The sequence below is a fragment of the Trachurus japonicus genome, chromosome 8 (assembly GCF_045865225.1).
Source record: "Trachurus japonicus isolate A0001 chromosome 8, Traja_1.0".
NCBI lineage: Eukaryota > Metazoa > Chordata > Actinopteri > Carangiformes > Carangidae > Trachurus > Trachurus japonicus.
In genome coordinates this window covers 28072192-28133139 of record NC_140914.1, presented here as the reverse complement: position 1 = coordinate 28133139, position 60948 = coordinate 28072192, and the positions used below count along the sequence as shown (strand labels likewise).

General features: G+C 42.1%; 1 protein-coding gene and 1 long non-coding RNA gene across 4 annotated transcripts in view; both read right to left on the bottom strand.

Moving 5' to 3' along the window:
• Positions 1-2490: 2490 nt before the first annotated feature.
• Positions 2491-38814, bottom strand: brsk1b (BR serine/threonine kinase 1b). Of its 3 annotated transcripts, none has more exons than XM_085785080.1 (20): positions 37651-38814; positions 37120-37214; positions 34210-34295; positions 33723-33863; positions 32387-32503; positions 31381-31414; positions 31215-31283; positions 29464-29610; positions 21357-21388; positions 19569-19733; positions 13974-14071; positions 13664-13814; positions 12989-13049; positions 11098-11719; positions 9588-9636; positions 8966-9089; positions 8730-8831; positions 8266-8374; positions 5091-5180; positions 2491-4107 (listed from the first exon to the last, which is right to left on the bottom strand). In XM_085785080.1, exons 1-20 carry the CDS (start codon positions 37736-37738, stop codon positions 3872-3874), a joined length of 2616 nt encoding a protein of 871 aa, XP_085641206.1. In that variant the 5' UTR covers positions 37739-38814; the 3' UTR covers positions 2491-3871. The 3 variants fall into 3 exon arrangements, with proteins under 3 accessions (XP_085641206.1, XP_085641207.1, XP_085641208.1); XM_085785081.1 differs by having other exon boundaries at positions 11098-11371; XM_085785082.1 differs by lacking the exon at positions 34210-34295 and having other exon boundaries at positions 37651-37737.
• A 15124-nt stretch (positions 38815-53938) lies between these two features.
• LOC146983487 (uncharacterized) overlaps positions 53939-60948 on the bottom strand; it is an 8294-nt gene continuing 1284 nt past the window's right edge. The window contains exons 2-3 of the long non-coding RNA XR_015036318.1: positions 54891-54998; positions 53939-54305 (exon numbers count right to left, since the gene is read on the bottom strand). This is a non-coding gene — a long non-coding RNA (uncharacterized LOC146983487). The remainder of the gene's footprint in view (positions 54306-54890; positions 54999-60948) is intronic.

The window sequence follows — 60948 nt, the reverse complement described above, 5'->3', positions numbered from 1 at the left end:
AAGAAAAAAGTCAAAAAGTGAGTGTTTCTCTCTATTCTCCCTCAGCTGAGATTCAGTAAAGTGTGCAGAGTGGGTGAAAACACTAGTGAATGTCAATTAGCTTTGTGTAATGGTTTTAGCAGGGTGCTTGTATGCATGAATGAACACTGAATGTTTCACAAGGAATGAAAATGACAGGAACAGAGTTGTATTTGCAGTCGCTGTCGGTGAATACTTTAAAGTGACAGGTGGGTTTTTAGTGAGACGCACCTGCGTGGTCAGGCTGTTACCTGAATCAGATCCTATAGAATTCAGTAGAACCTGAGTCATGTTGATGGGGCCAGGCAGAAAAATGTGTTTTAGCCTCTTTAACAAATACCAATTGGAAAAAAAGCCTCATTTTAAGTGTATGCTTTTGAACAGTTGTATTCCTAAACATAAGTTTAGGCTACTAATGTTTTGCTTTTTTTTTTTTTTGACTCAAACAGCTTGTATGCAGGAATACGGTAGTTCAGTGGTTAAAAAATGTAGTTCCAAAGTCAAGTGTTGTTTGGTGGCAAGGTAAAATAGTAAAAATGTTCTAAATAAAACATACACTTAAAACAGATGTTGGCACTGTCTGTTGGCATTTTTAAAGTGGCTAAAACATTTTCAGTGGTTTCTGCTCACCCCAACAGCAGCATATTAGTGGTATTGCTGCTCAGTTAGCTAATACGCTATATTTAAATACTTAGCATGACCTTATGTCAAATAACCCAAACTATCACTTTAAAGTTCTGAATGTGAGTAGGTCTACAAGCCTGCAGCCATGCTAGCAGCTCTGTGAGGCACTCACAGGCTAAGGGCTCAAACACCAGCATGCTAATATGCTAAGAAAAACAATGCTAACATGCTACTGTTCAGCAACATGGTGTTTTTCCATGTTGACCTAACTTTACCATGTTAGCATGAGAACATTTCTCAGTTACACTGTAGCTCTAAACACAAAGTGCAGCTGAGGCTAATGGAGGTGTTATTTCTGCCGTATGTCATAGCTCGAAAGTAGTAGTAAACCTAAACTTTGACATGACGACTGCGCTAAATGAAGAGTCAGACGGATTGGAGAATGTGAATTTTGCGAAATTATCAGGTATACAATGAGATATTTCACTGGATAAGTGAAAACTTTAACCTGCTGGTGGTAGAACACATTTTGAACCACCAGTTTACAAAAAAGGAGCTATTTCTCATTTTCCTCAGGTAAAGCTGGTTTGCTCTGCAGTGTGAAATGTTACATTTCTCTGTCTTCACCCATCTACCACTGTTCCTTTCATAGCAAATAAAAACAAAAAAAAAATATGACACCTTCGACAAATACGTGGTAAATAAATAAATAGATAAATAAATAAATACATTTTCAATAAAAATATAGAACAAAATATGTTTACACTCTTGCAATAATTTCAAAAGTTTAACATTCACATGGCTGGCACCGCCCTCTAATTTTGCTGGTGGCACAAACACAAAACATTTAAAAAACACAGAAAGACCAGAGAAGAGTGGAAGAAAAGGAATGGAAAGTCAAAAAGAAAAAAAAAAAACACAACATGAGCAAAAAACTTCATTCTTAATGTGTGGCTTGAATTTTCCTTTTCCTCTCTCCAGGCATATGCAGAGTTTTTGTGACAAAAGACCCGACCAAGTCTTTTTTTTTTTTCTTTCTTCTCGTTTCCCCTCCTGTTAAAAGTTCTACATTATTGGTTCCTCTCCTCCCGCCTCTCTCGTCTTCCCTTCACCTCTCCATGTACAGGCAGAAAGAGTTGAGGCTTTTGTTGGGGCTCTCTGTGAGCCCTGCATCGTTCTCCTTCTATTGTCAAACAAAGAGGATCATGGGAAGGGTTTCGGGTGCCTAATTACTGCTCTACGAAGCTTAAACACTCGGTTGTCCGGTTCAACCAGCCTCTCTACTTTCATTCTAAATTTCCAAGTACAGTATTTTCATGGCTTTTAGGTTTCATTAGAGTTAGGTTAGGATGGGTTCAAGTCATTCTTAGTACACAGTATCCACATACCAGTAGAAACACTGAAAGAGGTATTGGTCACTGTAACCGTTCACCCTCGCCATACTGGTGCTGAAGTGGCCCTTTCTGGATAAGAAATACAAATCAGTCTCACAATGGCAAAGCTGAGCTAAGGTTAATTTGAGGCTTTGAGGCAGTTGTGCATATATTTGAACTGTAATCATAGAAACAAAGTTATGTCAGTTTGCTTGTTTAGTCCCTCTCTGGCAGCTGTGGGACGGTCCCAGTTTCAGTGTAGGTTTCTAGAGTCCTGACGAAATCTGTAAAACTTGTCTGTAAAAATGTCCAAACTATCCTAATTTTTTACCACAATCGAAAATATGAATCATAATATTATACTTGGTTTCAACTGACGGGTGATTCACAGTTGTAGCTGGCTGATTAAACTCATAAGCCCCATGAATTAAATCAATCAACAGGTCTACAATCCCTAGTTTTAAATTTAGGCCTACTGCTGAACAAGGGAGGGAAGCTGAAGCCTCATTTTAACTTGAGCTTAACATTGTAAAGCACTTTTGCATTAAACAATGGCCCTGGACTGTGTTCCCTGTCTTTTACAGCCAGTATGTCAGAGAAACTACAGAGAACAATAACTCTTCCAGTGTCCAACATGGCGTATCAATGTTCTATTAAGACTACGACTAATCCTTCAACAACACAACACACTTTCATTGTCTGAAGAGGCTTTTGGCAACTCGTTCTTTTGTCCGTTACTCGGCTACCAAATGGACACCTGTTGCTAGTTTTGTCTCTATCTATTCGTCTCCCTCTCCTCCGGTGGGAGTCTTGACTTGTGAGAGATTCTACCTGTGATGTGACTAGTGTCCTGAAAAAGAGGGGCTAAATCTAACTAGCTATCCACTTGTTCCTCCTCCGTTAAAGGCAATACGGTATCATAGCTTTATCAGTGTAATTCAGAAATAATTGTGGGACTTGGATGTTTGTCGTACACTCAAGGAAGAGTTGTTGTGTTCGTTTTATTTTGATTTTCACCTAGCTGTAGGGGGCTACATTGTTATGTAGACCGCCTCAGATCCATTCTCCGTTCATTTCTTCTGTTTGCTCGGCTCTGCTCTCGGACTCCTCGGTTGCTCGTGACTTGTAGATAAAATCCACGTTAACAATCAAGTCTAACTCGAGATTAACTCGTTCCTTCTCTCAAGAGACACCACCATTTTGTTTCTGCGCTTGCTGAGTATGCATGTCTTCAATTAGAAAGTGGGGAGGAGAAGAGAGCAGGTCTCTGGTCATGTGACTCATCATGTTCGGTCAGGTGGCGTTTGATGATCCTGGTGACGTTTGGCTGGACATTAAAATGAAAAATGACAATGGCTTGAGGTGCTTTGTAATTGGTCAGTAGCGTTTCGACTGACTGACAGGACGTCTCCTGTTGAAGTTGAGCCACGTGTCACATTGTGATTGGTCGGCGGGAAGGTAATGTGCTTTCTTTGATTGGTCGGAGTGGGTGAACCATGTGTTTCCCTGGCTGTGACTTTGTCATGTATTTCTCTGGTAAGGTTTGGACTTTTTGGACATCCCCGTCTTTAGCCTTGTCCCTCTGGGGGGAGGGGGGTTGAAGCTGCCCTTGAAGGCTGACTAGAGATCAGCTCGACCCGCACCCGCCATTTCTGCTGGAATCAGCCATTCGCGGGGGGAAATCCTCCGTCATATCCTTAGATCAGCTTCGAGGGAAAAACTCCCTCCCTCCTCCGTCCCTTTGCGAGGGAGTCATGGTGGGAAGCAAGGCAGAAAGTAAGGAAACAGGTAAGGAAACGATATGGGAAGGACAGAAGGAAGGAAGAGAGAGAGGCCTCTCTTCCGCAACATTCTTCTCAGGGATGAGACTGGGTCCCGTTTGACGATGAGAGGAGTCTGGTCTTGTCTTTCCCTGACTCTCGCCTCTGTAAGGCGGTGCTACTGCTGCTCCCACTGCCGCTGCCGCTGCCACTGCCGCTGCCTCCATCCGCTGCGCGCTCCCTCTCTCCCCGATCCGATCCACTTTCGGAACGCCGAGAGTTCTGGCGTGAAGGAGTGCTGGGCTGGCGGGAAAGCTGACCGTTCCTCTCATCTGAGAGACAAGAAGGTCAGAATCAGGGTGGAAAAGATGTGAAACAAACCAACTACTGGTACATGTTGTGCATAAACAGTGCCTTGAACTTTCCACGTTTTGTCACCGCCACAAACTTAAAGGGATAGTTCAACATTTTGGCAAATTGTTTTGGCCATTGCCATAATCCCTATAGTCATAGCAGTAGGTTTGTTTCCTTTAATTGTCGGTGCAAGCTATTTTTAGAACGGCAGAGCAGAGCCGTGAGCTGCTCAGAGCTACGCTATGGAGGCTAATGGGATTTCTTGGTTTCCCTCATCAAATTCATAAAATACAAAATCCAACAACTCCAAAACGCTCTGGTGGACAAGTTGTGACCTGCACATTCACCACGCTATGAGATAATAACGAAACGTTACGAGACAGAGTCGTTTAGCCCAAACCGGTTCCCAAACTTTTCCATGGCAGGGCCCCCCGAATAGCATTAGCTTCTGGCTGGGGACCCTCTTTTGCAAACCCACTGAGTTTTGAAACAGTTAGCAGTTAATGGTCATGATGTCATGAATGATAATTTGTCTGGCAGGCAATTAGAAAGATGATTTGCTTTTGAAATATATTTCAAAATATATGGAAAAGTAAGTGGTCAAGATATTTGTATTTAACATATATTCCAAAATAATCGTTGAAATATGTAGTTAAGATATTTTGTCTTTACATATATGTCAGAATAAATGTGCAAATATGTAGTCTAGATATTTGTTTATAATATATATTTCAGAATAAATGTGCAAACATGTAGTTTAGACATTTGTTTATATATTTTTTAAAAAGTACAAACATTTAATCTCTATTGTACAAACATGTAGTCTAGCCTATCACATAAAATCTCAATAAAATTAAAGTTTGTGCTTATAACGTGACAAAATGCGGAAAAGTTCAAGCGGTGTGAATACTTTTGCAAGGCACTGTATGGGTGTGTGTTGTGTGTTGTGTGTGTTACTCACCAGCAAGTGCCTGCACAGAGGGCTGATCATGAGTACTCAGGAGCTGAGCCTGAATGGTTTCCACCACTCTTTTGAACTTGCGACTGGGACCTGAGAGGTGACAGAGGGTCAGCTGGTCAGTTATATGACTGTAGGTCGACCTGGCTGAGAGAGTGTTCATTTCAAGTGCTCAACTAAACTGAAAATACACACTGAACCCTTAAAGCAGATATCAGTGGCACGGCCGTTTCGGCTAATGCTGTGTTCAAGGCAGGCTTTTGAAACCGTAAGTTACAGCTTCAAGTCACAACTACGACTTGGTAGCGTTCCAGGTAACCCGTAGCTCGTGTTTTTACCGTCCTGTTGTCTGTGAAAGTTCCCTATAACGGCCACTCGTAACTTCCGACCCGTGAACTCGTACCAGATCGAACTGGTATGACTTCACAGGAAGGAAAAACACAAAGTACGAGTTTCCTTGAACGCACCATGAGTTAGCAGCCCCCGCCCTTGTCAGGCATCAATTGGTCCTCGTGCTACGTCACCACATTCACGCGCATCCCTTGGCTGCACACACAGCCCTTCATGCCGTTCTCTCCCCTCATTGGATAACACTTGTATCCCACAAGGAAAATTTTCTCCTCGGGTTACAGCAGAGCAGAGTGACGGAGAGACTCGTGTTTAGGCTGAAATACTTCATGTAAGTGATTGCTGAAGGAAAATAGGACTATTTAGGACTTATATTAACAAAAACATTCCACTGATATCTGCTTTAAATGAGAATGAATGCGTCTCAAATTCCATGTAATAACTATTTTTGTCCACTTGGTGGCAGTGAAAAAATGTTTCTGACCACCCACTGCCAGTAAATCCTCTTAGCCCTGCTGTTGATGCTGCTGGTTTCAGCTGAAAACAATGTTATGGTAGTGATGAGAGAGAAACATTTATGGAGTTATGACCCAAGAAAACCAAAGCAATAAGCCTGGGGTATCAAATGTACGACCAGAGGGGCCGTGTGAAAATTACATTACATTAGAAGACAGAAGAGGCAAAATATTGTTGTAACTGCACACAGAAAGAAATTTCAAGCTGTTCATGTTTTGTAAAAGAAGAGTTCAATAACTGTAAACATCTTAATCATGTACTGGTACGTCTTTGAACTATAACAACTCATCATACAACTCATTTAAGCAGAATGCTGAGAAATGGCTTGTTAACAAACAAAAATTAAATTTGATGCTGATTTTATTATTAGTATATAAGAGCATCATGCAATAGTAGATGTGTCTTTATTGTCTTTCAACTGTGTATATAATAATGTGTATATAATGGGTTTTATTATTGTGGTTCTTCTGCCCTTTAACATCAGGCAGAGGGACCACTGATTAAAATGATCCTTTTTGAGTACATGTACATTTTTTAAAAAGATGTTATTAATGTACACTGTCCCTTTTAAAATAAACAAATAAATAAAACAAAGGAAAAATTAAAATTTAGTCATCGTTATTCATAAGTTATTAGGCTATTATTTTACACTTGAGATCAAATTGCAATAAGCTAAAGGACTTCCATGATTCATGAAGTGTCACCAGACATGATGAGACAAAGAGCTGTTTCAGACACAGAGGAACTGTTCTCTGTTAGCTAATTTGCAACTCTGGTTGAAGAGAAGACACTTCTGGCACTGTCAGTGCGATATCATTGTGGTGCTCTTAAAACGTTCAAACATTTCATTCAACACCTTTCTTGAAATAAATCACACCAGTCCAGGCCTGCTGGGCATCAAAGTATTCAAGCAGTCGGTTTGGCAACTGTATGGGTACAACTGTGTTAAAAATACACTTGATTACAGTGTTGTGGCGTCTCTTCATCTTTTACTGATAAGTCTATATTTCATGAGTCAGCAAAGAAGCAATAAATCAGGTGCATTGATGATTTCATCAGTTTCTGTTCCCTCCTCCCACACTTTGCTCCTCTAGATATGAACACGCTGCTTCTTGTGCTGTGTAATCTTGATGGAGCCCTTTAGTTACTATGGACAAATGTTGTTGGACTGTAAATGCTGAATCCACCATCCATTCTCTATCCATCGTAGTTGTGTGAATTCTTATCATTAATAATCCTGTCCCTTGTAAAAATGCTCCATTGCAGTTCTCACTAACGTCTCTGCCTACTATACCTCCCTTCAACATGTTTTCACAGAACTGGGGAAAAAGGCATTTCGTTTTGCTGCTCCCTCTGCATGGAAATCTCTGCAAGATGAATTAAATTGTCGAACCTGATCCCTCTTGATAACCTTGTTAAGATCCTTAAAGCCCCAGTATGTAACTTATTTGGCTTTTTATTAGCAAAAATCAAATATTGCTTTCATAAATACATATTTCACTGAAGTCGAATCACACCCGCATACAAATGAAAGCTTTCTCGTCCCTTAGAATGAGTTGTTACAAGTCGTTACAAATACATAAGTGGGCGACGTACTGAACCGAGGCTGCCATGTTGCATCGCCATTTTTTACGTTCAGTGGCAGCGTGACCGTAGGTAACCACAGAAACTCAGCGGAGGTGTCGGCTCGGGGAGAAAGTTTTCCAGGTAGCGCCTGTTAAAACTGTCACCACTGTGTAGTGTGAGGAAGGACGGAGGCACTGATGTTGCATTCAGGTGCAGTCAGGCAGAGGGCCGTCGGCAAACCAACCGGATGTCATTTTACTCCACGAGAGAAAGACGGTAAAACGTGGGTCAGGTAAACAATACGACATCACCATGACAACATATTGTCACGTCTGTATTGTTTTGCCTCGTGCTGGCGGACCACTTGTTTACATAGACGCTTGTTTATCCTGTTACATGCAGCGTCTGTTGTCTGTCTGACATCTGCCTGATTTCACGTGAATGCAACATCAAGAATACGTTCCGATATGCAACCGCACCGCTAGATGGGGGGAATTCCTACACATACCTTTAAAACTAAGGAACTCGAAAGCATTGGGCTCTGTCACTGTTTTTAAATCAGATGTTGCACTTCCTTCAATCTATCCCAGATCATTTCATTTTATTGTTATTTATTTGTATTACTGCTTGTACTTGTAATTTTGCTGCCTCTTGGCCAAGTCACTTTTGAAAAAGAGATTCTATATCTCAATAAGCTTTACCTGGTTAAATAAAGGTTGAAAGAAAAAAAAACAACATATTCCTCTACCTGCTATTAGAGTGAAGGTGACGCTGTAGATGCCCATCTCTCTTCTTCCTTCCCTCTCGGCTCGTTCTCTCTCTCGCTCCCTCTCTCCTTCAGAGAAAGCAATGTCAACCTACAGAAGAGAAGGACCCGTTTTCATCTTTATCATTTTCAAGATAACAGCCATTTCATATCAGAATTCCGATGAGATACAGTATGTAGAAAAAGCTATTGTTGCATTCTGTAGATTTTCAACAAATTAAAAAATATGATGTCTTTTCTTTAAATAATATATCATAGCCTTATCTTATATTGTATATTCAATTTTTGCTGTATTTTGAGTATCAATTAAGATTAGATAAGCTATTACCAATAAAGATTACTACTAATAGATTGCTTTATACAGAAGCTTCTTGAAAGCAGGTCATGGATATTTATCCTCATCCTTCAACTCTTCAGGGCTGAAGAGATTAAAAATGAAGTATTACCTGGAACTTGACAGGCTTGTGGAAGACAGCGGTGCTACCAGAGGACTTGTGCTCTGCCCGGAAACTGTTCTGAGACACCACACTGTGGCTGAGGGACGGGATCTAAAGGGAGACAAAAGAAAAGGGTGATGTTCAACCCAAAAACAAACAAAAAAAAAGATAAATTGTCGTTATAAACTTTTTATAAATAGCAAATAAGGTAATGCTCAGGCTTATCTGAGCTCCATCACACTCACAGAGAGGAAGGCATGGACGATGTCAGCCTTGATGGAGCTGAGCGGTTTGTCTCGAATCATCACAAAGATCTGCTCCTCTTTCTCCAGGTTGATGAAGTTACCGAACCAGGACCTCTTGGCCAGTCTGCAAATAAACGCTGTCGTCAGTGAACCAACACTCCACTGCACTGATGTCAAAGATTAGACAGATCAAGTTAGACGCTCTAGATTGATTTAATCTGGTGTCACGCGCAGGGAGATTAATGAATCACCTTGGTCTGCCATTAAGAAAGAAAAAGTCAGTCAAACCTGTAGTGAGTGCCAACTGTTTTTTACACATCCTACAGACACATTAGCATTTATGTGGAGATGTGTTTATGGCCACCTCATGAATATTAGACTCATTTCTTTTTGGTCTCTACAAACTCCTGAGAAAATGCCCCTATATCTTTAAAGGCAAAGCTGACAAGGCAGTTTGTCAGCTCCCGTCAAAAGAAGAGGAAATACTGTTCAACCCTGGAAACTACAGCTGAAGTCTCCCCTCCTGGATCTTGAAACATGAAAAGCTCCAGGAAAGCTTCTAAATGGACTTTGTAGTGAAACTGCTCTTGTTTTGTATTGCACATAGAAAATGCGCACTTACTCTGGACTGGACTCTGGAGTCAAACTGGACATGTCCTCGGATGTAGGGACTAAAAAAAGAAGAGCAAAAAAGAGAGGGAGAAAGAAAAGGACAGGGGCAGTGAATCTTGATGACAGGCGCTTATTTAATTACACTAATTACAAATTATCTCAGAATCTGAAATTACTCAACACAGCCACAGGCCACTTTCTTGTTAATAATAGATTCCGTCTTGGATACAGATGCAGAGTCAGATGAATGTGATTTAACCTGTTAGAGAGTGGAGCATCGAGTTCACGCTCACACATCCTGTGATGTATATATGATCGGCTGTCAGATGTTACAGATGTGTGGCGCTTGAGCTGAGATTGTCTACAACTATTCGAGCTTTCCTCACCTGCTGTTCTCTGATCGAAGCAGCACGTGGTCTATCCCACCAATCACGTTAACGCAGGGGTGTCAAACTAATTTTATTTCAGGGGCCACAAACAGTGCAATTTGTTCTCAAGTGGGCCAGACTAGTAAAATAATGGCATTTTAACCTATAAATAAAAAACTTTTTTTTCCTTTGTTTTAGTACATTATTAGGATGTTTACAGTTAATAGTATGAACAACCTGAAATTTCTTAAAGGGATATATATAGTTCAACATTTTGGCAAATTGGCCCGTTGCCATAATCCCTATAGTCATAGCAGTAGGTTGGTTACCTTTATTTGTCGTGCACGCTATTTTTAGAACAGCGGAGCAGAGCCGCGAGCTGCTCAGAGCTACGCTACGCAGGCTAATGGGATTTCTTGTTTTCCCTCATCAAACTCATCAAATACACAATCCAACAACTCCAAAACGCTCTGGTGGACAAGTTGTGACCTGCACATTCACCACGCTATGAAAAAATAACGCAACATTACGCGACAGAGTTGTTCCAGAGGTAAATTTGTGCGAAATCGCTGATGCGCGTTCCCGTCGGGGGCATTTTTTCGCCAAGCAGTCTCTGCATTTGCCTCGAAAACAACTCGACAGGTCACAACTTTTCCACCAGAGCGTTTTGGAGTTGTTGGATTGTGTATTTGATGAGTTTGATGAGGGAAACCAAGAAATCCCATTAGCCTCCATAGCGTAGCTCTGAGCAGCTCGCAGCTCTGCTCCGCCATTCTAAAAACAGCTTGCACCGACAATCAAAGGTAACGAACCTACTGCTATGACTGCAGGGATTATGGCAATGGGCCAGTTTGACAAAATGTGGAACTGTCCCTTTAATGTACGTATGTGCAATTTCAACAATATCATGCCTCTTCTGTCTTCTATGTCATTTTCAAACTTTCCTGAGGGCCAGATTGGACCCTTTGCCGGGCTGGTTTTGGCCCACGGGCTGCACGTTTGACACCCCGACATTAATGCAATTCGGACCCAGAGTAAAAACATCTGATTAGCCTGTCACTCAATTTATATACTAGCTTAAAAAGTCATTTTTAGGATAAGACATTAATTCAGCTAGAAGAGAGGATTCACTTTGTTTCAGTTTTCGCTCACCTTGCAGTTTGCGCCGATGGAAGCGCGGCGAGCCCAGCAGGTTGTTTTTGAACGAGTTGAGCCTTGTTCTCCAGTGGGCGGAGCTGGAGGCGGCCATCCCGCCGCTGCTGCCCGGGCTGGGCGGCGGGGTCACTGAGGCCCCGCCGGCTCCGTCCGCTCTGGAAGAAGAGGACGACGAGGAAGAGGAGGGAGGGGTGGTGGAGGAGGAGGGGTGTTGGATTTGGTGCACGGGCGTGCCCAGCGGGGTGGGCAGCGGGGAGCCCTGTGGCGTGACCTGTGAGACAGGAGGGGGGGTGGCAGAGGAGTTAGAGGACGAGTGGACGTTCTTGGACTTGAAGTAGGACGGAGAGGGGAAGTTGAAGAAGCGTGGAATGGGGGAGAGGAGCGGGGACGGAGACGGTGACGGGGAGAGTGGCGCCTGGAGAGGGAGGGACTTCATGGAGTAAAGCTGGGGCCGGTCGGCGGGGCCCTTTGAGGGCAGGGTCTGGGTTTTGGGGTCAGGCGGTGGACGGGTGGGCCGAGAGCTGGTAGAACTTCCCGCTTTGGGGTCTTTGGAGGAGGAAGCAGAGGTGGCGGTGACTTCTGATTGGCTGAAAGTGAAGACCGGGCTCGGATGGGCAGACTGAGAAATATGGGAAGAAAAGAAGGACAGAGGGATGGACAGAAAGTAATGGACATGAATTATGATGCATGGACATGATACTTCAACAGAGGGAATCTGACTTTGATCTCTACTGCTGCTGACTATAATTATGTGTTATTGTGTGTGTTTCAGTCCCCGCGTGTACACAGACTTTTGTAGGGGGCGTCACGGCGTGTCCATGAAATGAGAATGTGCATGGGCTGACAATGTGACAGTATGATGGAGAGGCATGACATTTAGAGCCAGAGAGAATAAAGATCACAGGAAATTTGTTTTTTTTGTGTTTTTGATGGCCAAAACAGATATTTATATATTGAAGCACCCGATGATACATGTTTGTTTACTATAATGTGTATACACAGAAAAAGAAAAGAGTAGAAAGACGGGCATGAGAAAATAACCACACTGCGAAGAGCACCAACTGATAAATGAGCAGTGTGGTGACTTCAGGAGACTGTTTCATCTAGTTAAAGGACAATAACTGGGAGCTCATCCACACCAGATGGCAGAAGTGAAGGAACATTTATTATATTTTTCATTAAACATGTCAGTGAGTCTTTTTTTAAGTTAATAAGTTTAGGAATTCTAATTTGTTTTCCTGCTGAGAGTTATGAGACTCTGTTGAAGCTAAATCCGCCCTCCAGCACCTCTAAAGCTCACAAATTACCAGGTTACATCGTGTTTGTTGTTGATCCATGAAAAGATATATTTGCTGTTATAAGAACCTAGAACTATCTCAGTGTAGTTTTACATCGCCTCGCTCAGGATTCTCTCTGAAACTCTGGTAGCAACAGGGCTGTGAGCCAATCAGAAGAGACGGGGCTGTGAGACTCCCTTTAAATTGGTCAACTCTTTTCTGAGTGATAAAATAAAATTAGAGCGAATTTTAGGTGAAACAATCAGAGAGAATGTGGGCGTATCCCTTTAATGTGAGTCTAACCCGCTGCTGGTTATGGCGTCATATTTACAGTACAGACATAAGAGTGGTAGTCATCTTATATAACTGATAAAACCCTGTTTCTTGCTGTGGTTATGGATATCTGATACAGCAAAATCAGAATCAAAAGGTATCACATTAAATAATGCATTAATACAATAGTCACTTCCGACTGAATGTGATTGAAATGCTTCCTGGTGAAGAGAGAAAAATGGAGGTAAAATGGACCAGAGAAGAGAAAAGAGGAGCTTGGATAATGTAAAGCAGAGGTGGACACAGCAGAGGAGAATACATGAGAATAAAGTTCTTACCCTGGGACTGCTCATTGGACTGGAGGACAGACCTGTGGACGCTCCGCTGACTGAACGAGACCTTTTGAAGACAGAAACATGACAGTGAGTCCCTTAAGTGAACTTCACAAGACCATTCAGTAGTTTTTAATCCTGAAGTTACAATATTATTTCCAGATGTGATAATAATTCAACAACAATCTACTATGTAATGTAATGTGTTTGTCTACTGTCTAATGTACGTATTTTTTGTAACCCATGCCAGTGCCAAAGATAATTTTCCGTTTTATTTAAGTTCAATCGACAATAAAGTAGACTGAGTCGATCTGCTATAAAAGTGCCAATAATAAATATTGAATATTTTATCCACCTACAGTGGATTTAAGTGTACATAAAAATATACTTTCTTCTGAAAACATTAAATTGAATTTTTTTTTTTTTTTTTTTCTGTGTTTCTATAATTTGATTATAATGCATTTTAGCAACACTGGGCAGGACATGCCCTAAAAACAAAAAGCTTTTCTTCAAAATAATGTGTGACAAATATTGTAAAATAGTGTTGCATTGCAAACATGAATTACATTTATTCCACATTTCAGTCCAGATTTATTTTCCTGTATATAGTCAGATTTGTATGAAAAAAATACTAGTTACACCACCTGACAGTGGGTTGCATCAGGTCATTGACCCTCATACCTCTGGCTGTGTGCATTAGTGTCCAGGGCCCTGCGAGGTGGCGTGGGAGACCCCTGATCCGTGACACTGAGGACTTCCAGGCTCTTCCTCTCTGGACGAAAGCGGCCGTGACGTGTCAACATGGGGGAGTCCACACGCTTCCTGGGTGGGTCTTAGAGGAGAGAGATATTGATAGAACAGAGTGGAGAACGAACAGAGTTGGACATTTTTTTAAACCTTTAAAATGATTTTAAGGTTAAACTGTGTTCTTGACAAAACATTTGTTGTTCTTGTTTAGACCGTGAAGGGATCAAAGAGCTACTGTTCTCACCAACATCATTTCTGGGAGGCAGATCCTCATCCTCACAGCTGGGGTAGCGCTCCTTCCTGTCCAACAGGAGGTAGTAGATCATCTTCTCCTGGTTCTCCCTGCAGACACAGTGAAGACACATGAGACACAGGAATTAAAGGTTCGGAACAAAAAGAGGCAGACAGTTGTTGACTGATATAACCAGTGTCATCACAGCTGACAACTTCTTCTGACTGTCTGGAAAAAGTCCTGATGTCCACAAGGCAAAAATGAGTGGCCAGGTGAAGTCATACAGTATAATAAGTAACATTTAATAAACAGTTTATAAATAAGATGAATGAGAAACTTTAAATTCTTTCTGTTTCTACTATTCAAAACACAACTTAAAGGGGAACTATGCAAGTCTGCTTGCTTTTCCTCTGTTTTGCTAACCCTCCTCTCAGCCATGTGCATTTGTTTACAACGAAGCTGGTGAAAAATCAATACAAGGAGCGGTGGATAATGTTACATAACATATACGATGTTATGACGTGTGTGTTTGTGTAGTCTTAACTGTCATTAACAAAAGATTACGGGTTACGGAGCACGTTTGTGTCGCGGTGTGCAGAGACGAGAGCTGGGACACTGGGGCGGCGACCAGGTACTCCACTGATGTTGCAAGGTTGGTTTTCAGCCATGAGACGCCAGGGGCCTCATGTATCAATACTTGCGTGGAAGTGTGCGTACGCATGGATCCAAGCACTTTTCCTTTGTACATCCTAGTCAACTTGGAATTGAGCGCACATGTAGAAGTGCCGAACTCCTCCCTGTCCACGCCTCCATCTAAATATGCAAATCAATGTAAATAAGGCCTGCACCAATGATTCTCTTCTCTTCTCTTCTCTTCTCTTCAGATAACACCATGAAAAACTGTGAGGAAGAGCAATTTAACAAAATTTGAGTTGAAGGTGCTCCACGATAAAGTTGAGCCGCGTAAACTTTTTTTTTTTTTTTTGTCCTCCGGCACCATTACAAAGGGGAGTGGGAGAGTGTGTGTGTGATATAAAGGTGAATGTGACGCGGACGACCGCTGTCATCCCAAATGAAAGCAGACAATGTACTCGATAATTAAATTATGTGAAATGGATTTATGATTGTCATTTGCCTTTTTTTATACACAGATCGCGTAGTAAATAAATGCAGAAGTGCGCCAGGGAGGCTGATAAAGACACATGTCCAACTTTACGCATGTGTTTATTGACATTAAGTACTTCACACAGCGTGTGTAGTTTAACCAGCAAAAAAAGAAAGTCACTGACAGTGTGATATCTGGGCGGACATGCTCAGTGTGCATCGGGGGTTATAGGACAATTAAACAAATACATTTACTTTGCAGTGCCAGCCTGTAATCTGTTCCCAACTATGCTGAATGAATGAATCGTGCACTGAACCAGCCATCTCGCCTCAATGTTTGTTAATATGTGGTGCATCTGTATATTCACTTCGCACTGCAGCATCTGCAATATCTTAAAACTAAAGCTGACGGTACCACTTTGCGCATGCTTTTATATCCACCTATCTAATTGCAACACGTGGATGGGTTGTTCATAAATGTGTCTCTGATGTGCACATTACTCTGAGGACTAATTGTTTTCACATTATTAACAGTTTCACAGCTTCACCTCTAAGTGTCGCCAAAGGAACAATAGCTGTAGAAACGTGCGTACGCCAGCTATGGAGTTGGCGTGGGCCACCGCACTTTTCCACGGTCATTTCACTTTTGATACATCTGAACGTTGGCATGGAAAATGACGTACGCCACTTTTTTGTGCGTACGCAACATTGATACATGAGGCCCCAGGTGAAGGCAGAGAGCCGCCGTTCTCACTCGTAACAAGTCACAAGTCATGGAGTTAACGATCGCAATTACTCCGGAGCTTTTTAATGAAGGTAAAAATGTAGCATAGCCACAGGAAAAATCCTGCTTAGTTCCTCTTTAAATTTAAATGTTGACCTTTTTTTTTTGGTCAAATCTGGTCACTGGGGGAAGGGTAACAACACTGGCATATTTATCATCAGTCCAACTGAGACCGGATTCAGTTACTCTGATAATGTGTCATTGACTTTTTAATGTATTGTTGACAGTTTATGTATTTTTGAAAAGGAGGAAGTTAGAATGATCAGAAATGCTCCTTTCTGTTTGATTAAGCCCTAGCGGTGTTTATCTAACAGCAGCTAGCTAAGTGTTACACCTGTGGAAATGAGTGACAAGGTAAATAAACTTGAGCTGCGGCTACAAGCCACCTGACAGACCGCATGGTGTTAGCAAGTGATTCATTAGAGGAACGAGCACGAGGCTAGTGTCTAACCAGACCCAAGTGACATTTGCAGATACGTTTAATTGCTGTATAATGTGCTGCAGCTGAGCAGCTGATTATCCATCTAGCCTGTGAAGTGATGTTTGCAGTGTACCTCTCCCCAGTGACAGTTTGTTTTGAGACTTTAAAAAGAAAGCTAACGTGGGTTGTTGTTGTTCAGAGCCTGTGAATGTTGTGAGGTGCTGCTGTCTGCTTCAGTGAGGCTGTGATCAGCTGCTGACATTTACTGGGGATGTCCTGCTCCCATTTTCTTTGCTCCATCCCCGTACAAGCGCCTCAATATTAGTTTGGTTTATTTAACAGGGACAACGCTCAATACTGTTGTGGCAGATTTAACTGGAAGCTAATTTTCATCTGGTAGTCCCTGGGCACAGACAACGGAAAACAACATGAGAGTGAGGCGGGCGTTAGTGAAAAGCTCTAAAAACAGTTAGCCTACATCCACACATGGCATCATTATATACAAAATTTGAAATTCCATACTGAAAAATGAGAAGAATAGTTAGTTAAAATAAATACATTACAATTTTCTTGCTCCCACATACAGTAATATCCTACCATACATTTAATTCACGCACTCACCCACACAAGTGCATTATGTTATTATTATTATTATGTAATTATGTAACATTACGACACATGAAGCAAATAATGTTTTTGGTTTTTTGTTTTGTTTTGTTTTAAGTCAAATTTCTATGGACTATAACACCAAGATATTTAAATTGCTGAACAACTTCCACCCTCTAGCCAATATTGGGTACACTGCAAAAATTCAAATATCTTACCAAGAATATTTGTGGAGTCAAAATGTAATTTCTAGTCAAAACAAATCTCATTATACTTAAAATAAGACGTGTCACATAAAAAGTAGCTTGTTTTTATACACTTTTTATTTCTTTCAAGGATAAGTAGGATAAATAAGTAGAAAAATCTGATAGTGGAGCAAGTTTTTCTTCCTTATTACAAGCACAAAAAACCTGCTTTCACTGGCAGATTTTTTTTACTTATTTCAAGTGAAAATTTGTTTGAAACAAGTGAAAATTATCTAAAAAAACAAGTAAATTTTTAGGTTATGAGTCTTATTTTAAGTGGAAAGAGATTAGTTTTGACTAAAAATGAGACATTTTGACAAGAAATGCGACAAATATTCTTGGAAAGATTTTGAGTTTTTGCAGTGTATGTGCTGATACAAATACTGAGTATGAGCCAATACGTGCTTTAAACTACTAAAGGAGTGACTTGTGGTTTTAGATACAAAGCATCTGCACTAACAGCTGTTTACTTGCCAGTTTAAAAGAAATGTTACTCATCAAGAGAAAGCAACCTTTTTCTTCTTCAATACTTGGCATGCTAAGTGTCCAGCCTCTGCCACCCCTCATTGTCCAAATACCAAGTCACGTAGCATCCTATCTGCCCCGAGGAAGGACCTCTGCTGTTAAAACCTTCTTTGTTATGCATGCAACGATGCAACAAAGCAACAAAGCCCTCAGCAATACTGCTAAATAAACAGCCGTTGGTGGTCATGTTGGCTATGTAACAGTCACAGAATTGAAAGATGGCTGGATGTTGCATCATCACTTTTTGCATAGTCATTTCATTAATTGTTGCTACAGTACAGTATAAGACTATTTATTTGTGCAGCTTTAATATAAATGTTCTTGTTGATCAGGCTTGTACTACTCCTGCTGCTGCTGCTGCTGGTTTGTGAGTGGCGAGAAATCAGATCAGTCTGGTTATAAAGGATGGGTGGAAAGACAGGAGACGGAGATAAAAGAAGCTTTGTTGATACTGTTGCTCTTGTTCTTGTCAATCCAGGCAGATTAATGATGTAAGTAACTGACTGGCCACAATGAGACAAAGACACAATGAGAGAGATTATTGTGAAGTATACACGCAGTTAGGACTTTTTTTTTTTTTTAAACCACGCATACAAGTGCACCTGTATAACTGCATAAGGATCTCAGTGACTCTGCTGGTTATAACCAGGGTTGGGGAGTAACGGATTACATGTAACGGTGTTACGTATTTAAAGTACAAAATATGAGTACCGTAACTGTATTCCGTTATAGTTACAGTTTAAATTGGTGTATTCTGAATACAGTTACTTTCTTTAAAAAAGGTTACTTGGATTACTTTAGTCTACCACACTACACACAGGTTGTCACAAAAAACTGTAGCCTACATGGCCATATAAAATGAAAGAAATGCTCCAGCAAACTATAAGCAAACAAATCAATGTTGGCCCTGTTCAAAGGCAGACATATGACTGTTCTCATAATAGTTGGAGGAAATAAAATTATTATTAAAATTCTTATTTTATTGCAGTTTTTCAACATTTTTTATGACGGATATTAGCGGTCCCTCACTAAAACAGGAGGACGTTAGTCATTTTTAACAGGATCTGAGTGTTAAGTACAGTTTTAGTGTTAGCCTACAGATTTAACAGTGGCTCCTGTCATTACTTAATTTTCAAAATATCATCATGCTGCTTGTCCTACACTCACAAATAAAACCTGTTTTAAATGGTGTATTTTTTTCGAGGGTATTCTGCATAAGTATTAGAGGTTCAAAGGCTGTAGTCTGGACTCCAGAGCAGAGAAAGCTGCTCAGTTTTAATATAGCATAAGCCTACTAATTCAATGTGATTGGCTATTTTAAAAAATCATTTAAATATGGCTGGATGATCAAAATCAAAATGTGGTTTGACAAATTCAAACACATTTATTATGCTTTAGTTTAAATGAGCCATGGTAGCCTATAAGTTCATGTGTAAGATCATTCTCTAAAGCAATTTCAGTGTCCCAGTTAAAGGCGCTAAGGCAGGCGATTTTGAAGTAAACTAAAAGTAATCCAGAAAGTATTCAGAATATATTACTTTACTTGAGTAATCCAAATACATCACAGATTACATGTTAGGACATGTAATCAGTAGGGGAATACATTTTAAAAGTAATCCTCCCAACACTGGTTATAATAATAACTGGTATACAGGGGTCAGCAGGTCCAACTGAGACACGGTGGTGGCTGGTTTCATCTTGTCAGGATAGTTTGTGTGTTATCATGTCAAAATGTTGTTTTGCACTTCAGTAGGTGAATATGTCTTTACCACAGTAATAGAGTCCCAAGACACAGACACAAAAGTTCCCATGTATGCATGCATGTGCTGTTTGTGTTATATGGATTCTTGTTGGCATTTATCACAGCATATTCAGCTGTCAACATTTAAAGTGCAAATGTTTGATGGGTCATATTTACTCACTCCTCACTTGTAAGGTCCTGTGTGAGTTTGGCTCGGTCTCTGAAGCAACCCAAAGAGTACATGCTCTCCAGCACGTCAGGGTCCAGCTCCGACAGGGACACGATCCTCTTCACACACACACGGCGAGGAGGCGGCTGTTCCGGGCAAGGCTCGTTACGACCACTCCTGACGGGAAAAGATCAGTGCGTGTAGTTAGTTAGTGTGTTCGATTAGACACATTATGGACATCTAAAAGTTTAAAGCAAGCACTGATGACAGCCAGGTCCAACATTAGACAGTTTTATTGTAAAGTGAAAAGTCAAAGTCAAAGTCAAATTCTGAACAAAGAAAGGATGGTAATAGATGAATTTGGCCATGATGCAATAGTTGACAATATTAGTGCTAAAAATCTAAGGTTTAAAGGAGTTTGTCACATCTGATTAACCAAACGTCAGATTAGATGGTGGGGGATGATTTGGAACACAAATGTGGTCTAAGTGCAGCTTACAGCTCAGTGGACTACGGATCCTCACTGACTGTCAGAAACCCACACTCAACTGTTTTCAAATACAGTCAATCTGAGGTCAAGGACACCATGAAACACGGTCGATTTATTCTATGGTTAACATACAAAAACATAAGTTATACTATACTACACTGTAACTAAGTTACAAATTATCTTCATATTTATGATTAAAAATAAAAACACACAGAACAGAATAAAGTGGCATAAAATGTGTGTATTGTGTGCTCCTGCAGTTTTATTCAAATAAAATTCTGAATGCAGTGTTTTAATTTTTAAAAGTGTAATATTAAACATTTTGCTTAATTTTATTTTACTCAATTACTTCTTGTACCACAGCCAGTTCCAAATATTTTATATTAAAAAATGAGCTGTAACCAAGACTCCATGCCTGTTTACTATGCTTGACTATATTTATACCTTTAGTATAAATCTAAATTGTCATTGAGACAATAATTTTCTGTAGTGGGCTATAGATGTAATAGCTATATTGCACGTTACAATAGTGACAATTACAGTTGTGAAACATAACATAAAACATAACAAGGGGTATTTTTGATTTTTATTGTTAACTTAAAGGGATAGTTCAATGTTTTGGCAAATTGGCCCATTGCATAATCGCTATAGTCATAGCAGTAGGTTTGTTACCTTTATTTGTCGCTATTATAAATTCATGCAAAACCACTGATGCGCATTGCCTTCAGGGACAGTTTTTCAGCAAGCAGTCTCTGTATTTACCTCAATAACAGAATGTTACCAGACAGAGTTGTTATTATCTCATAGCGTGGTGAATGTGCAGGTCACAACTTGGCCACCAGAGTTGTTTGGAGTTGTTGGATTGTGTATTTGATGAGTTTGATGAGGGAAACCAAGAAATCCCACTAGCCTCCGTAGCGTAGCTCTGAGCAGCTCATGGCTCTGCTCCGCCGTTCTAAAAATAGCTTGCACCAACAATTAAAGGCAACGAACCTACTGCTATGACTATAGCGATTATGACTATGGGCCAATTTGCCAAATGTTGAACTATCCATTTAATTTGTCTTATTTTTAGGGGTTTCTTTTAGAGTTCGACTACGTTTTCCTGATGGTTTTCTGTATGTTTTAAAATTTTTATTGTAAGTGCTTTGAGACTTGTTCTACAGGTGAAAGGCACTCTATAAATAAAATGTATTATTATTATTATTATTATCATTATTTTGGTGGGGGGAGGGTTACGGTAGGGCAGGAACAGGTAAATGCACAGTGTACTGTAAGAAAAAAGTATGAAAACTTAAGGTGCAACTTACTGGTACCAGGCGTGTTTCTGTATTGCTTCTAGCTGTAATAAACAAAAAAACAAGACAACGTTAAAGCACTGATTTACATTTAAAATGCTTTCCCACTATTACAGCTGATTGAACCCTGTCATAATGTGTCCATATGGATGAAGTGTCCAACTGGGGGAACTCTAAAAACATCAGCAGCATTACAGCTACACCCAGCTTTTTTGCATAGCGATGGCTGAAGGGTCACATGAAGGGTCAAAGGTCCAGGTTTAATGTTTCCTATACCGCGTTTATGACCAAACACCTGTAAAACGAATGACATTCCCATCAGCCTCCTCTGCTGTGCTTTGCGTTAAGTGCTAATTAACAAAATGTTATCATGCTGTGTTGGATGGTGAACATAGAAAACATTACACCTGCTTCACATCAGCATGTTAGCATCGCCACCAAGAGGATGGCTGACGTTAGCATTTAGCTCAAAGCAGTCCTGAGCCTAATATAAGTAAAGCTGTAGACTCATGCGTCTACTTTGATGACCCCGGGAGAAGTTTTCCCTAAGTCCCCTGGTGCACCATAGACTCTGTAGAAGTCCCCCCCCCTCTCTCTCCGCATTAGAACCGCATAGTGTGTTAGCCATCGCATCAGTGCTGCACAGTGTCTCCTGGGGGACTGGAGTAGGCTACAGCTGCAGTTCTGCAAGAATGTAAAAAAAATAAGTCAAAAGTGGGGCTTGTGTGAATACTATATTTGTGCATCTGCAGACAGGAAGAGTCGCTCGCAGCGATACGCAGCCAGAGCTTTGCATTTGTTAACTCAGTTATGAAGTGCTGTGCGATCTGACATCCCCGCGTCCTCCTGATAAGAGAAACCGAAAAATGTCTGTGTTGATTTTTTTTTTTTTTTTTTAATACCCAGCTTGCTAACTACGGATATTCTGGTTTTGAAATGTGTCTTCCTGGCGTGGTGGGTGGTTTCCATGGAGGGAACCAGGCAGCAGACAGCAGACAGGCGGAGACAGAGAGACAGAGAGAGAGCGAGACGGTCTGACCTGGTTTCAGGCTTCATTAATCAACAGCTCATCAGACGAACCGCTTTGATTAAATCTGCTCTGTTTTAACCCAATGACTAACTGACCAGACTTTTTTCTCCCTTTCTTGTCGTCTACTACTTTACGGTGCCGTGCCGACCACATTATCACAGTCGCCTCTGTCTCTTCCGCCTGATAACCATGAATTCATTTCCAACAGCACATGCCTTCTTTATCCCAGCTCCCTTTTATAACCTGCAGAGCAGTGCAGTGGAATTTCTCCCAGCAGTCCTTTCACTCAGTCATTCATTTATTCATTCATTCACTCACCCTCCCTCCCTCCCTCCCGTCTGTCTCTCCCTGAGCTGACGGGCTCCTTTTCAAGCCTTTTCCTTTCAGTATGGAGAAGTTGACATTTAGGTGAGAGGGAAGAGCTCCTTCTTTTCAGTCTCCCATGACGAAGACGCTTCACCCATTCGTTCTGCGCATACACTCTCAGGATCCTCTCTGCATATTGCTTACCTAACTGCTAACTTTCCTTTGAGGACTGAAATAAATAAAATTTAAAAAAGTCCTGTCATGGCCGGCTCCATCTCCTCCTGCCTTTAAGCGATACCTTAAGTTCATCTTTGCACTCTGTTCCTTCCACCTTTCTCATCCTCTCTCCCTCATCCTCCCGCTGTCAGGGTTTATTTCTGTCACATCTTGAAACAAAGCCCCGAGCCGGGACTTTTATTTTTCTTTCCTCCCTCCTCCTCTTAAATGCCGGGGCTTATGCTTCATGAGCCGAAGGACCTGAAGTGTGGTGCAAAACGAGCAGCAGCTATTGACCACTTGAATCAGGCCCCTGCTTGTTTTTTTTGTAGTTTTTTTTCCTCCTGTCTAGTTCCATGGCCTAGATCAGGCTCCTAATACTTCCACATCTGGACCTATTATGCCAAACACAAAGAAAATCTTGTGGCTGTCAGACAATACATAAGGTTAAAAGCAGGAATCTTCAAAGATGTGGAAATATATGGGCCGGACTCTGGCATATGTTGAACCACAAGTTTCATTTTGCCGGCTACCTTCCTAAATCCTGCTCCAACACCTGTAAAGTATCACAGTTGTCAGTGATGATGAAAGATTTACACCCTGAAATCCCTGAAAAACTGGCCCTTTATTTTAAATATAGGCCTCCAAAAGCAGACTTCTCATTTCTAGAGGGGAACCAATGTTTCTGAAGTGACAGATTCCTACTATATGTGGCTATTTTTATACATTTTTCCAGTGGACCGGACTGGAGTGCTTTAAAAAAAAAAAAAAAAAAAAACTGAGGTAAAGGCTGCATGTCCCAAAACAACACGTCAACATCCCCCACAGGTTGATGATCCACAAGGAAATTAAAATAGATAGTGTTGTTGTTTTACCACAGTGTCGAGCAAGTACTGCTAATGCTACTTAGCTTATATACATTCAGCTCAAAGCTATTAGGATGTAGACTCACTAATGTGTTTGGTGAACATAAATGCTATCCTGGGAAACATTGTTTAGGATTCCTGGAGTGAGAACTTCCTGAAATCCTATAAAGGGCAGTAGAGAGCTGCTAATGACCAGAGGCGGTCCAACACATGATGATGATGATGTTGATGATGCCAGCACCATTCATTGTAACACTATGAGAATTCAACATATTAAGAACACGGGTACTATGCTATTATAACATCAGGCTCATCCAGCCTCCCTAACCCTAGCATTAAAGGAGAATTCCGGTCATTTTTGACCCCTAAATCGTCTTCCTGATGGTCACCCAGTGTTTGGGGGGAGCAAAAAACGCAGCTAAAATTGATGCAGGCAAACCAGAGTTACACCATGGCGCTAGGGATAGCGACAACGCTAACCTATGGGGGCAATTTTTTCAACCACAACAAACACTGAAAAAACAATCAAATATCTACGGTACATGACTCAAACCCTTACGAGACACCACTGAACTCATATAGTGTACAGTATAAACAGTATAAACTTTGTGTTTTTGCATGTAATCACTCATCACAACAAGGAAAAAGTGTTTGTTTCTGTGGCGGGGAGAGCAGGCGCTCTGCGATCGCTTAGTAATGTCTTTCCAGGATGTTTCAGAATTAGGCTGTCTGAGGTGAGTGATTGCAAAAACACAAAGTTTATACTGTTTATACTGTACACTATATGAGTGCAGTGGTGTGTCATAAGGATTCCAGTCATGTACCAGAGATATCTGATTGTTTTTTGAGTGTTTGTTGTGGTTGAAAGAATTGCCCCCATGGGTTAGCATTGTCGCTATCCCTAGCACCGTCTAGCCATGGTGTAACTCTGGTTTGCCTGCATCAATTTTAGTCGCGTTTTTTGCTCCCCCCAACACTGGGTGACCATCAGGACAACGATTTAGGGGTCAAAAATGACCGGAATTCTCCTTTAACACTGCATTAGGTAGTTGGGACACACTTGCTAACACTGCAGCTTTGTTATGGCAGGCACTCAGTCTGTTCAACCCATTCATCAGTTGTGTCCTTGTAGTTTTAGATTTAGAAAAGCCAAATACTGTCCTGCAGTGGGTGAGTCTAGTTAGGCCCGAGCGGCGAGTAGCACTCGCCCGTGGAGGGCCTATTGAAATCGCGCTGTTTATTAGGGCCCGAGCGGCGACTGCAAGTCGCCCAGCGAAAGCCCTATTGAAATCGCGCTGTTTATTATTATTATTAGGCCCGAGCGGCGAGTAGCACTCGCCCGGCGAAGGCCTATTGAAATCGCGCTGTTTATTATTATTCTTATTATTCCGTCACCTAAATGCCCCAATTTGGCCCCTTTCCCGACTTCGAAAATGCGTGAACTTTTGCCCGGACGTCCGGCCTGATCCGAAATTCGATATATGTGGTGGTCGCACATGTCCGACGCGACATGGCGAAATAGCGCCCCCTACAAATTTTGAAAAGTCCCATAGACAATTTTGCTTACTTTGGCGTAGACCTACAAAATTCGGTACACATATGTACCATACCCAGATATACAAAAAAGCCTCTTAATGTCATGGTGAAATGTCAACAGGAAGTCGGCCATTTTGAATTGGTCGTTTTTGGCGCCAAATTAACTCGTCCGAAACGGTTCGCACGACACGCTCCAAATTTGATAGACAACATCTTCAGACCTAGCTGAGTACAGCTTGTGCTCCGTAGGTCAATACGTCAAAGGGCGTGGCTTCCAATGGGCGCCAAACATAGGCTCGAACGCCACCAACATTCGGTTGGCTGTCACGCCCACATGCTTTATCCTATCAACTTCAAACTTGAAGGAAATTATGGGGGTGAGTCACTGATTCGCCCGATATATCAATATCTCACTTTACTAAAAGCGCCCCCCGGTGGTAACAGGAAGTGACCATTTTTTACATTAAAATCTTTAACTCCTCCCACTAATTTCGCCCGATCTACTTCAAATTGCCTACAGGTTATCGAGATGCCATGCTGATCCAACCTTGTGCTCCATAGGTCTCTACGTCAAAGGGCGTGGCTTCTGCGGCCTTGCCAATTTTTGGCGACTTCATGTTTCCTCGCCATTTCACCTTCTAACAGCTCTAACGCCCACATACTTCATCCTATCAGCTTCAAACTTGCTGAAGATGATGATGGCTCCACCCTGAACGTTCCTCTGAATGGCACGCCCACTTTACTCAATGCGCCCCCCGGTGGTAACAGGAAGTGACCTGGTTTACACTTAACTTGTCCGATCGACTTCAAATTTTACATATTTGATGAGCCACTGCCCCTAAACACACCTACCCACATCTGGGTTCATACAAATGCGCCCCCTGGTGGTAACAGGAAGTGACCTGTTTTACATTTACATTGTCCGATTAACTTCAAACCTGACATGTGTGATCCTGGTCAGCCCCTGATCACACCTACCCACATCTGGATTCATACAAATGCGCCCCCTGGTGGTAACAGGAAGTGACCTGTTTTACATTTACATTGTCCGATTCACATCAAACGTCAGGGGCTTGATCCCGGTCAGCTCCTGAACGCCGCTACCCGCTTCTGGCTTCGTAGCACCATCTAGTGGACGAACCGCACGTTGCGTTTTTCCGCTCCCGCAGCGCTTTTTCGCCATTCTCGCTTCGCGCCACGGCCCCCGCACGCCTCAGGCCCCCGCGGTCGCATGGGTCGAGCGAGGGCCGATCATCGCCGCTTGCGGCTTTAATTATTATTATTATTATTATTCCCACACCCTTAAAACGCCATTTTGACCCCTTTCCCAAAGGCGAAAATGCGTCTACTTTTGCATGGGTGTCCGGCCGGATCCGAAATTCGATATTTTTGGGTGGTCGCACACGGTCGACGCAAAATGGCGGAATAGCGCCCCCTACAAATTCCAAAAATGCCCATAGGGAATTTTGCTAACTTTGTCCGATGTTGATAAAATTTGGTACACATATGTATTATACCCAGATATGCAAAAAAGCCTCTTGACCTCATGACCTCAACCCAACAGGAAGTCGGCCATTTTGGTTTAGATTTTTCCCGCCTAAAACGAACTCCTCCCACAGCGTTCGCCCGATCAAGTTGAAATTAGGTACACCACATCTCCAGACCTAGCTGAGCTTATCTTGTGCGCCGTGAGTCCGTAGGTCAAAGGGCGTGGCTGCCAGCGCTCAATTAACTTTGGCGTGCTCGCCATGTAATACGATTGGCTCTCACGCCCACATACTTCATCCAATCAACTTCAAACTTGCTGGACATGATGATGGCTCCACCCTGAACGTCCTGATATATTAACTTCCCATGTAACTCATAGCGCCCCCCGGTGGTAACAGGAAGTGAACTAAAATTCATTAAAAATACATAGTTGACCCCATCAACTTCATTCCACTTCTAAAACATGCAGAACCAGTTGGTGAAGCTACATTATGAAGACTGTGAAGCTACGAGTAATGGCGTCCCTGTGGGGGCGTGGCTACCATCAATTCCTCGCCATGAAAATACGTTTGGCTTTTTGATGGCTTTAATGAACTCGTATCATCATGAAAATTGATAGACAGGTCCAGGATGGAGACCTCTTCCATCTGATAGGGGTGTCGCTCATGTGGCCCCCTAGTGGAAACCGGAAGTGCCATTTTTTGCATCAACATTGTCCAATTTCCACGAAACTTCACATGTGTGATGAGGGGCTGACCCTGAACGCACCTGCATGCATACCATTACTGCCCCCTAGTGGACGAACCTTTAACTGCTCATAACTCCCTCATGCTTTGTCCGATTTCCACGAAACTTCACATGTGTGATGAGGGACTGACCCTGAACACACCGGCACGCATACCATTACTGCCCCCTAGTGGACGAACCTTTAACTGCTCATAACTCCCTCATGCTATGTCCGATTCACTCCAAACTTCACATGAGTGATGAGGGGCGGCCCCTGAACGCACCAGACCACATGCGGTGACTGCCCCCTGGTGGATGAGCGAAACATTGCATTTTTGGCCTCCTTCCAGGTTTTTTCTCAATTTCTGCTCCGCGCCACGGCCCCGGCGTGCCTCAGGCCCCGCGGTGGCATGGGCGAGCGAGGGCCCGCCATCGCCGCTTGCGGCTTTAATTATTATTCTTCTCCGCCTTCAAACCCCAATTTCGCCCCTTTCCCCAACTCGAAAATGCGTGAACTTTCTGCCGGACGTCCGGCTTCTTCCGAAATTCGATATTTTGTGCTGCTCGCGCATGTCCGACGCGAAATGGCGAAATAGCGCCCCCTACAAATTTTAAAAAGTCCCATAGACAATTTCGCTTACTTTGGCGTAGACCAACAAAATTCGGTACACATATGTACCATACCCAGATATACAAAAAAGCCTCTTAATGTCATGGTGAAATGTCAACAGGAAGTCGGCCATTTTGAATTGGTCGTTTTTGGCGCCAAATTAACTCGTCCAAAACGATTCACCCGACACGCTCCAAATTTGATAGACAACATCTTCTGACCTAGCTGAGTAAAGATTGTGCTCCGTAGCTCGATACGTCAAAGGGCGTGGCTTCTGGTGGGCGCAAAAGTTGGGCTCGATTGCCATCCAAATTCGGTTGGCTGTCACGCCCACATACTTTATCCTATCAACTTCAAACTTGAATTGCAATTACGGCAGTGAGTCCCTGATTCGCCCGATATATCAATATCCCACTTTACTCAATGCGCCCCCCGGTGGTAACAGGAAGTGACCTGGTTTACACTAACATTGTCAAATCGACTTCAAATGTTACACGTGTGATGACACTCCGCCCCTGAACACACCCACCCACATCTGGATTCATACAAATGCGCCCCCTGGTGGTAACAGGAAGTGACCTGTTTTACATTTACATTGTCCGATTCACATCAAACTTCAGGTGCTTGATCCCGGTCAGCTCCTGAACGCCGCTACCCACTTCTGGCTTCGTAGCGCCACCTAGTGGATGAACCGCACGTTGCGTTTTTCCGCTCCCGCAGCGCTTTTTCGCCATTCTCGCTTCGCGCCGCGGCCCCCGCACGCCTCAGGCCCCCGCGGTCGCATGGGTCGAGCGAGGGCCGATCATCGCCGCTTGCGGCTTTAATTTATCCTTGTTTTCAAAATCAAAATCCTGCATATTTTACCACAATGCTTCAGATATGTGCCAATCTGTGCCTATGGCTGGACCCCTCTGCGAGGTGTACACCCAAATTATAAATATGTAAATGGACTCAAGTAGCGGTAAACTGTTTGACTATTTGACTTGCTGAGTCATCTTTGTTGTAGTGTCGCATCTGCGCTGTTGCATCTCACCTCCTGCCTCCGCTCCCACTGACTGGGATGAAACAATACCATCAACATTAAAGATTTTTCATAATGAGATCATTTGTATTGATCAATTATGACTATACAACCTACTCAAAATGCCACATCTCACCAGTTCACTGCAGTGTATTGATGCTCTCAATTAAAATGTGTTACAGTGGGGTTCTATTATTTTTCAATGATGGTATAAAAACACGGCCGTGCCACGGACCCGCACGTTCAAAGCTCATCATTTTTAGCTCATTTCTAATGCCTCTCTAATCTCCCTCTTCCCCCCTCGAGCTTCCCCTCCTCACCGTGAGTCTCTTGTCAGGGTTGACTTCTATCATCCCCTTCAGCAAAGCCTGGCAGTCAGGAGGTATAAAGTGGGGCATGTGGAACACTCCGCTCTTCACTTTCTCTAGAAGCTGCCGCAGGTTGTCGTGATCGAAGGGCAAGGCACCCTGGGAAGGGATATAGAGAAGACAGTGAGATTGGAATTGACTAGAGGTATGTATGTTTTAAAGGGGACATATTATGGAAATATCAATTTTTAACATAAATTTAGGTGTTTGTCTTGCCTTCCAGCCCCCAAAATGTAAGAATTTACAAATAAATCTGTAATTTTCAGGCTCCCTAGGTTGAAATCCACGTGGTTTTACAAGCTGTTGTCTTCCAGTGATGTAACTAGCTTTCAAATTTGCATAACCCCACCCCTTCCTGGTACCAGTAGAAGGGGCGGGGCAAGCAGTGATTCATTAGCATTTAAAGGGACAGGCACTGAAACCAGCCGTTCTGAACAGGGCTGTTTTGAGAGGATGAAAAGTTTTGGGACCCCCTCGCAAATGAGATGCTGCATCTCAAGGGGCTATTCCTCAATAAATTCAATTCAAAAGAGCTGTGATGTTTGATCCTTGGGTTATTTTGACCAAAGCATGTCACAGACATGTCTCCTGGGGACTATTTTAATTTGTGGAAAGGGGGCAGAATATGTCTCCTTTAAAAGCAGGTTCATTGTTGGGGCCAGAGCTTCTGTCACAAAGACCTTTCAACTGTGTCACGCTTCAGTAAGGAGTAGTAAGGAGACATGTCTTTAAGACACATGGGAACTATTTTAATTTGTGGAAAAGGGACATAATATGTCTCCTTTAAAGACAAAGGAGTAATTCAAAATTCTGGGAAATATTTATTGGCATCTGGTTAGTTTAGCTAGCTTAGCTTAGCTAACTAGAGGTGATTCAAATCTACCAACCAGTACTATTAAAGCAGAAGTAAGCGGAATTTTTGTGTTAATATAAGTCTTAAATAGTTATATCTTCAGACAGCAATCACTTATATAGAGTGTTTGGTCTGAAACACGGGTCTGTCAGTCACTCTGCTCTGCTGTAAGCTGAGGAGAAAACTTTCCTTGTATCCTACAACCTTTATCCAATGAGGAGAGAGAACGGCATAAAGGGGCGGTCCTCTCTGTGTGTGCAGCCAAGGGATGCGCGTGAATGTGGTGACGTAGGGACGAGGGCGGGGACTGCTAACTCCATCGGCTGACAGGAAGTTAGCCAAAACGACCAGATCGCTTACTTCTGCTTTAACACTGTCAGTATATTCATTTACAGGAACCAGGTGAGGTTTTCTCGTAGACAAAGACAGCCTTTTTGATTGTCTTTGTGTTACGTTCTCTCACCAAACTGCACTGTCGACCTACAAAGTTTCAGAAATGAGTTTTTGCCTCCATGTTCATTATCAGTCTTTTCCTTTCCTGCTTTGTGCTGCTGCAGTTGTTTAAATTGTGTATTACAGTTTGTGAACCACACACTTGTACGTCCTCATACCCTTACAAATGTAAAGTGTAAAGCACAAGATAAGAACGCACTTCAAAACACTTCAAACATTCAAACGTTGCTCCGCGGTGCCATTGGTGGGCAAAAGCTCCATGGGGTACCTTTTTATTTCTTTAATACTCAATGTGAATATCATCCTAAATGCATTGCAAGGTGGGAGTCAAAGGGAAATAGAAACAACTGAAAACTTCAAACAAAGAAAACAGAACAGAATAACAGGATTTTCTTACCACAAGCAGAGCAAAGAGGATGACTCCACAACTCCAAACATCTGCCCTGCGACCATCATACCTCTCCCCCTGAAACAATGCAAGGACAGGGTAACATAAGGAGCGCAAACACACACATACACACACACACACACACACAGTGAAGTGTGAGCGGGAAGTAACTTACCCTTATGACCTCTGGGCAAGCATAATGTGGGGATCTGTAAAGAGAGAAGAGTGAAATGATTAAATGATTGAATTTGCGTGTGTATACAGCGCTGATATATGTGAAAGAGGCTCTAACCTGAGCAGGCAGAAACAAGAACATCTGCTCTTTTATCCATGGAGTGGACTGAAGTGAGAGCTACAATCCCTTACTAATTTTATCTGGTAAATCCATGTTGGTTCAAAAACAAAGCCACCAATTATGTAAAAAGAGGCATGGTTGTGTGTTGAGTGGATGTTCCCTATGTTCCGTGCACCTTTTAAAGGGATAGTTCAACATTTTGGCAAATTTGCCCATTGCCATAATCGCTGTAGTCATAGCAGTAGGTTCGTTGCCTTTATTTGTCGGTGCAAGCTACATATTCATAGAACGGCGGAGCGCAGCCGCGAGCTACTCAGAGCTACGCTACGGAGGCTAATGGGATTTCTTGGTTTTCCTCATCAAATACACAATCCAACAACTCCAAAATGCTCTCGTGGACAAGTTGTGACCTGCACATTCACCACGCTATGAGATAATAACGGAGCGTTACGAGACTGAGCCGTTTTAGAGGTAAATTCATGCAAAACCGCTGATGCGCGTTGCCTTCAGGGACAGTTTTTCAGCAAGCAGTCTCTGTATTTACTTCGAAAACGACTCATAACGTTCCGTTATTATCTCATAGTGTGGTGAATGTGCAGGTCACAACTTGTCCACCAGAGCGTTTTGGAGTTGCTGGATTGTGTATTTGATGAGTTTGATGAGGGAAACCAAGAAATCCCACTAGCCTCCATAGCATAGCTCTGAGCAGCTCGCGGCTCTGCTCCGCCGTTCTAAAAATAGCTTGCACCGACAAATAAAGGTAACGAACTTACTGCTCTATAGCGATTATGGCAATGGGCCAATTTGCCAAAATGTTGAACTATTCCTTTAATAATCTGTCACACATATAAACACATATACTGTAGAGACTGAACCTCGTACTCACCCACAACTGGTTTCCAGCAGGCTGTCTCCGACCTGTAACGAGGCCATACCGAAGTCTGCTATCCTGATGTTGTTCTTCTCGTCCAGGAGAAGATTCTCGGGCTTCAGGTCTCTGTGGCTACACACACACACACACACACACACACAGGAAAGCATGTAAGTCTTTTTTCCAGACCATAAAAAGCTACTAAAGCTAAACTAAGCTGGTTTGTACATCTGGCTGACACTGTACAAAAAAACAACAAAGTGTGTCCTGGTTCTAGTCGATGGAATCCAGTTTAATGATAATTTCATTTTAGCAAATTTAGATTAGATTATACTTTATTTATCCCCGAGGAGAAATTAGTTTGTCACGGCAGCCTTAAAAATAAGAAAAAGCAGGACATTGAATACTAAATAAATATATACATAGCTATGCAAGAAATTATACAAAGAATAAAATACACAATTCATAAAAATACTTTAAAAAGAAGCTACTGTGCTCTCTGTCTGCTCGGCAAAATAACAGATTAAAAAGTGCTTGCTGGTAGACAAAGAAATAAATAAAAACAATTTTAAAGTGCACGGGGGGTTAAAAGTGCAACAGACATTACAAACTAAATAGAACTGTTAAAGGTACATTGTGTAGGAGTTACTCCCATCTAGCTTTGCGGTTGTATATCGCAAACAACTCAAATGTATTTTTCATGCCCATGAAATTGGGCAGACGGCAGACAGCCGCTGCACGTAACGGCATAAACAAGCCTCTATGTAAACAAGTGGTCCGTCGGCACGAGGCAAAACAATACACGTGACAATATGTCGTCATGGCGATGTGGTATTGTTTACCTGACCCACGTTTTACCGGCTTTCTCTCGACTTCTGTGACTAAAATGACATGTGTTACCGACGGCCGTCTGCCCGACTGCAGGTGAATGCAGCATCAGTGTAACGCTCCTCCTCACTGCGTTACCACGGTGACTTTTCACAGACGCCACCTCGACCTGAGCCGACAGCTCCGGTGTCTCCGCTGAGTTTCCGTGGTTTCCTACCGTCACACTGCCACTAAACGTAAAAACATGGCGACACGACATGGCAGCCAGCATCGAGCTTACCCGCTCCATGTAGATATGAATGATATGAACGGCTAATTCAGAGCTTACCGGAACACTTCAGTTTGTTGATGGGGGGGATTACTGATTAATGAAAAACATACTTTTGAACCAAATAATCGATTTTTGTTAATAGATAACAGGAGAAGTTACACAATGTCCCTTTAAAAAGAAATTTACAGTGTGTGTGTGTGTGTGTGTGTGTGTGTGTGTGTAAAAAGATATTTGTTGTCGTGTCTCACAGACCATATGGAGTGACTGTGGCAGAAATCGAGGGCAGAGATGATTTGTCTGAAAAACTTCCTGGCTTCTTTGGGGGTGAGCCTGCCCTTTTTCACCAGGTAGTCAAATAACTCTCCGCCGGACACATGCTCCAACACCAGGTACCTGGAAGACAGAGAGAGGTCAGACAGATTTTTTAAAAAAAAAGAAAAAGGACAGGGAAGCATCCTTGGTAACAGACAGACACGTGAGGAAAAAACCTGCCATCTACATTCATGCTCATAAGTCACTGCCACCGCCTCTATACATGCAAACACATCCACACTTAAACACACTCTCACAACCTTTTATTTTAATGTCATATGGTTATTTATCTCTGTCTTATCTTACAGAAGCTTTTTCTCTTTCAGACTCAAGGTTGTTTCTGCTCTGGCAGAGATCCAGAGGCAGAAAGGGAGGATTGCACAGAAAAAAAAGAAGAAAAGGCGACAGAAAGGAAAAACATACTCACAGGTATTTGTTATTCTCATAGACATCATGCAGCTTCAGAACATGAGGGTGCTCTATTAGTTTAAGAATAGCTATTTCTCTCTCCACCTGGATAGACAAAGGAAGGAAGATGCGGAGAAAGAGAAAAGAGGGGGAGTACAGAGGTTAAAAATGCTGGGAATGTAAAAAGAAAGAGGAGGGTAAGATTTAGCTAATGTGGAGCAGAAGGAAACAGTATTAAATGTTTATGTTAATTTTCTAGTTTTGGCTCTAAGGCAGAAACAAGCTGAAGTGCGGGTCATGTCCCACAGTAAACGAGCAGACCATTAAGCTGCTAAATTGTTTAAATATAAAGTTGCACTAAGCAATATTTAAGCCCATGTTGAAACAGTGAACTATGTTTTCATGTGTAGTGTTCTTGCATAAACAAACCAACTCTACAGCTCTTTTTGCTTCACTGTTAGCCTACTTCACATCAACAAACTGTTGTGTGATTCTCTGAATTTGGTGCACTTTGGGTTGTCTGAGTTTTGACCTGTTACAATGACTCAATCCCCTAACAGCGTTTTATGTTACAGAGTTGAATGTTACAGGATTGAAGATTTTGGCCTAAATTAGCCAAGGCATGTACAATAGCATGACATGACTTTAGGAAAATGTGATTGTTAGTTTTTTCCTAACTAATTATCGTTTATCTATACAATAGAGTTGAAAGGTTGAGCTTGACAATGTCAATCTCACAATAAAAACTATGAAATATATGTATGAAAAAAAATGCTGACACTTTCTTCTCTTTACATTATGTTCTTCTAAAGACTTGAGCGATGTCATTTCCTTAGTGCTGAGGATGTTGAACTGAACCATTAGGCTATTTTTAAAACGGGGGAATTGGTATGTTTTTACGGGGTTGAACAAAACTGGGGGACATGATAAAATATTGCTATAAATAATTGTTTAGGTTTTTTTTCAGATTGTATTGTTTTGGTTAAAGTTTTATAAAGTTTTATAAATTTATATTAAATTCAATGAAAAAGTGATTCTGGTCAGCAGGGACAAATTTGGCTGTCATCTAGCCTACTCCTTAGCAACCCCCAAAAATAATGAAAATAAAATAAGATATATCTATTGTTTTTTGTGTTTTATAATCCAGAGCCACATGGATCCATCAATTTGGCTTTAAAATGCAAAACATGTTATGTTATGTTATTTGAAAATCTTGTGCACTAAATTCAGAGAATCACCCTTTCGGTGAAAAACCTCGGACAATTTCCTGCCGGGTATCAAATCTCAAAGAAAGTTAGCAACTCTGTTGGACATAGTGAAGCATTTAGCAGTGAAAGGGCTGGATATTTCCTTCAGGAGCTCATTCAAACCAAAACATAGCTAAAGATGAGCCAACACACTTTCCTCGGTTGCTAGAACGACAACTGCAAATGAGTGCTACTATTACTCCATGTCTGTACTGCAAAGCTAACACTGAGTTAAGTTACAGCTTGTCACAGCTACCTCAGCTCCTTGTAGTCAAAGATGCTCGCTGCAAGTCTTGCCATTGCTACATAGCCAGTATACAACGTGAAAGGTAACAATTATATCCCCAATAATACTGGTACATAGGGTTGCCAACCGTCCCTTAAAGTACAGAATCATCCCGTATTTGGAAACTAAAAGATGTGTCCCTTGTTGGACTGATAAGGGATGGACTTTGTTCCGTATTTTTGAAAATCCATGTTGGGTGATTTTTATTATAATGAAACAGTGCAGTTCTGACTGCCACTGTTGACCCTGCCTGTCTGGAATGAGCTTCTCATTGACCAGTGGGAGACCGTAGTAGTGGTAGTAGTAGTAGTAGTAGTAGTACGGTAGACTAGCTGACCCACAGCAAAGTCAGGATAGCCTATGGGGAAGTGGAAGCCCCTCTGTCCTTTAATTCCACTTCAGAAAGTTGGCAAACCTAAACATGACATGAGCTAGCTGGTTAGCATGTTACCTTGACCAGGTGAAAAGAAGCATTAGTGATAGAAGGAAAACAAGACGTTCACTTTTAAGCACTGGAGACAATTGGAGCGAGAAAGGAAATTGGGTTTTCGGTTGAAGTTAGTTTCTTCTACACTGGTAAGTATGTTAACACTGTACGAACTCTGTAGCGATAGCAAAACACACACGTAGCTCTTTAAAATGTGCTTTAGCTGACCTTCCCAGCTAAAGTTAGCAGACGGCTGCCCAGCAATGCAGTTACTGGCAGTTAGCTGTAGGCAATGGGCAACTTTCCAAAGCAATACGAATCAGCACTACTGTAGCCTATGGACGAGAGGACCTGAAGCCCAGAGGCCGGTGGTGAAGGGTGGCTTTATATTCTAACTTGTGTAACTTAATCCGTTATCTGGTCAAAGAAGGAAACCAAATTTTACCAACATGGTCAAAAACACACCAACCCTTTTTCTTTTCCTTTTTTTTTTCAATAGCTGTGCCTGACCCTCAACAAAATTCTGTGTCCGCTTTTTTATAACACAACACGGACCTATTTGGGTGCAAAGCTTTCACTGTGCAACCTTGTGCATTTTAAAAAGACAAGAGTGCACAAGGGTTCACGTAATCGGCCACATTAGAAACACCAACATATAAAAGCTTTTTGAATTTTTTATTTCAGCCCAGTGTGTTTCAGCTGCAGTGGCTTTCATCAGAGGGGCTTAATTAGCAGACTGAAATCATCTCCATTGTTCGGCACACAGAAGCAGTGCCCACACACTCGACAGCTCCAAGTTGCAACACACTGATGGGCTTTTCTTGACAAAAATAAAGAATCTATTTCTGTAGGTTGGAGAGAGTGCGAGCCTGAAACATGATTTGAGCCTTTGTAAGTCGCCATAATTGCAGGCAAAGTACAGGCACAGTAGCACATGGACAGACGCACAGAAAGACGGCGTATAGCTACCTTCATTAGAACTGATTCGGACAGTTTCTCTCTGTTGACAATCTTTATGGCCACCTTCTGTCCTGTTATACAGTGGACACCCAACTTCACCAGTCCTGCAAAGAGAGAGAGGGAGTGGGAGTGGGGGGGGGGGGGGGGAGCAAATGTTTGACAATCAAAAAAAATCATCATGCAGTGTGAAAACTGGAAGGACGGAATATCATAAATAATTCAAAAGGCTTTACTGACATTGTCACAAACACTGGCCAAAAAGGCTGACTGTAATATTTGTTAAGAGGCCAGCCTGTGTCTTCTCTCCCTGGCCAAACACTAAAAAAAACCACAACCTGCAATGAATTACAAGAGACTAATACAGGCTGTAGCAGAATGACAAGCACATAACACAGGATAAGGATTAAAGCATGAGCTCTGAATTTTAAAGGGAATCGTACAGGGTGTGTAACATCCCAGAATCAGCTGATGGAGCCAGCAGATATCTGCCAACTGCTGCAGCCAGGACTCGAGGTATCTAATGTCCTATAGCTACTGTACCTGTCTGTCCCTTCCCGAGAGTCTTCTCCAGCCTGTAAGGCCCAACGTACTGGCTGGACTGGCCCGCCGACAGCTCCTTGCTGCTCATCCTTTCCCGAGATGAAATTCCCCTATTCCCCTGTAATAAGGCAGATCAAGATCGCGCTCGGTGCTGCTCCGTGCGTAATGCCGTAACGCACATCACAGGCGGTGGAGAGGAGAGGAGGAGAGGAGAGGAGAGGAGGTGCGGAGGGACTGGTCGTGATCTAAAGCCGGGCCCTGCAGGCTACTCCCATGCACTTGTTTGTCATGCGGTCAGGTCCGTGCTGGGAGTTTCCACTCTATAAGGCCTAGAATACAGTATTTTCCAGTACCGTGGGTTGTGTCTCTTTCACTACAGCAGCATCATTCAAAGGGAAAGGTAGAAAAGATCAGCAAGAAAAAGGGACGTTGTTGAGGTTTTTTGGCCGGTGCCAGTTGAATAGTCACATCAAACCCAACCCCTGCTATAAATAACTGTAGTTTTAAAGCTGATTGATCCTGTGTAGCTTATGCAGCTGGACAAAAAAAGTGGAGCAAGAAGAAAAGAAAAAAGAAGAATCTCATTCAGACCTGGACAGGAAAAGGCTACATTTGCCACAGATTGATTTCTGTTGGAGCAGAGTCTCAAATATCCCAGGTCAGAATGCCCTGATTGAATCCATTCTCTGATCGATATCAGGGACCCCCTCCTCGCTGCTGGTACCGTCCGAAAATGTTTTCATATTCGCCCCCCTTTTTTTTTTTTTTTACCAGCCAGGCCTCGTTTGGTCAGGATCTGCCTTCCTGTGCAGACGCGGCGTTGTCCAGATAATAATCTATTATCACAACAGCATCAGCAAGAAGAATGGGTTTTCCAATATCCGGTGCACACTTTGGCTCACCCCCTCCCCGGCCCTGCATCAGGAAATAGAGGAAGAGGGGGGAGAGCATCAAAAAAAGAAAAAAAAGAAGAGGAAGATGAAAAAAAGCAAACAGCCTCGGGCGGACCGGGGCCAGACAGACAGGAGGAATCGCACCCGCGGTCGGGACAGCTGCAGCGGCGGAGAGGCGCTCTCCGTGAGCCGGAGGAACGATCAGCGATTAATCCTGTTTCTAGAAACAACAAGCATCCTCAGCTGGCTTGGTGGTGGCCGACTCCCCGCCTCTCCTCCTCCCTGTGTTCCCTCTTCCTCCCTCCCTCCCTCCCTTTCACTCTCTTTCTCTCTCTCTCTCTTTCTCTGTGCCCCTGGCCGGCTATGTTCATGATATCACCGCATCTCCCCCTCTCTCAGCCGGCGCCAAGCTGTTGCTGAGCGGCACTAGTCCTAGGCTAACAGCAGCAGCAGCAAATAAAAGAAGATCGCCCCGGAGTATAAAACAGTCTTTGAGGTTGTCAGAAGTTGGATTCATCAGTGAGTGAGTGTCCATCGGTGACGGGATGGTCTCCTCCCTCCGCCCCGCTGCTGCTGCCTCTCTCTCTCTCTTTCTCTTCTCCACACCTCTCTCACTCCTCCTCCTCCTCCTGCTTCCCTCTCTTCATCGGCCAGCATCAGCATCCGGGTTCCGCTTCTCCACCACCCCACCCCCTCTGGTTCCCCCACCCTTTTTTTTCTCACTTCCACAAAGTTGCACACATTATGTGATTGGCTACTATCCAGATACCACCAAACACCACTTGGTCCAAGTGAGTCAGTAACAGGTCAGTTAGCCTAGCTGTCAGCGTGGATGAATGTAAGGATATGATGGCAAAAACATATGAATATAGCTTTTAGTCCACAATAAGGTCACAGGGAGTTGAGGTGTGCTCTTGGTGGGTCATGTCTAATGACATGATAATGTAAATGATTTAGGTAGCCTAGGTCATTTTGGAATTTTCAACAAAGTAATAAAGTAGACCTAATAATTCTCTGAATAATTCATCATCTTTAGCAGCCTGGTTGTATGCTAGCTACAGTAGCCTATGCTCACCATTGTTAATAGCAGACAAATTAGCTAGTGCTGTTTTTCACAGTCTATACCAGCCCCCCTGTAATCCTCTCAGCAGGCACGCCGATTTTTCCCAGTGGCCACCCGTGGTACTGCAACAAAAAATCCCATGCGGCCCAGAAAGGATTTTTCCCATAGACCGCAATAGTAAAAGAGAAGCCTGTAAAACTGTTCACAGGACACCTCCAGCTGTAACCTCCGTTAATTACTAATCTTTGTATTCTATATTTTTAAGTCATGGACTTTTTATCCGTCAAAATGTTTTCTAACGGCCAGAAAAGCCACAGAAAAGTCTCATTTCTGGCCGTGACGTCACGGCTGTGTCCGTGCACCAGCAGTGCGCGGTCGTGTGTGTCTCGGGACCGAGGATGCCTGAAACTAATGAGACGCTGTCCGGTGCTAAAATCACTCAGAAAAGTGGAAAACACGGCTCAAAGGTGAGTTTTTGTTTGGTCACATCGAGTTAATTTAACTTTATGATAGTTAATGTCTGTTATTAGTCTCTTGTCAACTCGTATTCTTAAACGTAACGTTTTAATTGATGAGATCGCCTCGTAATGACTGCTTTTACTGACGTGAAACCCGGACTGTTTTACATTACTGCTCCTGTAAAACTCATATTTTTCAGTCATTTTAGCTTGATAAGTCATTTATGCTGTATGTGTGTGTGTGTGTCAACAGTGTCTCATCGCGGCTGATGTTCAACACCTGTTGCTCCGTTCACAACGTCAACGTTAATTTATTTTACGGCTTAATTAATGCCACGGTGGTAAAATGTAAACCGAGACTTGTCCAGACTCCTCCATCAGTGTGTGTCGTGGTGTCCTGACGGTGCAGCTGCTCCCCGTCTTCACCGGGGCCGGAGGAAGAACCATGGACGTCCTCCTCCTCCTCCTCACCGTCGTCAGTGTGTGTTTGTTCAGTGTCAGTATGCTAAATGATCACTTAAACTCATTAGTGGGGCAGATAACTGCAAAATTACAAAAGAATCGTTCACTTCTGGAAACAAGCACCAAAATTGGCACACATACTCCTTAGGGATTGCTCTTTTGATAAAACCCGTTAGCCACCTAAAAATTAAAGATGGCGGCCATTTTTCAAGATGGCCGCCATTGAATATACAGTAAAATTGCGTTTCGGAATACAATCGCAAAGACTTGTCCTATTTTAATGATCTTGGTATCAAATAATACATTTTTCACTATGCAGAATCCAAATTTGGACCCATGGACTTACTCACTGGCTTCCTTGTACCATATATCAGTCCTGGAATCCTAATATTATGCTAAATTAGAGGTTAATTATGTCTGACTCGGCTAAAATGCACGGTAGTGTATATCGTAGTAGTGTTAGAGGTTTAGTATGTGGAGCATATTCCTGTACTAGGCTTCCAAGCTGGATATGACACAATTAGGTGTGTATGTGTGTGTAGGCCCCCACATACTAGACTCCGCGGACTCAATGCAGACCCAAAGCGGATACAGTAATATTGCATTTCGGAATACAATTGCAAAGACTTGTCCTATTTGAATGATCTTGGTGTCAAATAATACATTATTCACTATGTAGAATCTGAATTTGGACCCATGGACTTACTCACTGGCTTACTTGTACCATTTATCAATGCTGTCTAATAAGCTTAGCATCTAGTGTAGATTACATGTAGTCATCACCAGCTCCATGTCAAATCATAGTGTCCCTGGTAGATCTCCACAAAATCACAACAACCTGATCAGCATTAGGCCTTCAGCTGCTTATCCTGGCCCATCTGTGTTAAACCCTTGTACATTTCTCCATACTTCTACAAGTGCTGTGACTCAAATGTCACTCATTAATGTCAGATCACTCTCAATCAAAAGTCTCATTCTAAATTACTTTATTTCTACTCACAACCTGGACTCCTTATGTCTTACTGAAACATGGCAAAGACCTGGTGATATCAGCTCCTTTTCTGCATTGTGTCCTCCAAATTTTACATTTCTTAACTCACCACACACCCCTGGCCAGGGAGGAGGACTTGCTATGGTTTTTAAGTAAAATTTTAACTGTAAACTTTTCTCAACTAATGATTACACAAGCTTTGAATATGGTGTGTAAGATTGAAAGATCAATTTCAGTACTCTGTGTACTCATATATAGCCCCCCTAAATTTAACAAATCATTCATTGAAGAATTTTCCCACTTTGTATCATCAGTGCTCATTAATTCTGACAATGTAATAATTCTAGGTGACTTCAACATCCATGTCTGCTGTCCTTCTAATGCACTTACCTGTGATTTTCTGCATGTAATTGAGTCTTTCAATCTTACCCAGTCTGTCACAGAACCTACTCATGTGCATGGTCATAGTCTTGACTTGATTTTAACATCTGGTCTCCCTGACCTGATTGTTCAAGTCAATAGTTATGTTCTGTCTGATCATTGGCCAATAATGTTCTCCACCTCATTTCTATGTGAGGCTCCAAAACCTAGTCAACCATGTTGCTACTCCAGGTCTATTACTCTCACTGCCAGCCAGGTGAGGGTTAGTAATGATTAACATCTCTAGACTCTGGTGATCATTGCATCTTGATTCTATTAAATCTTTCAGCAGCTTTCAATACTGTAGACCACCCCATCCTCTAAGACCACCTAGAACATCTTGTTGGTATCCAGGGAATGGCCCTTCAGTGGTTTTCCTAATATCTCCAAGGTCGATCAGCCTCTGTCCAAATGCACAATATGTACTCTTCCTCTGCATCCATCCCTTGGGGGGTTCCACAAGGCTCCATCTTAGGACCTATTTTATTCTTTTTATACATGCTTCCTCTGGGCTCTATAAGAAAATACAATATCTCTTACCACTGTTATGCCAATGATTCACAGTTACATCTCCCGTTGAAAATATCTGACTTGGGTAGTATCAGTGCACTACTAGTATGCATAAAGGACATCAAATCTTGGATAGCTCAAAGTTTCCTTCAGCTCAATCAAAATAAAACTGAGCCCCTAGTTTTTGGCCCCACAGAGACTTCCTCCTCCATCATCAGTGCTCTTGGTCCTCTGTCTTCACATTTAAAACCACATGCAAAAAACCTTGGTGTCATCTTTGACTCTGGATTTAAATTCGACAAACACATAAATTCAGTAGTCAGCACAAGCTTCTTCCGTCTAAGATCCATTGCAAAAGTCAAATCATTCCTGTCAGCCAAAGATTTGGAATGGTTCACGCCTTCATTTCCTCCTGACTAGACTACTGTAATTCTCTCTACTCCGGAATCACCCAATCAGCCCTATCCCGTTTACAGTTAATCCAAAATGCAGCAGCAAGACTCATCACTGGTACCAGAAAGATCGACCATATCTCACCTATATTGACCACACTTCACTGGTTACCTGTTAAATATAGGATTCATTTTAAGATACTTTTATTTGTTTTTAAAGCACTACATGGATTAGCACCTGATTACATCACAGAACTCCTCATCCCCTACTCTACCTCTCGTCTGCTCAGATCCACTGACAAGTCATTACTGTTCATCCCACCTACAAAACTAAAAACAAGAGGTGACAGAGTCTTTTCAGTTATTGGTCCCAAACTATGGAATAGTCTCCCACAAACAATCAGATCTTCATCCTCCACAGACATCTAAAACTCAGTTAAAAACGTATCTCCTCTCTCTGGCTTTTAATTCAGTCTCATTGGAACCTCCCATACCATCATACCATCATTCCCCCTCACTTGTTGTTTTTAATGTTTCTTTGTGTCTGTCCCGTTCTTTGTGTCTGTCCCGAAGCCAGTGAGTAAGTCCATGGGTCCAAATTTGGATTCTGCATAGTGAAAAATGTATTATTTGATACCAAGATCATTAAAATAGGACAAGTCTTTGCGATTGTATTCCGAAATGCAATTTTACTGTATATTCATTGGCGGCCATCTTGAAAAATGGCCGCCATCTTTAATTTTTAGGTGGCTAACGGGTTTTATCAAAAGAGCAATCCCTAAGGAGTATGTGTGCCAATTTTGGTGCTTGTTTCCAGAAGTGAACGATTATTACAGTTATCTGCCCCACTACATCATATTATTAAATTGTTCGGAAAAAAACAAACATGCTTGTGACTTTTTTCTGCTTCTACCAAATCCAACATCTGCAACTGTGTCTGGGGCATTCGTGTTTAATTAAAATGTCTGGTTCTGTAACAGCTGTATTTAGTGGACACTGATATTCTGTGTGTTGTGGAAATATTGTAAGGTTAAACTGTTGAATTACAAAGAGTCTCATCCACCTGAAGGCTTAATGATGATGATGATGAAACTATGAACACAGCCAGTACAGACAATTATTAAAAGGAAGATGCATTTGCCAAAGAGCTCTAATTTTCTTTAATCACAGCTGTGGTTGATAAAAACAAAACACGTGTGACTAAGCTTATAATACCTCCACCAACGTCCTGTACAACTGGTGAACTGTGCAGCAAGTTAAATATACTATTCAATATAAAAAAGGTAAGAGTAAAGCCTCAAGGTGTTCTGTGGTCATCTCTGTCATGTTTAACAAAAATACAGTTAATTATGATTTATTTTCCATTGTGATTTAAGCTTACAGGTTCGGACTAACTCGTTTTCAGTGTAACATGTATATTAATTAACTGTCAAAACGATTTAACGATCATATAAACGACCGTAGTAAACCTACGATCGGTCGTCTTACTTTTTAAATCATTATCTTTGTTTTAAAGTCCGTGTGAGTCCTGTGAAAGTCTTAATACCATAGACTGTAAAAAGAATGGACGTAGCACCCGTGACGTCACCCATTGGTTTGGGGGAGTCTGTTTTGTGCCGCTACTACGGGGGTTTGAGCCGCGCCATGTTGGATTCTACTTGCCATATTTGGAGCGGTGCGGCCGTTGGCCGGCCGAGAGCCCGCCCACTGGCCTCGAAGCAGTGGTCTCCGGACCTGTCACTCAACGGTTCTGCGCCCTAATTGGCCAGAACTTTAAACCTAATAATAGTAAAACGGTAGAGTTTTAAAAAAATTCACCCCCCTCAGAGTGTGTGCGGGGGTAGAAACTATTGGTTGAGACCAAAAAATTAAAATGTACCAGGCTGTAAATATGTTTTTTTAAGCTGTAAAATCGGCTATTTTAACATGGGGCTCAATTGGAGTTGCTCCCTTCTGGAGCCAGCCCCCAGCGACAGCCGAGGGGATTGCAGTTTTTTGAACGCGGAAGTGAGCTTCACTCCTCAGACCGACAACTGCCCCCTTGCTTAATACTCATTCCTTAAATCCACAAGTAACACATACATGAACGCGCAGCGCCAAAACTAGAACGGCGGTTGCTCGTTCTCATTGCCCCAGGGCATGATGGGAGACCGCAAAGCATTATGGGGGGTGACTCAACTGCGCATGCTCTATGGGCCGCATAACGCGGAAGTAAACCCGGAAGTCAGAAACTTTTTCGGCGTATGCGCCAGGCGAGCAACTTCCATTGAAATGAACGGCGGCCATTTTCCGGTCCGGTATCCAGTTAATATAATACATCCATGGTCTATACTAGTGCTACAGGCGTCATTGAACCCAATAGCTACCAGTTTTTGATGTTTTTTTTTTTCTTTTATAGTTTTATAGCAATTTTTTCACAGATAGGCTACCCTAGCAACAATTGTAACGTTGCCTTCAAGTTCACATTCATCAGTTTCTCCGTTTGGCTAACTTACCCACTGACAAACAACATTCAAGAGACCAAGTCCTACCGTTGCTTTCTAGCAAGCTTGTTGTAAATTCAATATAAATCTTGTTTCCTCGCCAACAGCTGTGTCCAGAGATGGAAACAATGACCATTTATAACTTTTGTCTAGCATGTCTTCTCATCTAGGCTACTGAAGTTAGCATGCTAACCAGCTAGCCCCAGACACTCTTATCACTCACTGATAGGGACTCGCTGTAGCCGAACGTCTCTGCTGTAGCCTCCAATCTCAGATAAGCTCAGAGGGTGTGTATCTAGCCTATTATATGAGCTAACCCTTCTTATAATAGATCCATGGTGTGTATACAGTACTATAACCTCTACAATATTCAACTACTGTAGCTGTTCTTGTCAAGCAACAATCACCACCCCAGCCTGCAACCATGTTCAGCAGTTTGCTAAGGTAAGTAGTAAGTTAGGCTATAGCCTAGCCTAAAGCTGCGACAGCAAAACCACTGTCTCAAAAGGTGCATTTTTCTGCCTATGAATTTAATGTTTTATTTGTAAGAGGACATTGTATTCTTTTGTTCAGATCAGGGCTTGACGCTAAGCTTTTTTCCAAGTAGCACTGTGCTACCATGCTGAAAAATTTAGTAGCACACAACATTTTGTAGTTTTGGTGAAGCCCTAAATAATGCTGAGGGTCCAACATGACCCATTTTTACATTTGAGAACAGTAAAAACACCAAACATTTTTCCTCAACAACCTGTCACACAAGCAGCTCCATGTTGCCCCTGTGTGATGTTCAGGGACAGGTCAGACAGGGAGCTTTGAGGTTGAAGTTTATATGAATGTTGCACTGTGAGACTGTGACCACATGTCAGCTGTTCTCACCGCGACAAGCGCTTTTTTTTTTCTTCCTTCACCTGGGGCAGAGCTCCGTGTGAAACAGTAGGAGAGACACAGCCCGAGACCGTGTACCGGAGGAAGAGGCAGGTCGAACGTGCACGGAAAAAAAGCGCTTCGCACCGAATGTGCGCTGCTACGGTGTCGCCTTGGCGTGCATGACGCGCGTCTACCTTGAAAGTAATGTGCGGAAAAGACGTTACATCTGAACGGCCCCGATGTACACAAGCTTTAATCAATGCGGCGGCCAAAATCACCAAACAGGCAGGGGGCTGCTCACGTTAAACAGCATGCAAAGCGGTGCATGCAGTTTCTGTCCGAGTCGCACTGATGCGACTGAATGCAATTTTTTATTCGCACGGGCTATTATCAACTCGCAAATGCGAGCAAAACTGTCGCACTGTCGAGCCCTGGTTCAGATTGACATATTATTATATAAGAAGTGAAAGTGAATCAGTCGAGCAATAGATGGACACTGTTATTTAATGTGTCATGCATAAAAGTATAAGTAAAACAGTTCCACTGGACATACACAAGACTATACCTACATACATTATAACAACACAGATCTGTAACCTGTTTCGTTGACTAATGTTCAAACCAGGATTTGGAGAGGGGATGAGGGAATATGCAATATTATGTAATGTCTCCTCTGTCCGATGGTATCTGGGGAGAATTTTTTGAAGATATTGCTTTTATGTTCTTAATTCTCTTCCTTAATTCTCCTCCAGTAAAAAATTAAAAAATAAAACAAAATATATTAGAAAAGAAAAACGTTGCTCGCCACTGACCCAGAGGAAAGGTCATAATCTGCCGCTGCAAATCTAAAACTGGGTCCTGCATCATCACTGTGTGCTGTGATTAAGGTTCACATTGTGATATCAGTATGACGTTGACTCCCAAATCTTAATCCCTTTTAATCTTAATCTCTTGATGCAGTCAGGTTGATGGAGCTCAGATTATCCAGTGGTGCTGTGTGTGTGTGTGTGTATGCTCATGCATGTGAGTCTCTCTTTGTGTGATGGACGTCGTTCAAAATGGATAAAACTAAACTGAAAGGAAAGTCAAAAAATAGAGTTTTATCACACTGAAGGTTTGTCCTCTTGTCAAGTATTAGCTACATTCATTCAAAACTCCATCCATACCAGCTTGACTATCAACAGTGTTTTTCAAAAGTGTAATGTTAAAGTAAAACATGTCTGTGGGATGTTTATAATTCTACTTATAAAATGAATTCAGAAACATGCTATTTACAACAGTATGTTAAAAATCATTATTTCTCTCAGGTGCCCCAGTAGAGTAGTGGAGGCTTGTGATATAACACCACATGATGGTGCTGTTATGCTGCTCCATAGGCTACCATTTGTCATTCCCAGCTCTGCTGCAGCAGCTGCAGCTCAACAAATCCAATGCATCTTCTTTGACAGGGTATGAGAACAGCAATTTGCCAGATGGGATTAAACAGCTTGTTAAAATGTCTAATTTTATAGCCAAGTGAGGATCATAGGCTCAATCTCTACTAAATGTCACCGACAACCACTATATTTAAAGGTGGTATCAGTCTAATTAACAGTATTTAACTAAAATCTTTTTTATATCATGCTTTATTTCTACTCTGACAAATTCCAACATTTTTTCCTTCTACAAATGTTTTATAGCTAGAATTGCACACACACACTTAAGATGTCACAGACAAAACAACAACATACATAAAATGTAATAATGAAGATTGATATTCATTCTCAGTCTTTTGTAAAAAAGAAAAAAAAAGGGGGAAAAAAAGTCACATTTCATATGTCTATTGTTGCACTTTCTCCACAGAGAAACTGGATCATAAATTAAAAACTCAATTCCATAACTCCAGCACTGATAATCACACTAATTTAGACGTAGGTCACAGTTGGCATTACCAGCTGCATGACCCATCATCCTTGGACAGTGTAACCCATCATTGTGTTTGTGGAGGTCTGGAACCAAGCAACACAATGAATGTTTTACAGAAAAATTACACTTTGAAAAACACCTTACTTTTTGAAGTTAGTCCATAGAAGCTGCTGTCAAGGGAAGAATTTTTACCAAACCAAACACACAGATGTCTTCCATAGGTCGGTCTGACATCTAAAGACACACATGGGGCATGGGCACCGTGGGAGGAAGCTGCCACGACCTGAGGGAACATTCAAACTCCACACAGAAAGAGGCCTGAAGCCCAAACCCAGAACCTTGTTGCTGTAAGTGTGACAAAGTGTACAGTATGTGCTGAACCAATGGGCTGGCTCTGATGAGAAACAGACTGAAGACGCTCCAGGAGAGCAGCTAACGAGACACAGGTGTAACACATCAGGGTGGAGCAGGTAATCAGGGACAGGAAGTGACAAAACAGCTTGTGAAAATATTTTCACAATAAAAACAGGAAACACTCATCTAGGATTTGTTTTATTATTATTATTTTTATTTGCACATGCATAAACAATGAAAATAGTAAAATTAAACATTGTGGAGAGGTGGAAGCCAAAAAAGGCATATGCCAATATGAAAATACCGCAGTGGTCTTCAAAGTAGATAATACAGAAATTCATAACATAAAAAAATAGAAAAGAAAAAAAGACAAATTAACATTGAAAAAAGATACTGAATTAATGGAAAAAAAATGTATGTAAAAAAAAAATTAAAGGTACAAATTGATAGATCCAGAAGTGTTACAAATCTTAACTAAAGAATTATTTTTCAGTTGTCTTTTGAACAAAGCCAGTGTGGATATTGATTTTAGTGATGTAGGTTATGTGTGCTGAAAGAAATGTTACGCCTATTGTTTACAAAGACATTTTGTTGTGTAGATTGTATTTTCTATGTAGGCCCTATAAATTACAACAATATTTTGTTGTTACAAAATGGGGACATTTGGTAGCCTACAGTCTGAACAACGTATTGTAACTTTAAGCACAATTGCACTGTTTCATGTTTTTTTAAATTTAATTTATTTTGCATGAACATATCATTTAAAATAGTATGAACAATCATTATGATTGGAATATGCGAAGGGAAGGTATGAAACCCAAAAGGGCTTACATGAAAACCTCACCCATGAAGAACATATTCAAAAACGTAAAGACAAAAAAATAAGGAATAATTAAATGATAAGATGATAATGAAAAATACGTAGAAAAAAGTTAGTGATTATACAGTGAATATAGGAAAAAAAAAGGAAAAATACATACAGCAGTGTTTTTCAACCTTGGGGTCGGGACCCCACGCCTGGAATTCAAATGCGGTCGCCTGAAATGTCTAGTAATTGATTAAAAAAAATACTGATAAAATATTTTTGAAACTAATTATTATTATTTTTAAAATTCTGATTAAAAATACCGCAGACAATCTTAAACAGCTGTATTCTATACTTGCACTTTCTCAAATATAAATCGAGTTCAAATGCCTTTGTTTTTATTTATTGTAATTTGTGTGTACCAGGGAACATCTATGTATGGGACAGCGGATGTAAATTAGCCTGTGGCTACAATCCGGCGTGCTTACGATTGTTTCGTTCATGAACTCGCATTGTCCCATTTTAAAAAATAAATTGAATTGAATTGAATTGAAATAAAATGCAGCATATAAAAATATCTTGATTTCGCCAGAAGTTTGTCAAAATGGGGTCACAGGCCAAAAAAGGTTGGGAACCACTGAATGAATAATGCAAAACAATAATGATATGTAATAATGAGAAGAAAAAAAACATCTGCATGAATAAAATAGCGTTATTGGTGTTTTGAAACAATGACGTGATCTTGATCATTATGTCCGCATGGATGTTGTAAAGATCTCTCAGATGTCCTCTTTTCCATTTAAGAGCACCCGTGTCTTGCTAAGGGGGCAGGTCATGTAGCAGTGTTTTCCATGGACTTCCTCCAAGTTCTCAAAGAATAATAACAGCCTCAACATTTTAGGATCACAATCCCCCTCCTTGAAGTCCCAGTGACAATGTCAATGAACTTGAATTGTCAGAACTAAACTGAAGCACTCTCTGTTGGGATTGCCCCCTCCCCTCAGAGGTGTGGATCTTAATGTCCTCAACATTGCAACACACTCATACTAAATTGGACCACTTCTCAGCATCAAAACAAGGAGACAGGTTGGATTCAGAATCTCTGTGTTGTGGGGAGCATCTTGGGAAAGATCAAATGTATTAGACAGCTAGTGAGTTTTGGTTGGCACCAGGGAACTATTTTCTTCTCTTCTCATAAATTCACAGGTCCTGCAGGAGGGTGCACATCACCTGTCTCTTCTAATTTCTGGGTAAATAAATCACACTTGGCTTTGTTTATATGCAGGAATGTTTTTCTTCCATCTCCATAATGAATTGCCACTTGCGATAGAGGACGACTACATTCCTTAAAGCCCCAGTGTGTAACTTATTTGGCTTTTTATTAGCAAAAATCAAATATTGCTTTCATACTACGTATTTCACTGAAGTCGAATCACACCCGCATACAAATGAAAGCTTTCTCGTACCTTAGAATGAGTTGTTACAAGTCGTTACAAATATACAAGGGGGGGCGCACCGAACCGAGGCTGCCATGTTGCATCGCCATTTTTTACGTTCAGTGGCAGCGTGACCGTAGGTAACCATAGAAACTCACCGGAGCTGTTGGCTCGGGGAGAAAGTTTTCCAGGTAGTACCAGTTAAAACTGTCACCACTGTGTAGTGTGAGGAAGGACGGAGGCACTGATGTTGCATTCAGGTGCAGTCAGGCAGACGGCCGTTGGCAAACCAACCGGATGTCATTTTACTCGACGAGAGAAACCCCTGTATTGGTTTGCCTCGTGCTGGCGGACCACTTGCTTACATAGATGCTTGTTTATCCTGTTGTCTGTCTGACGTCTGCTCGATTTCACGTGAATGCAACTGCCCCGCTAGATGGGGGTAATTCCTACATATTTTACCTTTTAAAAAAAGTGATCCCATTTAGCTTTGGAAACCAAGATGAGTGTGTTTTTTAGAATACATATTAGAGATGCACAATAATTGCAATCCACATGATTTTTTTGTCTTAAAGGTGTACAGAAAAGAAAACTGAATTTGAGCCCACTCTGGATCATAAAATTAATGTGATAACTCATCTTTCAGACGATGTACTGTAGGCCAAACTTTGTGCAAAATTCTATTTTTGAGTAAATCCGGGCTGAAAGTGTGTATTTTTTTTCTTCACATTGGATAATGCAGGCGCACGGATTATACGTCAGCCTGTACACGATTCACCAGCCACTGATATTGGATCTGTCATCCGTCATTCAAACGTCTGAGACACGCACACACACACGGAGCTCGGACTCGCTCCAAGCTTTGAATATCCCGCCCACTCGATAACGACCAATCAAATTTGTTTTCCTTACTCGGGTAAACTCGTGTTGCAGCTCGTGACAACTCGGCACGACAAACAGGACAAACGGCCATTTCTGTACACCTTTAAAAACATAGAATGAAAAATGAATATGTTTCCCTAATCCCACTCAAAAGGACAAGCACATAAACAACATCCCAATCCCAGGAATGGGGCCGTCTAAAGAGCACATGAAGGCAGCACTAGACCTCTGACATGTAGAAAAGTGACCCCTGACCCCGTCTAAACGAGGACTGAAACTGCAAATATAAAAATATCTTACTAATCCATTCTGTTTGCCATCTGTATCGCCCGTTATCAACAATTGGTACCTTCTTTATTATAAAGATAGAAAACAATGAAGTCATATTTCTATTTTTATTATTTGATACACACACACTGCTCACTGATGTCCTTCACCCTTTGCTCTTTAGGCTCCTCTCTGCAGAGTCAGGCAGAAACACTGTATCTCCTCCCCCTCACTGGAAACTCCCTCAGGCATGTAGTCTGACGCCCCTGTGCAGTGGTTGGACATCCATGGTATATCTGATGCCAAATGCAGGGTGGTGAAACGCGAGTTCATGTAACTGCAACATGTGCTGCGATGTTCAGCCTTGTAAAAAAGTCTATGTGTGTGTGTGTGTGTGTGTGTGTGAAATCACTAGTGTATATTAATGATTGATTAGATTGCTACAATTTCCTGTGTAACAGACATCCTTTTAAAGATAAAGACCAATGGCTTTGGTTGAATTGAACTGTTCTGAGTCAAAGTGCCTTCACAAATTACACCTACAGTGTGTGTGTGTGTGTGTGTGTGTGGGGACCTGCCTTGTTCTTTCACACGTTGATAACAGGGCAACTTTCCTGGAACCACAGTACACGTTACACAAGTCATATATGTTGTGTGTACACAATGCGCATATGAGTTACATCACACATGTGTACACCTGCACTGTTGGCTGGGATATTAACCCTTTGTGTAGTGCAGGCCATTAATTTGACAATTAAACAAAAAGGCCTCAGAAACAGTGAGTGGTGGATGTGGGGCTCCCTCTTGTGTTCATTTATGGTAAATTGAATAACTTACTATTAACCCATTTGACAACATTGTTTTACATAGAGATTCAAATGATATATTTTCATATTTTACTTATAGGTTTTTGAAAAGCACTAACAAATGCCTAATGTGCTTATCTCGTTGGTATTCAATCAATTTTATGATGAAAATAACCACTCAATACTCAGATAAATCCACTTTTTTTTACCATTACTATGTCTAATTTTAAAGTGTTACGTGCACATAATGATTTTAAATCCAGACCTCTGACAGCGAGGCTGTGAGTGAGAGCAGGGGGCAGACTAATCTGGGTACATGTGGGTGTGATGCCAAAAGGAGTCTGAATTCACCCCCTGGGGCTGGATTAGGGAGCCAAACAGACAGCTGACAGTAGTACTGATGTCCGTGAGTGTTTCACCAGACCAACTTCTCTCTGTAGCTCAGGATCCACTGCCTCTCCCTTGGTTTAGTTGAGTTCTTTCCAGCAGAGTTACTCTCATGTTTTAGGCTACTTCTTTGCCTTATTCTGAATGCATGTGCAAAACATTCATGTCAGCATGTGATGTGTCACTGTATCATTTCAACATGTAAGCATATTTTACTTTGGCCAGTGTTCACAGTCCTCGCCTGTGACATTTGTGAGTTCTATTGGTCACTGCAAAGGATTTTCTGTTGGAGCTGTGATTCTGCCACTGATGCCTTTATATTATAAGGGGTTATAATATGTTCTTCAGAGCAGTTATGGAGACTACACCGAGTCTCTATTGTGAAGTAACTGAGGCTGGTCCATTAGCTGCTAGCATGCTGACTTCAGTGGAAGAAAAGATATGATAGAAGTTCGGTTGCGTTGGTTTCCACCTCTGGAGACAGATGTTGGTGAGTAAAGGGATTAAGTGTGATACTGAACTCACAATGATCCTCTAAATTGGTAAATCTAGCTAAAGTTAGTGATGAGCAGAAACACACAGATAGCTCTTGAACAGGTGTCACCATGAAAATATGGAGAACATCTTCAGCATCGTTCAGGGAACCAACAGTTCAATAATGTCTCAAAATAAAAAGACGGCCACATCCAGTGAACTGTACTGATTTACTTTGCTAACAAAGTTAACTACCAAACTAACTTTAAAAAAAAGTGAATTGTTCCTATATGTAGGTGATTTTTCATGAGGAGAAAAATATGACCACACCCTAAAAGACAAATGGCTCAGATTTGAGAAGTGACTGATTTGAGCGGATGTCCATGCATCAAATGTGGAAACAAGGCAAAAATAACGTAATAAATAACCACAATTTGTTTTTAAACCAATTATTTGATACTTTTATTTCCATTTATAAGTATTCATTTCAAGTCGACAATTTACATTACAGCCCATCGGCTCTCTGGAGCTGCCTACAAGTCGATGTACTGTATGTCAGCCATAGAGGGAGAAGGGGAATGGCGGTAAGACTGAGGGACACCAGATAAGCCTATAACAGGGGGAGGACAGGGGGAGGAAACTGTGGTTACTGCTGCCAGATCCCTAACTCAGCCCGAATCAACAGTGTTGTCACGCCACGATCATCAACGTCTTCATCATCGTCATTGTTGTCATCATTCAGTCCAGTGCTGGTGTGCAGAAGGGAATGCTGGGAACTTGGAGGACTCAGTGCAGTGGACCTGGAAAGGAAGTAAAACAAGTGAGAAATTATCACTTGAATCTTGGCTGAAGATGCTTCAAGTTCATCCAACAAATACATTTTAGAGGATTAAGTAATTTATTACATTTGAAGCATTTTGATTTCTTTGTTCCCTCATCACAATTAAAGAGACTGGATTTATCCCAAAGCAGAAAAGAGTGACCTGGTCCTCCTTTCACAGTTCCCATCTATTCTATGGATAATCCACACACTTTCCTAACAGATTTTTTTTTTTTACTTTTTAAAGAATTTTTCCAAGGAGAAATCTCTCAATTTAAACCAAAATTTATATAAAATACTTTATATAAAACATAGACTCTGTCCCAATTAAGTGTCCGGGTCGGATTTGAGTGGACACAACCAAGAACCTGAAGTAGCTAAATAGAAGTAAGCAATTATTCACTTTATCATTGACACCTTTTCCTGCTTTGATATCAGGAAATCCCCTGGAAATGCTTAATTGCAATGATGAAATTCACTGTCTTGACAAATTTCTGTTGTAAATTTGGCTTTTTGAACACAAGTTGCAGAACCACCAACTCAGCAAATTATAAAACATGCTTACATTTGAGTTTGGAGGACAACTCATGACGTCCCCTCAGCTGCACTCTTCACACAAGCAGCAAAGGCCTCCATCAGATCTTTGCAGCCATCGGCTCCCTTCTCTGCCACACTGGAAGAAAAAAGTAACAGCAATGAGACAGATTGCAACCGACGAACAGCATTTCATTTCACAAACAGTTGCAATATCACCTTCTCTCAAAGATGACACAACACTTGGAATAGAAAAAAAGACAAAGTATGTACATGTGTCTGGGTTGGGTTGGTAAGTTTGGTAGCAGAAGTCGACTCGTCCAAATAATTATGTGAATAATGACACTAACACCACTGTAAAGACAGAACCTACTAGGAAAATTAGGGATGAGACAAAAGGGGATGAAAGTGAAAAAGTGAATTCAGGCCGACAGATAATTTCAGGCTTCCATGCAGGACCGAACGTAGCAGCCGATACCTTCACAGTGCATTAGGGTGATGGAGCGAGAGAGGGAGGGAAAAGAGGGGGCAGAGGGAGGGATACAGAGAGCCATGTGGATGAACCCATCTGCTTGATAGGACACCGGGGAGGGAGGGAGGGTGGTTGCGTGATAATGCAGAGACGACAAGAAACGGAGGTAAGAGGCTGAGCCCACAGGAGGAGGGGCTTCATGGGAAATGAATGGAAACCCATCTAACCGGCTCCTCCTCCGTGACATCTGAACATCCTTCTGCTGGCTTTTCCATCCAATCCCCCTCCTCAACCCATCAACCAGCACGACAACACAACAGCCATCCATCCACGTCAGCCACCAGCTTTTCTATTTGTTCAGTGTTTAGAGTATTGATGCAGAGATTTTTTTTTATCAATCCATTAATTAAATTCATTACCATGTAGAAAATAACACATGCATGTATTGCATCAGCACAAGTGTTTACTGTTGGCTCTCCTCCAGCTGTATTCAGTTGCAGAGAGGCATCATGGGATATACTAACTGGGCCACAAAAGGTTACCCCACAGGATCCTTTGTTTCCCAGGAAACAAGGGACACAAGTCTTTGAAAAGGGGACGGTCTTCTTGTGCTACTGTAATGTAATCTGTCTTCAAACACAGACTTTGAAGGATGCAGCCAATTAAAGTATTTTTTTTTTATTCCATAGCCTACATTCTTCTTCCTGGTCGATGCCTGGTGCATCTATTACCCAGAATGCAATGGGACTGGAAAACGGGTGGAGATTCAGGTGTGTTATGCCAGTAGCAGCTCGACATAGATCTTCCAAAAAAGGGGACATATTATGGAAATATCAATTTTTGAAGGCTCTTTTGGGTGTTGGTCTTGCCTTTCGGCTCCAAAATGTGAAAACATTTTTGACTAATGTTCAGGTTCCCTAGGTTGAAATCCATGTGGTTTTATGAACCGTTGGTTGTCTTGCAATGTTGTAACTAGCTTTCAAATTTGCATAACCCCACCCCTACCTGGGACCGGTAGAAGGGGCAGGGCAAGCAGAGGTCATTTGCATTTAAAGGGACAGGCACTGAACAGCTGTTCTGAACAGGGCTGTTTTGAGAGGATGAAAAGAGCTGTGATGTTTGATCCTTGGGGTATTTTGACCAAAGCATATCACAGACATGTCTTTAAGACAACTGGGGACCATTTTAATTTCTGGAAAAGAGACAGAATATGTCTCCTTTAATCTGTAAAATCTGTCAAATTCCCCTTTAAGATTTAAAACTTCAAAAAAGTGACAGTTTAAGATAAAAACGTGCTAAAGTTACATTAGCTGAGAAGATGAACACCACTAATAAATATGAAGGTGGCGCCAAGAGATGTTTAGTCCGACTCTGCTCAAAAGTAAGAAAACTTCACTTATTCTGAGGCTATCATATTCAAAATGCAGCTTCCCATTTACTATAAGGGAGCAATGACTCTGAATGGTATTGTTCCAATCTAAGAGATGACAAGACTCCAGGAATAAAGACGCACCATAATGATGGGACGCACCATAATGAGGGTCCCTGTACAAAGGCAAACCATCACCAAGGTAAACAACAATCAGTTTCATTTTCAGCTCTGTGTGGTCACCCACAGTGGAAAAAGTTGTGCAAAATCTAGAAGGATGGAACCATCACAGCAGAGCATCAGAGCGTCAAAAGCATTTTTAATATACATAGGGCATCTCTGCTGCTTTATCTCTTTGTCCTGTGGCCGGGTGCCTGTTAGTGATGTAACACACAGCTGGCTGCAGCAGATTATCACTCAGCGCTTTACTTGGCCAGGAAGGATGAGATGAGTGCGAGTGTGTGTGTGTGTGTGTGTATGACCGAATGAGAACCAGTGCGTTTGTCATTGCGAGTGTGCATTTCTATTGGTGTGCTGAAGTGTGGCTGGGCTTGGACAGAGTCAATGAGGGCTTGTGCACTGATGGCCCAACACCAGCGCAGCAGAGTGTCTAAACCCTGAGGGTGTGTTGTTGTCAAAGTGATGCTGCTACAGCACCACTACATGCACACGTACAGTATGTGCTTTCAATCTAAGGCCCAACAGAAACTGAATGTAGGTGGCTGGAGGGAATTTATTGACCTTATTGTATTTTACTTATAGGAATAAAAGCATGGCTCCTGTGAAAACATACTAAACTTGTGATGCAATCATTATTCATATTATTAACCTTTATTAGGTAACTATGCTATTATTTCTTTCTCATCCATTTCAACTGTTCTAATTCTGCACAGTCTTGGTAGTTTGCATGCAAACAGGAGGATTACAGAGAGCATCAGAGGAGGGCGGTCACATGACCAGGCAGAGAGGAGAGAGGACCAATGACATCACCACTGCTGCAGCCATCACGCAGTGTCCTGAGAGGAAGCACGACCGTGAGCCAGGTCATATTACAGGGTCATAGGGCAAAGCCAGGTTGCCATGGGAACCTGTAGGAGGTTCTCAACCAATCTGAGCCAATCCAGATTCATTATACTAATAATCATGAGTGTAACATCACACAAAGCTTCTTATATTCCATCTGCAATCTAAACCAACTTCAGGCTGCACTGACAGCTGCATCCTGATGTCAGCGTGTCCTGGTCTGAGCACAGGCTGCTCAGGTTGGATGAACCACCACCACCACCACCACTACCTCCTCCCTCCTCCCTCCTCCCTCCTCCCTCCTCCTCCTCCCTCCTCCTCCTCCCTCCTCCCTCCTCCCTCCTCCTCCTCCTCCTCCTCCTCCTCCTCCTCCTCCTCCTCCTCCTCCTCCCTCCTCCTCCTCCTCCTCCTCCTCCTCCTCCTCCTCCTCCTCCTCCTCCTCCTCCTCCTCCTCCTCCTCCTCCTCCTCCTCCTCCTCCTCCTCCTCCTCCTCCTCCTCCTCCTCCTCCTCCTCCTCCTCCTCCTCCCCTCCTCCTCCTCCTCCTCCTCCTCCTCCTCCTCCTCCAATCAGGAAATGAAAGATGAATTATTTAGGCTGAGCTCGCTGTGGTCAGTCCTCTGGGACAAGCACGCACAATAGATCACTGAGCAGGTGCAGCAGGAAAAGATGATGTAGAGGCCAAACATTAGTCAAGCCATCATGTGATTAACGCTGAGTGGGCCATATTCCTTAGTGCACAAGAATCAGTATAATATCTCAGGTTGCCTTCAGTTTGTGTTCCAGCCTCTGAGAAAATACAGATCTTACCTCGTACGTAAGATAAGGAGTAAGATGATCAAAGATTTTATCAGTACTAAGCACATTGACAAGCTTTCATAAAAAAGGTGCAGTAAGAGGGGGGGAGGGGGCCGGTCCCAGTCCGACTCAACAGAACAGCACTCACATTACCGACTTCTGCCGAGTCACCAGATTCCATCATGAAAACTAGCACAGTTTCCACTGGTAAGAATGTACAGACATGTCTGCACATACAACTGCAGGCAATCAGTAACAGACATGTGTGTGTGTTGGGGAGGGGGGGATTCATGAAAGAGGCCGAGGATTCAAAGTACACAGACTAACCCCTAACCAACATGTTAGCTAAAGGAGTTTGCAACATACTGCACATGGTAATTATTAGCTCTGAACTAACACCTCAACATGTCACATACTGTTCTGTTCTTTGTCCACATGCGAACTATGGATCTGCTCTGTGTGTGTCGTGTGTTTCATGATACACTGTCTGTTTATTGATGAATGAGGGAGTCTGCTGCATTAGAGCATGACAGTCCCAAAAACTGAAACTAGATGAAAAATGTACACGTAACAAGTTGAAATGCTGCATTATTGTATTATTAGGTGTACAGAGAATAATAATGAAAAAGGCCTGTTGCTCATACTATGCCTCCGACTTTGCTAGACTGACCTTGACAAGGTCATAACTACTGCTGTTCTTTCAAAGAAAGTCGAGATTAAATTCAATTCTCCCATTATCCACATAAAACTCCCCTTCAAACTGTAGGAGAATGATCACGTCTGATGTCTTGGGGCAAGATACAGGGACACTTGTCCCCACAGCTGTGCAGGCCTAAATCCAATATGGCCGCCCCCATACATCTCGGGCTAAATGTGAATGTGAGGCTGCTGCTTTTTTGGCTCGACTCAGCTTTAAGGAGCAGGTGTCAGGTGAAGCAGTAACGTGATCTATGGCAGGGAACATGTCATGGTATCCTGCACATACAGTCTCTATCCATGACTTTTAAAAGATGGCTATAAATACACAGGGGTTGTGGTATTCATTACACAGTGTCAGCCATGTTGTATCTACAGTTGAGGTGTGGCCACGTTGGAATGAAATGGTACAGACAGGCCAACAGTGCAAAGATATTACATAGGGGCATTCATTACATAAGCACCCACATGCAGTATGGCGGTCTGAGGTCAAAGGGGAGAGTAGAATGATTAAAAAACCTCCATTATTATATTATCTAGACATGATCGTTTCTAATTGATCCACCTTCAGGCTCCGTGGTTGCCAAATTGTCAAATGTCACATTGGCAGCTGATGACAGACACTCATCTGAATGGCACTTAAAATGGAAGCGAGGGTCATCCAGGGCAGAGGTCAAATGGTTCACTTGCATAGGTGGTTCTCGAGACCCAAGATATTTCTAGCTCAGACAGATCACACTAAACCTGTTCAAAACCTTCAAATGGGAACCAGTGATTTTAGACATCCACGACTGTTTCCAACTGTCAGAGATCTGTCTTTAGAAGCTCTAGAAGGAGTTGTGTGAAATCTGGTAATTTACTTTAAATTATGTCACTTCAACCAATAGTGGTTGAGTCATGGTCGTATGAAAGTAAGTATGAAAAGTAAAAAAACAAGACTTCTGAAGTCCACTGCTTGGAGGCTACAGAAGGAGGCTACATTAGCCTAACATAACCCACCCCCAGACACATCATATCATTAATCTGAAGTCTGGCCACCTGAAACTGTAAAATCAATTCTTGCTTTTAGCTCTGTGTTTGGTCTCTACTGTACCAGCTCCTGAGGGGAATATTCACCTCATTAGCTGATAAGTGCTCCGGTATGTTGGCTAGCTGGTGTCAAACTGATGATTTGTGCTGAGCAGGAAGTGGCAAGATGGGCAGAGCCGCAGACTGAGAGAATAATTTTCTCAAAATTCATCATTGTCATAAAAATATTGATTACAAGTACTTAAACTTGAAGTTCCCTAACTGTAGCCTTTGTTTCTCCTGATTATTAGCTAATTTTGAGATAGCAAAGGACAAAAAGGTCAAAGGACAAGGCTCCAGAGGAAATAAAGGTTAAGTATTTTGTATACAGTGAGGGGCCACTGTGAGCAGCAGATAAACAGCTGCCTATATGTTTGCTGGCACAGGTGCCTCCTGACTTCTCAAGGTTAGAGGGTTGAGGTTCAGCTGCATGTAAAGTCCCACACACACACACACCAACCACCTGAAACCATGAGTGACAGAACATGTTATCACCATAAAGCTATTGTAGTGTTCTCCAAAACGCCCGACCTTGGCCGTAGTCTAGCTGCGCTTTAACAAGCTGTAATAAATAGTGTGACTCCTGGGACTCAACACCTGGAGCGGCTCCAGTGATTTAGCGCTGGATGATTTTAATTTATGTCTCACTCGCTCCAGCCTGTGAC

Coding starts and splice junctions, on each gene's coding strand:
- brsk1b (XM_085785080.1), bottom strand. CDS start 37,738: ATGAGCAGCAAGGAGCTGTCGGCGGGCCAGTCCAGCCAGTACGTTGGG. Junction 8,375..8,729: donor ACAAGCCTGTCAAGTTCCAG/GTAATACTTCAT, acceptor TCTCTTCTGTAG/GTTGACATTGCTTTCTCTGA. Junction 4,108..5,090: donor CTCTGTGCAGGCACTTGCTG/GTGAGTAACACA, acceptor CTTGTCTCTCAG/ATGAGAGGAACGGTCAGCTT.